Source organism: Cololabis saira, chromosome 2 (assembly GCF_033807715.1).
Source record: "Cololabis saira isolate AMF1-May2022 chromosome 2, fColSai1.1, whole genome shotgun sequence".
Taxonomy (NCBI): Eukaryota; Metazoa; Chordata; class Actinopteri; order Beloniformes; family Belonidae; genus Cololabis; species Cololabis saira.
The window spans coordinates 38,647,836-38,719,924 of NC_084588.1; the positions used below are offsets into that span (position 1 = coordinate 38,647,836).

Sequence of the window (72,089 nt, forward strand, 5' to 3'; positions counted from 1 at the left end):
AAAAAAAAAACAACAAAGGTTATATCAAGACAAACTGAAATCTTAATTTTATTAATATCAATGCTGTAATTTCAAACACTAAGCCAATTTTTAGGAGTTATATATAAACTTTGCACACTGCAGATTAACTTAAATTTTGCTTTGTTTCAGGTGACCTTCAGTTGTTGTTTTGTTTAAAAAAAAGAAGGAGGGAGCATGAGGGGGAGCGATAGAGGAAGGGACAGGAATCCTGTCCTTGCTCCTATCGCCACAGGATCAGTGGCCTGGCCTGACCACTTCCACAGCCAGCACCTCAACCTTATCCATCACTACTAGATAGTAATCACCGGGGTTGGAGGGGCTGTGAGGTGAGTGAAAGAAAGAAAGAAAGAAAGAAAGAAAGAAAGAAAGAAAGAAAGAAAGAAAGAAAGAAAGAAAGAAAGAAAGAAAGAAAGAAAGAAAGAAAGAAAGAAAGAAAGAAAGAAAGAAAGACCCTGCACTTATGAATCAAAAATACAACAAACAAATAAAAAAAGACAAAAAAGCGTATGTTTATGGACATGTAGAGTATCCCCCGAGCACAAGTGACTTTCCTGATACTACTAATGGCCTAAATCATGCTAAAACCAGCTGCAGTGTGTGTATATAAGTGTGTTCAGTGCAGCTAATAAAATGAGATAAATCCATGCCTCATTTCTGCTCACTTATGTTTTACATTACTAGAAACTAATAATATGCAAAGCACTTTGCCATAAAGAGCTACAGAGCGTAAATAACACAAATGGTGAAATGACTCCATCAAATCTTCAACGTACACACACATTCACCCATAACCTGTACAAACTTGTAAACAGCCTCAACATCTAATCACAAAAAATGGCTGGATTTTGTCTGTCACACAAATTTTAGTATAAGCTGTTATACTAAGAATTTGTAAATGCCCAGTTTAGATAAAAAAGAAAGAAAAAGTTTAAAGTGTTTGGGTATTTCAGGACTAAACTTTATTTTTAATAATTTTGAGTGTTAACACAGTAGGGCAGAAAAAATAATGACAAACAAAAAATAACAGCGGTGTCCTTAGGCATAAAGGTAAAGAATACTGAAATGTAATAGAATGGCTGTGACTCTGTGTCAGCTAACCTGCGCTGTAGTGTAACAGAAATAAAGCGAAGCTGCTTCTAATCTATTTGGAGTAGGACAGGCCCAGTCCCTGATCTACCGCATTTGCAACACAGAGACAAAGGATTCAACAAAGTAGCAGGAAGACATTTTTACCACCTAAGTGAGGCCAGGGGTTGGCACTTACAGGAGTGTCCATGAAAAAAGACAAAACAAACAAGGGCCTTATTATGGTCAAATTAAATCATTGTGCAGTAGCCACTGAGAGAGATGTCGGCAGTGTATCTCGCCAGAGATGTCTTTGGTCTATAAGATTTCAATATTGTTGCTTTCATCAAGAATCCTCCTCCATGCAGCTGTAAAAGCTCTATTTAGTAAGACTGTTAAACATTCTGTTTTATCACCTGCTGGTCATTCATCATCACCTGCGTTTTTTTTGCTGGCAATGGGAGGCAGGACGGGTCTAGACTTATGAGTTGCAGCAAATTTGATCCTTTGGGATTTAATAGTCCCTGAGAGACTGGAAGTTGCTGGATCAGAAATGCCCAAGATAGAAGCCCCACTCCGCGAGGGTAGTTTGCTGGGGGCCTGGGACTTGACCTGCCTCAAAAGTAGTTCCATTTCATGAGGGGCCGACCTGAAAGGAGAGTTGAACACCCCTGGGCACTAAAGAAAGAAAATACAGAAAGAGAAAGATATGAGCATTAAAAGTGAGAGAACGATAGAGACGAAAACCGTTATAACCACTGCGTATGATTATATTCTATATATGTTTTAGAGTTAAAGGGGACCTATTATGAAAAACACGTTTTCTCTTGCTTTAACTTACCGTATATAAAGTGGTCTCCCCTCAGCCTGCCAACTCAGAGAAGGAGGAAAGCAACCAAATTCTGCAGTGTCTGTATGAATCTGGATGAGATTCGGATGAATCTTCCAGTGTGATGTGGCTTCTAGGAGCCATTCAGATTCTGCTCCCTTTCGTTACGTAACGAAAATGCGATTTACATAGGTTGGCATCACGCCCACGCCCACAACTAACTCCGCCGGCCGAAGCTTCCGCCATTTTTTCGTAGCGGTGTATCGCGTCATTCAGGCAGCCAATCAGCACAGTGCCTCATTATCATAGCCTCCCCGCCCACTCAGAATCCCGCATAGATAATGAGGTTAGAGAATGGGATGATAAAGACATGGCTTAGGGGCTGGATTTCTAATTTATTTAGCAAAAACAATCAAATGCTTGTTTTTAAGACATTCAAGGCCTGTTTAAAATACAGTAGGTATTAGATGCCATAATAAGTCCCCTTTAAGACTTTATTTACCCTGGAAAATAAAACTATAACACATCTATGGCATGGTGAAACAATGTGCAACACCAAACAAGGAAGGTTCAGATGCACATAACCAAACAAATGTGGCCCACATCTGGTGTAACTAAACAAGCGAAGTCCAAATGCAGGTGCCCAAGCCCAAGGGATACACACACTCAGTTATATGTTCTCAGTCTTTAGAGAAACTCAAAGAAGCTTGAAATCTTTAATGAGTGCAAGGGAAAATATATTTTCCAGGAATACTGTATATGCTATATGGAAAGAGGTTACATGCCAACATGTCTATCAATTGAAAGTGTCCCACAGAACTGTGATAACTGGCATGCTGTCATTCCCTTTACAGTTAAAAACCACGGAAACATAACTATAGATGATGCTCAAAGTCAAAAGTGAGTGAGACTGCAACTGGGTGTTCCTGAAAGCAAAATAAATGAATAAATAAAAGCAGTTACACAATTTGAAAACCAAATCTCCACCGAGCGAACAAATATAAATGAGTATTTGGGTTCAGCCCTCATAATTTATTTCATTGATTAATAATGTATTATTGAATTGAACTGAACTGAATTGAATTGCAGTGAAATGAAGTGAGACTTTAAGGCCGCGTTCAGACTGCAGGCAAATCTGATTCATATCTGATTCCTTCTCATATCCGATTTTGAGGGCTGACTGTCCACACTGTTTTTAGCAAGTGTCCATATCGGACCTTGCTCTGTTCAGACAGCGCCACATCATTGACTGATCTGACGGGTTGCCATAGCAACGACGTCGGAGCGGAGGCGTCACCCAGCGCGTGTATTGTGTGAAGTCATGTATTTTTTTTATATAAAAAAATCCCAAAATATCTGTACCGTTTCTGATTGGGTCGGCACTGCGCATCATTTTTAGACATAACAATGAACGCATACCGCAAAAGTTGTGTCTCGGTGGAGGGACCCGGCGTACCAGCAAAATGAGAAACAGAGAAGAGAAGTGTTCAGAACAAAACCATCAGCAAACTAACAAACCAACCAACAAAGCTCAGAGTTAACAAATCAAACCAGCAATGAATAACTGGCAGCCCCGCTCCATAACCTCTCCTCCTAGGAGGAGAGGGGCTGACGGACTGCAGGTTCAGGCTCACAGCGCGACTGAAGGCTGATTTATGGTTCCGCGTTACACCAACGCAGAGCTACGGCGTAGGGGACGCGGCGACCCGCACCGTACGTGGAAATGTGGTCTTTTTTTCTGCTATTAAAACATGTTGTAATGTGAATTTGCAACACTTAAACTACAAATAATAGTTTTTTGACGTGACATCAGAGATTGTACATGCTCTCTGTGAAAGGATGAGTAGCTCCACAACTGGAAATGGGCGGGTGGTTTGGAGCGTCTGGGACAGTCATATCCGATCTGAGTGTTTGGAGTGTTCAGACTGAGACGCATCTGCCCAAATGAGATATGGATCGGATATGAAACTACCTCCCGGAGGTGGTTTCGATCTGGTTTGCAAAAATCGGATATCATGCGGTTTGGGACTGTTCAGACTTCAAAAGAGTCATCCAGTTTCAATCTGGGTGGGCTAAAAATCGGATATTTGCCTGCAGTCTGAACGCGGCCTAATGGTCGTGACTCTAAACTGCAAGTCCTGGCAGGGGAGAGAACAGCCAGACAGCACAGAAGTATGCAGGATGACGGTCCACAGCAAATCTTGTAGGGGAGACAGTTAAGAAGGTGCTTAGTCTGCCATTTGGAAAGAAAAAGGGAAATAAGTAGACTTGGTGGTGGAAAGAGGACAATCAAGTGAGTATAGGTTGGTAAAAGTTAGCAAACAGCAAAAGAGAAAAGAAAGTAGGCGGGAGTACAGAGGGATGTGACACGAGACAAAGAGGTATGTGGCAAAGAATAAACAGGAGGAGTGTGAGAGCAACACCGAAAGAGTACTTTGGAGAACTGATAATAGAAGAAACCAAGACAGAGACGAAAGGGTAGATGATGCATCTGTGGACCAAGAGGTGAACATGACATTGAAGTGAAGGCAGCTTTGGAGATCTCATAGTTTGGGGTTTACTTAGTTTCGGTTTTATCTTTGAGGTCTGTCCATAGTGTCTTGCACCTGTGTCTGACCAACCCCTGAGTTTGCCTGCATATATTATCTTGTATGTCCCCCTTTGCACTGCTGGTCCATACTGTGTTCTGCCCTAGATTTTCCTGGTCGTTGTCTCGCCCTGGTTTCTGTTCTTTCAGTTAATTTTCTTGTTGCTTTATCTTCAATGATTTGTTTATCTATATTTTTTACTGTATTTCCTCTGCAGAATTTTGGGCTTATCAAACTGTTGATCTGCAGATGCCTGCCTCCAGTCTCCTGCACTTCCTGATTAGATTCTATTAGATTAGATTAGATTAGATTAAGTTTTATTGTCATTACACATGTACAGGTAGAACGAAATGCAGTTTGGCATCTAACAAGAAGTGGAATAGGTAGTAGTGCAAATTTACAGTATATACAAAGTATATATATATGCAATAAGAAGTAGTAGTAAGTGGTATAAATTTACAGTATGTAAAGAGTATTTAAATATGTGAGAAAATACAGATATGTATGATGTAGATTATAATATGATTATGATATACTGAAGGAATTGCTATGAATATATTATAGATATATTTTACAGGTTGTATTGAAGAGATTACGATGCAGTAGACCATTGAAAATAAATAGATATATGGATATAGATTATATAGACAGGATGTACACATATGAAGAGATATTAACATACTTACACGATTGAAATACTAACAACATACAGATACAGTAAGTGAGTAGAGAAATGCGTACCGGTAATCTACTTAGAGGGTGGGGACATGTTTTTAGTGATATATTGGGGCAAGGGGTCAGCTGGGGGCAGAGTTCAGTAGGGAAACAGCTTTGGGGAAAAAGCTGTTCCTCAGTCTGGTGGTCCTTGTCCGGGGGCTCCTGAAGCGCCTGCCGGAGGGCAAAGGGGCAGACAGTTCGTGAGCAGGGTTGGAGTCCTTGAGGAGGCTGCAAGCTCGGCATGAGCAGCGTTTGCTCTGAATTTCCTCAATGGCTGGAAGGGAAGTCCCTGTGATGTGTTGAGCAGTATTCACCACCCACTGCACCCTCTTGTGATCAGCATCAGAGCGGTTTCTATACCACACTGTGACACAGCTGGTCAGGATGCTCTCTATCGCACAGCGGTAAAAGCTCACCAGAATGGCTGAAGACAGATGGTGTTTCATCAGAGTTATCAGAAAAAAAGGGTGTTGATGAGTCTTCTTGACCGGGCTGGAGGTGTTGGTGGAGCAGGAGAGGTCTCCGGAGATGTGGGTCCCTAGGAACTTGCACCTGGAGACATGCTCAAGAGCCATCCGTTTCATGTGGATGGAGTCATGCTTGCTTCTTCTCTCCCTCCTGAAGTCCACAATTTTGGTTTTGCTGGTTTAAGGAGCAGGTTGTTCTCATTGCACCAAATGGTCAGATGCTGTACCTCCTTCCTGTTGGCTGTCTAATCATCGTTGATGATAAGGCCAATAACCATTGTGTCGTCTGCAAAAATGATTATATAATTAGATCAGTCTACAGGCGTGCAGTTGTGGGTGAAGAGGGAGTACAGGAATGGGGCCAGCACACAGCCCTGCAGTACTCCTGTACTGAGTGTTATGGTGGTGGAGCAGGTGTGTCTTGATGGAAGATTGACTGATAGTGCAAAGAGAGATGACATCTCCTCAATTTTAGTTTCACTGCATTGATTGGTAGTTCAGTTTAGATCTATATACAACATTTTCCTTATGACATATAGGGCCCGATTTACTAAAGGTTTGCGTGTGTAAAAATGTGTGCAAACTTGACAGCACCCGCAAACCAAAGTGCCAGCTGATCTACTAACAGCGTGCAAAGAGGACTGCGTCTCTCAAATGCGCAAAATAGCACACGCAATCCATTTAGTACTTTTGCCCTGATGAATAATCAATATGGGGCGTACCCACCAGAAATCGCTAAATACTGGGAGGGAAAGATGCAAATTGGTCCATTTACCACGCGCAATGAGATTTACCAAGCCTGAAAGTTTTTGCGTGGATTGTGATTGCGTCTGTATTTAATACGTTCGAAAGGAAGGTGCTAATCTCCACATGCAAAAGGAGAAATATTTTATTTGAATGTTAAATCGAGTATTATTCAGCAAAAGGTTGCCACAGGAGGCACATTCATTTTTTTATTTGTGATAATAAATAAATCACGTGTTTTCATGGAGAAAAAAGTGTTTCTCATTGTGCGCCTGTTCTGCAGTCATACCCCGGTGTTGTGCCGTATTCAGCACCCCTGCTGTGAAAAGCACCCCCTCGTCTGACAAAAATGATATTCTCATTCCGTGTTCTGTTCATGTTCTGTTGTCCATGTTCTGTTTAGCGTCCAGTTTTGTGTTAATGATTCATGTTTAAATGCGCTCATGGATTCGGGTAAAAAAAAAAAAATCGGGTAAATGGTTATTGATGTCATTAATTAATAGCCTGCTTACTGTGTTGTCTTCCATAATATTTGTAAATATATATAATATAAACTCCTAAGTATGTGTTTGTGTGAGTGTGTATATATAAATATATTGAAGTGTCAGTGTGTTGTTTTTTTTCTTGGTCTACTTATCATTGAATATACGAGGGGGTGCTTTTCACGGCAGGGGTGCTGAATACGGCACAACAATTTGCCTCTTCCACTAATATCTCTATAACTCCAACTCGTCAAATTTCATTTTGCGCTTGCGACTATATCCTGCTTTCCATCCACTCTCCATGGCGCAAAGTTTGCGCCGCAAACCGTAAGACACGCAACACCTCATTTAAATACTGAGGTTTGCACCTGTTATCAATTGCGCACGCAATCTTAGACCCCGTCCACACGTAGCCGGATATCTGCGGATATCTGCTAAACCGGAGATATTTTCCTCCGTTTTGACCTGTCATCCACACGAAAACGCAAATAAACGAAGGTTTAAAAAAACTCCGGGCAAAGTGAAGATTTTTGAAAACTCCGTTTATGTAGATGCGTGTGGACACATATAACCGGAGATTTGCGTTTTCGAACGTCACATTATGCGCCAAAACAACAACAAATCTGCTCTGACGTGCGACTTTTGTTTACTATAGAAATACAGATGATCCAGCATCTGTTCTCCAAGCCATTTATTAAATAAATGGTCTCTGCTCTTGACCGGCCGCTTACTGCGTTACACCGACACAGAGGGCTCCGCGGAGCCGCGGAGGCTGAACCTCCGCGGAGCCCCGCCGAGCCCCGCCGAGCCCCCCGGAGCCCCGGAGCGGCGGAGCGGCGGAGCCCGCGGAGCTTCCCCGGGAGCCGCAGATGATCTACAGGTTAGAATGCTTATGAATGTGTTCGAAAACGCAGATCTTCGGTTACGTGTGGATGCAAATTTTTTTATAAACGGAGGGGGGAAATATTCGTTTTTAAAAATACCCGGCTACGTGTGGACGGGGTCTTAGTTGATCACCCGCAAAACACACAACAACAGCACGCGCAAACTTTTTCAGTGCACACGCAATGTAGTACTCTTTATTTAGGATCTTAGTAAATCGGGCCCATAATGTACTAAATGACCTTGCCCTATCTTATCTTAAAGGGGACCTATTATGGCATCTAATACCTATTTTAAACAGCAGATCTGTTGTGTGGAATCCCCCAAGGTTCTGTTTTGGGTCCTGTATTATTTTTGTTGTATTTGATCCCCTTGGGAAAAATCATCCAGAGATTTCCTGATGTCTCTTACCACATGTTTGCTGATTATATTCAGCTTTACTGCTCTTTTAAGCCTAATGAGCTCCACAGGCTAAATTCCTTAGTTCATTGCTTGGTGGAGAGAAACAATGGCTAAGTGTGAACACCTTGCAGCTAAATGTGGACAAAACAGAAACCCTGGTTATTGCCCCTGATGACTCCATTCCTGGGATTAACCAGTATTTGGGTGACTTGGGCCAGTTTGTTAAACCGAGCCTAAGAAACCTGGGTGTTGTGTTTGACAAAGACATGTCATTAGTCCAACACTGCAAACAGCTGAAATGGAATTGCTTTTTTCATTTGAGGAGACCGATCCTTCCAGGCCGTTGCTCCCAGGCTTTGGAACGATCTTCCGCTCTCTCTGCGTTCGATGGAGTCTGTTGACTCCTTCAAAAGGCAACTTAAGACCTATTTATTTGTGCAGGCTTTTGCCTAATTGTCTTGGGGCTGTTATGATTGTCAATCTGTTGTCTTGGCCTTTTAAACTTAAATTTGTATGTAGCTTTTAACTGTGTTTTGTTTTTGTTGTAACTGAAGCACGCTGTGACCATGGTCTGTGAAGGGCGCTGTACAAATAAAACTTACTTACTTACTTACTTACTTATTTACTTACTTAAACAGGACTTGAATGTCTTAAAAACAAGCTTTTGATTGTTTTTGCTAAATAAATTAGAAATTCAGCCTCTGAGCCACGTCTTTATCATCTCATTCTCTAACCTAATTATTTATGCGGGATTCTGAGTGGGCGGGGAGGCTATGATAATGAGGCTCTGTGCTGATTGGCTGTCTGAATGACGCGATACACCGCTACGAAAAAATGGCGGAAGCTCCGGCCGGCGGATTTAGTTGTGGGCGTGGTTTCACGCATCGGATGCCAACCTATGTAAATCGCATTTTCGTTACGTAACGAAAGGGAGCAGAATCTGAACGGCTCGTAGAAGCCACATCAGACTGGACGGCTCATCCGGGCGTCCAGTCTGCAGAATTTGGTTGCTTTCTTCCTTCTCTGAGTTGGCAGGCTGAGGGGAGACCACTTTATATATGTTAAAGCAAGAAAAAACTTGTTTTTCATAGCAGGTCCTCTTTAAAGACCTAATTGTTCCATATCAACCTACCAGAGCACTTAGGTCTTGGTCTGTTGGTGTACTCTAAGTTCCCATTTTGTCCAAGTCTAGAATGGGAGCCAGAGCTTTTATTTTTAAAGCTCCTTCCCTATGGAACCAGCTACCAGTCTGGATACGAAATGCTAACTCTGTCATGACTTTTAAATCTAATCTCAAGACCTTCCTTCTGAAAGAGTCTCTGGCTGATTTTATATACTCTTTTTTATTTTTACTAATAGTTTTAGTATACAATTATACTTCACTATAATATGTGCACGTATTTTATCATTGTTTTAACTTGCATTTACTTTTATCTGTCATATACATAACATTTAAAGGAGCCGTCTGTAAGAAATGGCCAAAACTGGTACTGCAGTCACTTTCAAAATATTGTTGAGCGGCGTGTACCCTCCCCCTCCTCCCCCGACCAGAGGTTGCCAGGTAGGCTGCAGAATGCAGCAGGAACGTAGGCTGCCATGGCTGCGATAATTAGAGCCGAGCTGGCAACCCGGATGCCGAAACAATACTGACTTGGTGATTGGGAGATAGGTGGAGGGTGGAGCTTCAGAAACAATACTGACTTGGTGATTGGGAGATAGGTGGAGGGTGGAGCTTCAGAAACAATACTGACTTGGTGATTGGGAGATAGGTGGAGGGTGGAGCTTCAGAAACAATACTGACTTGGTGATTGGGAGATAGGTGGAGGGTGGAGCTTCAGAAACAATACTGACTTGGTGATTGGGAGATAGGTGGAGGGTGGAGCTTCAGGCCAAAACAAAAAATGACAACATAAACATCAGTTGAGGGCTGCAACTCCTCTTTTTAAACTGGAATATCCTGGCTTGAGTGCTGTTGTCAGTGACATAAGTATTTGAAATGAACATGATTTTTAAATGTCTGTTGACATATCGGGGTCATTTTATGATTCGTTTTATTATTGCTCTTACATACAGCTCCTTTAATTAAAATGATTTGATGGAGAAGTACAGTGAAGGTCAGAAGGAGTACTGCATTTCTATAGATGTAGAGAATGAGTATGACATGGTGCAAAGGGAAAAAAGTGTGATATTGTATGAAAACGTCAGTGGTGGTAAATAAGTATGTTAGAGTGGTACAGCACATGCATGACAGCAGCACGACAGTGGTGAAGTGTGTAGTAGCCAAAACAAATGGGTTTCAGGTGAAAGTGCGACTGCATCAAGGATTGGCTCTAAGCCCTTTTTGTTGGTCATGATGATGATAGTTTGACGGATGATGTCAGGCAGGAGTCTCCATGGATTGATGTTTGCAGATGATATTGTGATCTGTAACGAGACCGGGGAGCAGGTGGAAGAAAACCTGTGTACTAGAGAGACGAAGAATAAAGGTCAGTCACAGCAAGACAGAAAACATGTGTGTAAAAGAATAGTGAGGTTGCATGGAGTAGAGGTGAAGACATTGCAGAAGGAGTTTAAATACTTAGCTCAGTTGGCTCAGTTGTTAGGAGCAAAGCAGAGTGTGGAACATAGATGAAGAAGAAAGTTCAGGCAGGGTGGAGTGGGTGGATAAAAGTTATCTGTTATAGAAGGAGTACTGTAGCTGCAATTAAAGGAAAAGATTTACAAGAGGGCAGTGACGCCAGCCTTTACAGCCTCTATATGGCCCCATACGGCTTGGAGACAGCAACACTGACCAAGAGGCAGGAAGAAAAGCTGCAGGTAGCACTGAAGATGTTGACACTTTGTATGGAACTGACAAAAATGAATGAGATTAAAAATAACTGCAGCACAAGAACAGCCAGTAAAGTAAAAGAAGCTAGATTGAGATGGTTTGGGCACATAAAGAGAAGGGATAGTGAAAACAGCAGAAGAATGCTTGAAATGCAGGATATGGAGTTGGTTGGTGTGACAGGGTAGATGTAAAAGACATCTTACACTGACATAAGATACATTTTAACGGGTGATCCACTGTGGCAACCCCAAAACACAAAAACACAAAACACAAAAAAAACAAAAAAAGATTACATTTTTCCATGTCCTCTAAACTTTTTCTATCCAATGATAATTTATTGATCTGTATTCTTTTAAGTTTGTTGTTTGAGAACATCCTTCCTTGTTGAATTATTGTACCATTGACGTAATTTTATTTTTGCTTTGGCAGAATATTGCATGACAACTAACAGCTTCATCTGTTTAAAATTTCCATTTAAAACCCAAATTAGATAATTGAATTGAACTTTCCACAGGAGCTAGACAGGCATAAGGATTTGTACATTAGGTTCCTTATGCATTTTTTTGTCTTTCTCTATCACATCTGTTGAAGTAAAGACATCTGAAAACATGTTTGTATGACTATTCTGTAGAAGGGGCAAAAATACATTTGAGAAACAGTTTTTTTCTGAATATTTTCCAATTTCCAATCAGACTTTACCATGCCACTGTAGCCTAGAAATCTAGACATACCACTAGCATATCTAAATCTGCTTTGCAGGTATGTCTAGTCTCGGAGGGCCAATCAAATCAGTCCATTCTTGTAGAAAGAGTCTCTGGGAGGGCTCAACACAATTATGACCAGCATTGACATTATCTGAATGTAAAAAGTGTAGATGGCTGTAGCTGAGGATTAGTTACCATTTGAATCGGTTTTATCATTGACAGTTAAAGATTCTGATTCTATCTCCAAAAATTAAATAGAAGATGGCACTCAAATCATTCAGGTAGATGTGTTTGGCATTTTGCCGACAGGCTACAGCAAAAGTGTAATTTCCTCTTCTGCATAACACTTTCCCGTTGAGTGTCTTCCGTCCTTCTGAATGCATCACTTTGTCACCATGTCTTATGCTGTGTATGAGCGAAGAGTATTTAAGGAAGGTTTCTTGTGGGATCAGCATTGAACTGTCTGATACTCCAATTATGAGAAACACTCCACATAAGGGATGAGTTTATACAACTAAGTTAAATGTTAGCAACACACACAGACACACACGCACACGCACACATACACACACACACACACACACACACACACACACACACACACACACACACACACACACACACACACACACACACACACACACACACACACACACACACACACACACACACACACACACACACACACACACAAGCCCAAAAGTACCATGCCAGCTACGAAAAGAGCAATGATGTTGACCCTCGGAACACAGCTTCTCTGTCTCTGTCAGAGGAACTTGGGGCCTTTTGGTAAGCTGTGAGAATGTGTATGAGTGTGTGTATATGTGTTCGTGTATGCGTGTGTGTGGGCTGGGGTTCGAGAAGTGAGGAAGGATGAACTGCGTGAGAGAGCCATCTATTCACTACTGACAAGGTCAGAGCTACGAAGGGAAAAAGTCCCCTGCCATATGCAGAGAAAGAGAAAGGGAGATATATAGAGAGGAAAAAAGATAGACCTGAGGACAGAAAGAGTAGAAAAACTTTCCTTCTTGCTTTGTTATTCCTCTTGTATATATTTTATGAATTATAACAAATGCACATATGGGTGTACAGTCAACTGAAAGCTTCTTTATTGCATTCCAGGATTCTATACCTCCACAACTACATATTTAAATGAGCATGTGATAATGTGTCTCACTCAATCCCAGGATTGTTGCAGGACATAGGCACGACTTCAGAAGATGACAATGCTGGTTGCTTAGGCATGGGGGGGAGAGAAAAAGCAAGAGTGGTGGCGCTGAATCAACAGTGACCAGTGTGCTTTGTCTTCATTATGATCCCAGTGGGGAGTCATAGAGATGCTTAGATGCCACACACGCGCCTGCACCTGTGCCAGGGGAAGCGCTAAAATACTCCACTCAGCACATCAGAAGAGCCATGAGGACACATACTTACCCAGCACACACGCACACGCACACACACACACACACACACACACACACACACACACACACACACACACACACACGCAGACACACTCCCTGAACAAACCGGTCACTGGAGGAACTCCCTAGATGTGTGTGTCCATATGTGAAAGTGTTTATTCGCCAGAACAGAGATTTACTATTACCGTAATACCATGTCACCTCATAATTTTGCAATCAGTTGTACCACTCTTTTATCTACCATGAGTTCTTCTCAAACTGTAAAAATACCTCCTAAATAGAATTCAAATCAGAGGTTGACCGGTGTTAAATTGTTATGGACCTATAACAATAATAGTTTGGACAAGGACACACCTGGCAACCAAATAATTGGCCAATAACCCTTATCTTCCTGCAGAGCTTCCATCTTTGACTTTATTTCAAAGTGCTTGGCAGAGTATCAGGTATCTTTAGTCAAATTGATTAAAATGCAATGTTATAACCAAAGGTTTATGATTATCATAAAATGAATGAAGCAATCTTTTTTATCTTTTTTAAATATAAAATATTTCAAATACCTCAATAATATAAACATGGTTTGAAAATTTTGTAAGTGGGAAAAACATCTAAAGAGAAAAGTTGACATTGTTTTGCTTTATATTGAATTGGTGGATGAGAGCCCTACAGCCAAAGAGAAGTGAAAGTTAACAGTAACATGGCAGTCGTGCATATAAGTAAACACAAAGATGTAGGAGAATTAGATTACATTCATGGCTAGAAAAGGGCAAAGATAGATTACAGTAATCACTATAGTTCACTGAAGGTGTGTTTTCCAGTTTTTTCCATTTGTTTAAGCACCTGTTTAGAGAATACTTTATAATGAATTAAATAGCTAATAGATAAACATATATGAATATATTGGAATCACAGTTGAATATTGACTTTTGGTCAAATGTATAAAAAGACTCCTGTCTTCATATTTGTGCCCCTGCAGACCAACCTGTATTGTACTCAGAAGATAGTGTGACCGTTGCGCCTGGTAGACTTTTGCTCTCTGTTGTTTTGCCATCTCTAGAGATTCTATCTCTCTTTTCTGGAATTCCTCAAACTCATCAAGGTCCTTCCTACAGAAAACACAAAGCATAAACAAATGTTTTTGCAAACAATTGTTGTACTTGATATTGAGTGTTACAGTGGGTATGAATTACAGTCATATATGTGCAGATAATGGAAAAATTTAGTAGTAAAAAACTACTTGATTCATGATTTTACCCACACTGGTCTCCTTTTTATCTCCTTTTAAAGAGCACTGTTTACAGTAAAAAGATTTTGTGATTTTGAGTTCATGGCTCACGTTTCATGCTATGTGAGAAACATAACCTGCTCCAGAGCAGATAAGTTGTTTTTTTTGTTTGTTTTTTTATCATACCATGTTCATAACCCCTGGTAAAAAAGCGACCCAGGTTTGTATTACTTTAAACCCAGAGTTAAACCTAAAGTTAACTTTGCAAAGCCACTGATTTTACTTTGTATGATAGACACAGAGGTATCTTGAGTTAGTTTTCAAAGTTAGTTTTGTATACCATCTTGTACTTGTGTCAATCATCTTAGGCCTGGTAACAATATAATATATACTCTGTGTGTGTGTATATATATATATATATATATATATATATATATATATATATATATATATATATATATATATATATATATACACAACCCAATTCCAAAAAAGTTGGGACACTACAAATTGTGAATAAAAATAGAATGCAATTATGTGGAAGTTTCAAATTTCAATATTGTATTCAGAATACAACATAGATAACATATCAAATGTTCAAACTATAATTTTAAGGTTAAAATATGTTGTTTTTCAATTTCATGGCATCAACACATCTCAAAAAAGTTGGGACAGGTAGCAATAAGAGGCCGGGAAAGTTAAATGTACTTATAGGGAACAGCTGGAGGACCAATTTGCAACTCATTAGGTCAATTGGCAACATGATTGGGTATAAAAAAAAGCCTCTCAGAGTGGCAGTGTCTCTCCAAAGTCAAGATGGGCAGAGGATCACTAATTCCCCAAATGCTACGGCAAAAAATAGTGGAGCAATATCAGAAAGGAGTTTCGAAAGAGAAATTTCAAAGAGTTTGAAGTTACATTCATCTACAGTGCATAATATCATCCAAAGAATCAGAGAATCTGGAACAATCTCTGTGCGTAAGGGTCAATGCCGCAAAACAATATTGGATGCCTGTGATCTTCGGGCCCTTAGACGGCACTGCATCACATGCAGGTATGCTACTGTAGTGGAAATCACAGAAATCATAGAAAACATTTGGCGCATCATAAAGAGAAAGATGCAACAAAGGCGACCTAAGACAGTTGAGCAACTAGAAGCCTGTATTAGAAAAGAATGGGACAACATTCCTGTTTCTAAACTTGAGCAACTTGTCTCATCAGTCCCCAGGCGTTTGCAGACTGTTATAAAAAGAAGAGGGGATACCACACAGTGGTAAACATGGGCTTGTCCCAACCTTTTTGAGATGTGTTGATGCCATGCAATTGAAAAACAACATATTTTTCCCTTAAAATTATACATTTCCTCAGTTTGAACATTTGATATGTCATCTATGTTGTATTCTGAATAAAATATTGAAATTTGAAACTTCCACATACTTGCATTCTATTTTTATTCACAATTGGTACAGTGTCCCAACTTTTTTGGAATTGGGTTTGTATGTATGTGTGTGTATGTATATATATATATATATATGTATATATATACTGTATGTATATATATAAAGCATTCTTTTTTGCGACACATTGGTTCGGTTTTGGAGCCTCTTTTTCCCATGGAACTGTAAAATACTGAGCCGACTGTCAATCAAAATTACGATTTCAGGTTATGATTTGACATATTATAATATAACAATCATTTGTGTAAAGCAAGGAAATTGTCTGCTCCTGTATTGTTGCAATTTTTAAAAGGTATCTTTTTAAGATAAACAGAACACAAGAAAGAATTATGCCATCTATTGTGGTTAATTGCGAGTTTATTATGAAAAGCTTTGAATAATCTCAATAAAAAGTGTACATATATATACTGTATATATAAAACTTGTTATGTTATACATTATTTGGAGATTCAGCTGATTTGTGCACACTGCAAACCCTATGGATGTAAATCTGGGCATGTGTTTGCATCTATCAACAGAGTATGATCATTCCATAAGTGTCCTTTATTGAACAACAAAACTGCCTAATCACACCGGGGCAGGCATGGAAAAACAAAGGAGCTGTTTCAGAAAAACAAGGAAATGAGACTGCATGGAAGAGGGGGGAAGCAAAGTGAAAGACTGAGAGGCTATAAGCGGGAGGTTGATGGATATATTTCATCACCGCAGCCAGGACAGGTCTGCCTGTGACATCTGTTTAGCAAAGCTGGTTAAATGGGATGCATTAAAACCCTATACAAAGCTATTTCTTTCCATAGTGACACAGTCTTTTCCCTAGAAAGAGGCAATAACTTCAAAGGAGAATTGGAAACAATTACTAAAACACACATGCCATGATAATTTGAAAAGACACTCATAAAGCAAAGAGTAAAATCAATCTATTTCCGAAAGCGCAATACTAATGAGACTTTAGCTATAGCTCATCAACAATCTTATCCTTTTTCTTTACCTATTCCCTATGTGTTTTCTCTAATTCTTTCCTACTCTTTCGTTCCCTATTCAACTTCTGTTTTCAATTACACGTCTCCACACAGGAATCAGGATATTCAAAGTGTGTCTGTAATGTGAGGTTAACACATTCTGCAGGAACTGACATTTAAAAAGGAATCACAAAACATTCCCATTGCCTTTGCGTTCTCATTCCTTCCCGAGTACCAGATTAAATTACAAAATAAATGAAAAATGCAGACCTGTGTGTGTGTGTGTGTGTTTAGTGAGAAAAGGATTACATATAAATGTGCATGTTTATGTAATATTAAACATAGCTATTTAATACACTGAAGAGGTGTGTGTGTGAGAGTGTAAATATTGAGGTTGCTTGGCCTCTATTTGTCTACCTACCTAACAGGAATATTACTTATTAATGTAAAATACAAAGCTGTGGTTTATTGTGTTGCACGACTCATAAACTGGTGCATATGTGTATATCTAAGGATCTCTGTTCACATCCGTAACTTGCAATGTTTTCAGAGACATAACCTCTTTTCATATGTCTGTATGTGTTTGAGCTGAGAGTTTAATTCAGACTAGTGTATCTGTGTGTGTGTGTGTGTGTGTGTGTGTGTGTGTGTGTGTGTGTGTGTGTGTGTGTGTGTGTGTGTGTGTGTGTGTGTTGTGTAAGTCGAAGTGAATGGGTGACCTTTGCTTCCCTGCCCCCAGTCCCAGTGTTATTAATTGCTGTGTAGTGGACAAAAGCCAAACAGATTTGTAACGGCTGAAGGCACCTCGATCTGTGTCGACCCAACCAGTCGCCACAACATACAACCCTCATTAGCCCTGTTCGGCAAGAAGCTCATGCCCTCTGTGCATGTGTGTGTGTTTGAATGTGCGTGTGTTTTTGAAAGAGTGAAACAAGAAAGAGAGGGAAAAAAACACACACACTGGATTTAATCCTGTCTTGCAACATCTCACTTTCGTTATGCATAAGAATTTAGAAGAAAGCATCTTAATTGACATACCATGACAAATAAAACAAACATATACAAATTTCACATACATATAATATATTAAAAATTTTTAGAGTACATCAAACAATATTTACAAAGCCTGATACTTTCTATGAACAATTTTGATGACAATTATAAATCCAAAGGCAAGGTAAATATGAGTCACACACTTCCTACAGTGCCACAACTCCTACAGACTTCTTCACTGAGTTTAATTACAAAAAGGAATATTTTCAATTACCAGAATTTTACCGTCTAGCAACATACTTTTTTCTGTAATGCCATTTTATTATTGTGTTTTTATGTTTGTATTCATTTTTTTTATTCATGTGTATTTATTTGCTATATGTATTATTATGTTTTTGTTTAATAAAAACATGTATATTTGTTAAATTTTTCAGAATCATAAAATGTTTAAATGATATCAGTTGCAGTAGTGTCATCAGCATCCTTGAGTCTTTTATAGTTGTGTTAGTGGGGTCCAGATAACTTGACCTTGACAATCTAAAACTAAACTGTTTATCATCGTTATACATGTCTAGATTACCCTGATCATTCTCTCCATCAAAGAAAACTTTTCTGTCAAAAGCAATGACTGGGCAATTTTATGGGAGACAACTATACTGCTCACATACATTTGTCTAACAATTTAGTCAACTAGTCTGCAAAGGCAGAGATTTCTTTATGGCCTGCAAGATCTGCAATCTAAAACACATCCCATCCAAACAGCACATGTTAAAACATTCATAGAGGCTGTATCTATACACAAACACATTTAATCATCTTTTATCTTTTTAATGAACCCATCTACTGCAATGGGTGCATCATAAAATACAATTTCAAGAAACTCAAACATGTAGCATGTTTAGGAACATATCCCTTTCCTTTCCTCTGTTTTCTTTGCATACAGTCCCCATTGTGGTTTATTGTATTGGATAGGATGTTTTGATCGCCCCAAGAAAGTAATACGATTGTACAGTTGCCCAATGACATTGAAAGGAGGGGAAAAAAAGATTGTCTCAAAACAGAAGGAGCAACTTCAAAATAACTATAGATAACTAAAACTATATACCTCAACAAGTGCATTTTTTTTGTATGTAGACAAAAATATTTTGTTTGTGTGATGTATAAATGTATTTATAAAACAATAATTTTAATACTGAACATGTTTGTAGGCTACTGTTAAGCATACTAAAGCTAATTCCATAATGAATAACCTAATTTCAAAACTACCACCTATCACTACACAATATCCATTATGCAGAGAAATATTTTATTCAATTTACAAATCCAATAAATATAACACACACAAAAAGAAGTTTAGACGACATTTCCAATTCAACAATTTTTAATGAAATGGTGTTCAGAGGTCAAAACCTAAAAAAATAATAAGCTGTTGATAGTCAGTGTGTCGCTAACTTATTTCTCGCCTAAGTCGCCTAACTTTCCCAAAATGTAATAATTTAATGAGTAATAATGTACTAACTTGTCTTGTGCATGTGTTACTTTTATTTAGATGTGTTGATAATATTTTGTATATTTTTTGTGTTTTTTTAAGATTGTTGTGGCACTATAGTGGCCTTTATTGGGAAAGTAGGCAGACAGGAAATAGGTAGAGAGAAGGGGGAAGACAAGCAGCAAAGAGAGACAGGCTGGGACTGGAACCTGTGCTCGCCTGCACGAGGGCAGTAGCCTCTGTGAATGGTGCCTCAATCCACCCAGCCATCCAGAGCCCCTAAATTCTAAGTATTGGTGGGCTCCGTGAGCAGAAATCGCTATAAAAGTGCTAGTGTCTTTTTACAGTGATTGAAAATGTTGCAACTCTCTTTCAAGGGCGCTGGGTCGGGTTTTCTGTTTTCTGCATATTGTGTAATTACTTTATTACAACATAGACCTTATAATGACAGGACTAACAATGGTGTTACCGTGCCATATAATATGGTACAAACACTATGACTACAAATTACCTCTGAAGGCTGTTGAACCACTGAAAAAGTGAATCAAGCACACCTGAACTGCTTTCAAACGACTGAAACTCTTGCTGACATTTTGGCCCTGGACTTTTTATTTATTCAAATGGCTAATATAATACAGCTACATTTCCCACTTCTTTCTCAATAATTTAGTCCATGGTTCACAAAAAAGTGTCAAGGACTGATGGGATATCAGAGCGTGAGATATTGTGGAACAGCAGGCTACACCTTTGGCCAGCATCAGAGCAGCTAATTGGCCAGGTTCTAAATGTTTAATGGATGCTTGACCTGATTGGCTGATTTAATTACTACAATTGAATGATTCAATAGTTGGCAAAGAGGGGTTGTTCAGCAAGTCCACGTGGACAGTAACACTCAATGTATTGAGCTTTCAATACACTAAAAACACAGCCTTTCCATTTAAGTGACTGACTCCCTGATTTTCTCATTAATTAAATGTTGGTTTAATTAGTTAAACAGAGACCACAGCAAGGTATTAAGGCAACCAATGATGGCATTACAATTTTCCCAATTGATATTGATATTTCTGAAATTTAAAAGAGGCATTTACAAATGATTAAATCTTACCTACTATTGACTAATGTTTTACTCTCACCAGACACACTCACACAGGCAAACCCTCACACACGCACGCAGTAATACACATACTCTAGACATACAAATCTAATCAGAATGAAGGAGTGAACTTGTCTGCACCTAAACAGGATCAGAAGGAAAGAGCAGCAAAAGAAATACTGATGTATAGAAGCGGTGAGTGATCGTAGGGCAGGCCTCCACTCTCTCCACCATAACAACCCTCTTTTCATGAATGTCCTTGGGAGGGACACAGGAGAGAGAGGAATGAAGAAGCCTGGACTAAAGACAGACAGCAAAAAAGTTGTTCAAGAAAGAGAGAAAACTTAGAACTAGAAAAGAAAAAAAATACATTATTCCTGCCCAACCTATTATACAGACATTTTTTTTCTCTAACTGTTAAAAGACTCCACCATGCTGTGTCAACATCACAGAGAGCATTATTTATCTGATTATGGTAGTAATAATTACCCAGCTGCTTGTTGCAGATAGAGGAATAATTCATGCAGTCAACAGGCCGTGTTAGTGGCAGCAGCAATGACACCAACACATTTTAGAAAATATGCTAAGCGTGCTTGCGCCGCTTTCCTAATTGCCCCATCATCCCACTGCATGGCCTTATTAAAGACCAGGAACTTTAAGTGTCTCCCTGACAATGTGATAAATTGTTGGGGTATCGAGGAAAATAGTGGCAGAGTGGGGACTGTGCTGGGGTCCTGACTTCATTAGGCTATACAGAAGAAGAGAAACAATGAATAAGGATGGACACTGAAGCAGACTGAACCTGTAGCAAAGAGAAGGAGGGAAAGATTATAGGGCTAAATACATTGAGGAAGGGAGAGGCAAGAGTTAGAAATTACGGAAAGGAGGTGGAGACGGAGCCGTGGGTACAAGAGGGTGGTGTATGTGGCAGGGATTAGTTGGATGCTGTACCTAATGAAATGGCACAGATGGTTTTGTGCTGGGGAGATCTGTCATTAAAAAGAGAGACGGAAAAAGAAGCAAGAAGTGCGAAAGGACAGAGAGAGGCTCGTCAGTGCATGTATGACTCCCCTGTCATTAACATGCACAACTGATCAGTATTCAGTGAATGGGTACCATTAGTCCGACATTCAATAATATATTACATAGTTTAGACAGACAGACTCACAGAGGAGGAGAGCGTGCTGTCGGATTAAAGAGCAGATCATTGCAGGGTGAGTGATCAGTTCAGCGTACGATCCGAGGGGTTAGGAGATAACACAGAAAGGATATTTTAAATAAATGACGGCACAGCATTAATTGATCATGACCCTGACAGCATCAAATAAACATGTGATTAAGTCTAGCTAATGTGACCTAAACACCCTAAAGCAACATGGAGGATGGGTTCTGAGTTGAGAGTTTGTGTGTGTGAAATTTTCTTACATATATATTTTTCTTCAGTTTCAGTTTCTGTTTCTTCGGTTCTTCCCTTTTTATTGTACACTCTGAAAAAGTGGCTGAATTTAATCTATCTCTCTCTGAAACAGTTTGATTACCGATTTACCATTTTTACTTTGTATTACAAGTTAGCATTTGTGAACTTCAGTCTAATCATACATCAGCGTTACTTAAAGATGAACTTGATTAATGATGCCAATCACTGGCCAGAAGTGTGAGATAACCTGACAGAGTTGTTAGTATCTCTCTTTATTTGCTATAATCTATAGTGGCAACACTTCCTTAATCGACTTTAACAGCCTCGTCCCTCCTACCTCTAAAAGGGTCGAAGAGCGTGGGGGAAAGCAGGAATGCTTTTAGGGAAGTGAGCGGGAAGTCAGTGATCCAAGGAGCACTTTTAACAAATTTACATTTAATTTTAGCAGGAGCCTAAAGATATTTTCTGGTAAAATATATTAGCAACATTAAAAATCTGACTATTAGCTAAACGGGACCTTTTTTTTTTTTTTTTGTCAAATATAAAAGATGGCATATGTCTAGCACTAAGCCCTGAAGCACAGGATGTTTTATTAATGCAAAAGCTGCGGTTCAAATCAGAGGCTAATTTTTAATTTCTTCACATCGTTCACTTCAATGTCTCTTAGCCTCGAGCACTTTAAAGGACTTTTCTCTCTCTCTCTCTCTCTCTCTCTACCTCTTCTTCTCCTCTGTCTATACATGTCTCAGTCTTTCTTACCACCTCACTTTTCCTTTATTCCTACTCATATCTCCAACTTATAGGTTCAGCTTTCTACTACTTTTAAACTAACCATCATCTTTTTCATCGAAAAAGCTTTTTCAAAGATTTTTTTATGGTTTGAGGTGGGTTTTCTTTAGCAGGAGTTCAGGTTAAAACCTAGGAGGCTGGAAGCTTGAACTATAGCAGCGTCACCCACTTCTTCGGTCCTTTGAGCCATTGTGGCACCTTTACCAGTTTTGCTGCCAACTGCCAATACATACAAAACGACAACAGCAAGCAAAGACGAAGGAAAACAAATAATCAAATTGTCTGATTCCACGATAAAATTAGCATCAGCAGCCAGTGGAAGTGTTGTTTGTTGGTTGTAGTTTTGTGAACAGCTCTCTTCACAAGATCCCACATTTTTGCTAAATCTCTCCATTCCGTGCCTTTCTTTCAGTAGTGGTGCCTTCATTGGCCTTTTGCTCATTGAAAAGTTTTAATATGCAGCTGACACCACCCAATAAGTTTGTTTTATGATCATTGATATCAAACATGACCAATCATTTCAAGTGCTTGTACCCAGGGTACGTTTTGTCTTTGTATTTTAGATTTTTCTATCTCAAAGTCTTGCATTCCATGCTTATTTTCAGAAAAGGCTTATGATTTATTTTTTAATGTTCAGTGCTGAATATTCAGCTGTATTGCCGAGTGGACTAGTGGAATTCATAAGATATCATGTTTAATGTGCATTCAAAGAGGACCTTTCTTTTAATTCAGTCTAAAAAAAACAACCTTTTCTCACCTTGTAAGTCCATTTGTCAGAAGTCCCTCAAAATAGCTTTTGCGTGCATAGAAGTTATGGATATATTTCCTCACAAAGAAACCTCTCCACCGCTTCTGAATCTGTAAAGAATTAAAGAAGTTTTTCTTCAGAATTTTTGCATTTAAAAAAATGGGAAAAGCAGGGACAAACCAACTTTGGCAGCTGAACTTTATTGTTTACGATAAAAAAACATGTTTTGTACTCCATAGTAGAGTGACAGAGGGACATTTCAAGGTGGGACTGACAACTGTCACAGCATCATTTATTTAACCATATCAGGCCACACTGATTTAGGGCTAGTCTAAATACACCCACACACACCAGTGGACCATTTTAAAGCAAGGGGGCGGATGTCCTTCAGGCTAATTAGGAGATTAAAACAATGGAAGGTAAAAGAATAATCATGCTAGAATAGGAGAGAGAAGGAGGAGTGGAGGATGGGGGAAAAACAACAAAGAACAAAATAAGAATTAGCATTGATCTGTCAGTCAATAGATAATTTTAAATAAAGTAATTGGTGCCACCCAAGTTCTTGCTGACCTTTGTTGACTAGTAAAATCAATGCTGTTGAATCTAATACAAATCCAAGGTGCGGCATGTAAACACTGGTTTCTATTATGGCCTTAATATATTATCCTCTGTTATCTACCACACCATTATAAAGACAAGAGGGGAAGAGAGTGAAAAGAATAACAGGTATAACTGATCCAAAGGAAATGTGACCAAGGAATGCTAAGATTATTTCTTCTCTGTTTATATATCTGTTTATTTACTCACTCGCTCATTCATACACATACTCTTTATTTAGACAATGTATGCTTCTGTGGTACACTTAAAACAGGCACAGGTGCTTTATTTTGTCCAGATGGTACATGCATCAGTGGACAAGAAACATAGGGCAGTCCAAACATGTGAAACAGAAAGCACATCCTCTCAGTTATAATGTTTTTTTCTGCATCAGGTTTAAAATTATTAATTAATAAAAAAAAAAACCAACAACATTAGTTCCTTGCCAGATTTTAAAAGCAAGTAAAAACAACCTCAGATGAACAACAGCGCATTACATATTGCACTCTGTCATTATTTATATAACAAAAATGTTGCCAAAATAGGGAAACTGTGTGAAAATCTAAGTATACCCAAGATTCATTGGTGCATAGGTGCATTTCCACGAGCAGAAGTTCCAGGTAGATCTTTCGGGCCGGGCTGTATGTGTGCGTCTCCATTACCAGGAGCGGCCTTGTAAAAGTGGCCTTCAGGAACCTGAGCAAATGTTGGGGGGGTCTCTGTTGATCGGGATTTCCAAATTACATTCAGCACTCCCACGTGAACATAGATCATGTGACCAGAGATCATTTAGGCCTTTGGACCTAGAGTACAGTACATCAAAAAAAGAAGGATGGGATGGGTAGACGAGTCGGTTCAGGTCTTAATATGTTGCCATATTACACCTATAGAGAGGTCCGGTGGGGGGTTTCTTTTAATCTCTATCGCTACAACCGCGATTGTTTACCTGTTTCTTCTTCTCCGTGTCGTTTTATGCTGCTGGCTGTTTGCGAAGAGCAAAAAATGTGAATTACCGCCACCTTGTGGTTGGCTGTGCTATTATTTTCAGACAAAGGTTCTGGTGTGGCGCTAGTGTAATGGAAACACGCCGGCTGAAGGGCCCGAGGAGACAGTCAGCCCTGCTCGATGTTCCTGTCTGGCAGATTTACCCTGAACTCCTGCTAATGGAAACATGCCTTATGTTGTATAACCACCCTTAACAGCAATAATTTGAAGTAATACATTTTCTTTATGATGTTTCCCGTTTTTATTCATAGTAGTGGAGGAATGTAGGTCCACTCTTTGCATTATCTTTCCTGTACCAGTCTCTTGAAGGGAGTTTTTTTCCCCCCCAAACATCATTATTTCTTAGTGGTACAAACCAACATTTAGATTTTTACACTGCCTCACCTTTGCATCAGTTACATGTACCACAATTCATCTTGCAAGTTAGTGTCACCAAATGTACCGAGCCATGCAGGCTTTCTCCTGGCAATTCTTCTACTCAAGCCACACTTATAAACCAGTCCCAGATTGAGGGGCGGCAACAATTGTTTCTCTAATGGCGCTTTTACCTTCTTTTCTTATAATTTTATTTCATTTTATTTGCTATTTACTGTCTAATTATGTCTTGCCGCTTTTAATGTCGATGTAAAGCACTTTGAATCACCTTGTGTTGAATGCTATATAAATAAACTTGCCTTGCCTTTTACACTAGTACTCAACTCAGCTCGGCTCGACTCAACTCGGCCAAGTTTCTTTTCCATAACAATTCAGTATCTGGAGAAGTAGGCGGAGGGTTGTAGGGGGTTGGAGCGAAGCTGCTGTGACGTATTTGATTGTGTAATCTAAACGAAGAAGACAACAACACTAAAGATGTAGAACCTGGAGGAGATGATGTATGTGATGCTGGGTCTGTGGCTTGTGTTCGATATCAAGTTAAAAAATGAGAGTGAGTTGTTTGTCTCGGCGCTGCTGAAAAGTCATCTGGGAGCCGTGAGCAGCTATGAAGTGACAGAGCTCCTGGTAGATCTGGTCCTTCCTTATCGCCCGTTTAGATCCTTTTTTAATTCTCTCCTCAGCCACCAGGTTTATAAACATCAGCACCTCAGAGTTGGATCACCAAACGGACTTTTGCACTGCTGGTCGAATAAAATGAACAAGAAGCCGCGAGTCGCTCTTTCGCTGATTTCCTCCTGACTAGACGTTGACGGCCCCCGCCTCCTGACCAATCGGTGGCCTGTAGTGTGATGATGATTAAGAATGTACACCAACAAATGTAAAAAGTCTGTAATCAATCATAATGTTGCCTCTAAATTTCCCCCATTATATGTCTCTAGGAGCTGTGCAAAGTTCACAGTTCAGCACCCAGATACACTGTCTAGTGCTGAGGCCAAAGTCTCGGTCAAGGGCAGTAGGAAGAAATTGGAGCACCTGAAAATAATCCAGTCACACGGAGAGTACAGTCAGCCTGGCTTCATTGGGCCCATGTGGAGATAAACCTAATACTTTATGAACTTTTAATCACTGAGCCCCCACACCTTTTCAAATAATTAAGGAAATAATAGTAATTTTATGGGAATATGGAGGTTATTTTAAATGGTTAATAAATACATTTCCCCTCTTACTTCAGAAGTATCTGCTTTGTTCTACAAAGGGGCCCTGTGACTTAAGCAGCAGGGTCAAAGGCTACTTCTGAACCTAAAGTCTCTTCTGTAACAGGACATTTATTGAAACAACAGGGTGGTCAGTTTAATCTGTTTTGGTTTCTGTTCAGTGTAAATCATAAATCCTGTGATTTCTAGGTTTTCCCAGCAACAAGAAAATATTATGGCCATCTTTGTCCATCTGGGCAGCAACACACCCTCAATAAACACTGGTGGATTTTTTTTGTTGGTCTATAAAACCTTTTAATGGTTTTAGTCAGCATGAGAATGCTCGCCAAAAGTAAAGGCTACATGGAACTGTAAAAATATAAGGTTTCTGTGAAACATCCTTGTGTAAAACTGCCAAAACATCAATCACAGCCACAGTGTTATGATTAATGAGTTCAAGAGTACGGATAAAGAGACCATTTGATAAAATGTAATATGCTATAGAAAATGGTCAATAGTATTCATTCTTAATCTAATTTTAATAATCGGAGTCCAAACATTTATTCCCTGATTTTGTTCAATCACGTCATGGTATTGTGTGTAAGTGTATAGTATGTGAATATGAATCATCATGGCCAATTTGGCCAACAAACAGTGTTTCTATGGAGAGGAGAAGCAGTTGTTGTGGGTGAGGTAACGAGAGAAGCTGATTCAGTTTGCTACCATGTTACACTGCAGAAAAACCACACATAGTTTGAAAAATACACTTGGGCTTAATATATTCGTGGAAAACACTGTGACAACATTTGATGGTACAGGAATGTAAATATTTTTTCCATGTGTTTAAAATGAAGCAAAAAAACAACTTTTGGATAGATGTTTGCTAAGAGTTTAGACACTGTTATTCACAGGCCCTCCCATTCATAGCACATACAGCGCAACAGAGTGTCCCCCCACCTCGACGCTGTATTTGCTAATACAAGACACTGTAGTGATATTTACCCTGACTGCCATCTCGTTGTAGAAATTCATCTTCATGATAAAATATGCTGCCTGTGAACACAAAGGAAAAGACCGTGTTACATCTTGTCTGTCGGTCCTCTGATCTGTCCACAGCAGGCGTCAAAGATAAAGAGCTCTTTATACATAATACATTGCACAAAGACAGCACAGATAGGGTCCACAGTTGAGGGGGGGGGGGGGGGGGGGGGTGTAGGGCAGAAACAGAGGGAAAGCCAGAGAGAGGACAGGAATGAGAAAAAGTCAGGGGGATGGAGGGAAGAGTGGGAGAGAGAAAGTGGTTAGTGGGACTTTGTATCAAGGGGAGGACGGTACTCCCTTAATACACCAACGCAGACAAGGGCCAAGAAAATCTATGGTAGTCAAGCAGCGCGCTAATGGAGATGTATGACGGCCAAACGCTCTCCTCTGGATTTCATAATCAATGACAGCACTGCCACAGAAGAGACTAACAAAAGGCCACAGAATATTCACCACAACACTCAACAAGCCATCACAGACTAAACGTGCCAGTCGACCACTGGGGGCACATTTCAGGAGCAAACTGAAGTGTCGACCATGAAAGGGATTCATATTTCAACACGTCGTTCTCAATAACGACTGGAAAGACAAGGAAGACGGGAAGGGGAAGGAAGACAAAGACTTGAAAGGAGGTTGTAAATTCAGCTTGATGTTTTGAGAAGCGACTTTGTGCAAGTCACATTACAAATGATAAGGTCTGCAAGTGAGGAGAAGAAAGAGAGAGAGAGAGGAGGTGAAGCATGGAATATCTTTGGCCTAATTCAAAATAGTGCTCCATGGCAATTTTGAGTGATTCGAATTAACGCTCGTCTGTTTCCAAATGAGACCAAACAGCCTTGTTTTAGCCCATATGTGTCTTGTGACACATCCTTCATTGTTTATTTAACACCCCCTACCCCCAAACCCCCTTTCCCTTTTCTTGAATGCCTCCCAAATGTCGGCTGGCAGTTATGCTTTAGCAAACAGTCAATTTACAGGCATGATAAATAGCTTGTTGTGATACGTTTACAAAACTCAATCCAGGGGAAAATTATACGTGAGAGCACTGGGTATTGGATCCGGTATCAACAATCTGTTCAATTAAGAAGCAGTTGGAGGCAATATGCTGAAAATGGGCCTTGTCTTACTAAAGCACACACATACACATTCATCATGCACATAACGCATTCCCTATTTCTGTTTCTCACCACACTCTCTCACATGCTTTCGTGGAATAGATGGAATTCCTTATCATAGAGCATCATATTTGCTAAGTGTTAATTTTCAAATGTGTAATGAGTGAATTATATTTCTTAAGGTCAGAGGCAGGGACTTGGGAATAAGGCAATTGAATTCTAATGCATGCTATCATAACATAATCAATATATCTATAGCTGTTCCAGGCTCTGGCTTACCTTCACCATTTGTCTGACACGTGCCCTTGCTGTGAAGCCCCGCCATATCTTCTGTATAATGATTGTCTTTTTGTGCAGATGGCTGTAATGAAATCATATTGGGGAGAGGATAGGATGGATATTTTTCAGTAGCTTGACATGAATGAAACACTGAAAAAAGTTATTCAGGTACATATGGGAAGAAATAAATGATGAATTTATCAGTTTGATCGTTAACTAGAATGTTTGTGTTGAGAAATTATCCATCTCAATGTGAAAAACTTGGATGTGCCACGAAAAAAATAAATGTTCATCTTAATGCGCATGAAAAATAAATAAAGTTAAGTCACACAATTCCTTCAGATGATGCTGTCTGAAGAAACTGAAAGAAATAAAATAAGAAAAGAGGGATTTTCTTCAAACAATTATAACGCTGTAAAATAACTTAAATTAAAAGGTCAGGAACACATTAAAAGAAGGCTTTCACAAAGTCACAAATAAGGAACCCCCTGCTCTTCCAGGCTTTTCGATCATGTCCGATGAGCTTTTCAACCCCTTTAGTCAGCGGTGCACATTTGTATTCATCTTCAAACATACTCTAAATGCAAGTCCACTGCGATGCGTGGCCTCCAATGAGGCCATCAATTTCCAAAAGGCCATTTATATGCCCAGAAAATCAATGCTTATAGTGGGGATCGCACAACCCCAGAGTTGCACTTAGGCAGCTAAAATTGTTGCTAATTATCCACTTAACGCATTGATCAATTAACTAAAGTAATCTGAATTAACCTACTGTCTGGAAGTTTGTCTGCTGACCCTGCAGAATGGTGCTGGGGTCACAGTATCAGAAGAAGCACAGAGACATATATTTCTCTGTGTGTGAAAAGAGCTAAGAGTGAAAGCCACAATTATTGCTTGGGGCCATTTACAAAGCTCTGGAAGTGGGATAATTATGTGAGCTAATATCAGGCTTTCCAGTGGAAGTAACTGCCTGAATATTTTACACCCCCAAAGGAAAATCCATGTTAATCTGTGTTTAAAAATGTTCCGTATTTGTATGCTTTTTAACCTATTCTTAAAAAGGAAGTATCAAAAGTCTCTTCATGTGTGGGTTTATAATAGTACAGCCCTAGGCCAGATTATCCATATACTGAACCGGGCGAGCGCCCCAGCCAATGAGGGGGCACCAAATCAAATTACTAACTGGACCATATGTGTCATATTTTGTTATTTTCTCTATATATTTGCTGGAAGAGGAGCAAACAGGTACAGCAGTAACCGATGCTATAATAAAAATACATGAAAAGAATAACAATAATAATAATAAAATAAAAAGAATTGTGTTTGAGTGAGTGTGCTGTTCCCTTCAGTAGGCCTGTTTGACTGTTTAGTCATATGCTGTAATAGTTTTGCATGTAGTCCTCAGACAGGCCATATATGATGGAAATGATGATAGTTAACATGTGGTCTTACATTGGCATGTGAGTTGCATTCTGATTGGAGCATCAGTGTAGTATGGCGTTTGTAGACTCTTGTCTATCTGTGGTGTTACTCTTAGTTGATTGCTTGTCTTACATTTATTTGTAGTATGAGTGTTGAGCATGTACTTCAGCAATACGTACATGTAAATCTATGGTCTTTATAACCGTAGTAAATTTCCCTTTTTTTACCGTAAAATGTGTGAGGAGGGGGGCACTTCAAGAGTGGCCATCCTGGGGAACCACACTGAGTTAATCCGGGTCTGGTACAGCCTAGTCCAGGGGTCAGCAACCCGCGGCTCTAGAGCCGCATGCGGCTCTTTAGCGCCGCCCTAGTGGCTCCCTGGAGCTTTTTCAAAAATGTTTGACCTTTTTCTTCCTTTTTTACTTCTTCTTTTTTCTTTTTTTTTTCCTTTTTTCTCTTTTTTTCTTTTTTCCTTTTTTTCTTCCTTTTGCCTTTCCTTTTTAATCTCGACATTTGACTTTTTTCTCGAAATTTTTACTTTTTTCTCGACATTTCGACTTTTTTCTCGAAATTTTTACTTTTTTCTCAAAATTTGGACTTTTTTCTCGAGATTGTACTTCAACATTAACCTCGATATTTCGACTTTTTTCCTCGTCATTTAGACTTTTTTCTCGACATTTCAACTTTTTTCTCGAAGTGCATAATCAAAAAAAAATCTTCCCCCAGTTATACTAACTAATATAGATACATGCAGCATGTGTTGCCTTCATTCTAAGGCTTATAGGCCTACAAGACTTTTCATTTTTTACGGCTCCAGACATATTTGTTTTTTGTGTATGGCTCTTTCAACATTTTGGGTTGCCGACCCCTGGACTAGTCACTATAGGCCTACCTGAGGTAGTTAATCCGGCTCTGGTGCAGCCAGGTCACTATACCTGAGGTAGTCACTATTATATACCTTATTATTATTATTAGGCTATATACCTGAGGTAGGCTCGCACCCTGCTGCCTCGGAACCAGCTCTGTATTCGGATGGCGGCCTCGGTCTCTCGCTGTCTGTTCTCCTCTGCCTGGCTAAGAAACAAAGACGCATCCAGATTACTGATATTGAAAGACACGGGACAACATTACGTTTCCTTTCATTTTGTTTTGTCACTGTTGCACACACACTCCTCGACTAGAACAATAATAGCTTATCATAATGGAAGGGATAGAAAAGCATGCACTCTTGTTGTCGTTTTGCATCACGTGAAAACACTCTAAATAAATTATTTGGAAAAAAGCAACCTATGTTTGCTGGTAAGGTAATTAATATCGCAGTTATATTAATGGAAAGGTTTATTTATTCCAGCACCACCAGAAAATCCGATAAAATAACTTTTACGCGTTAAGGCTGATTTATGGTTCCGCGTTACACATAATATACGTTGTAGTCTACGGCGTAGGCTCTGCGTCGATTTAACGCAGAACCATAATTCAGGCTTTAAACGCGACACCGCTCGCCTGCTGAGCGATCTTTTGAAAGTTAACAATGATACATTTACAACCCATAACCCACACATAAATATAAAATACACACCTGTGTCTGTAGAAGTACTCTTTTTTAAACTCCTCAACTTTACTTTTCAGCAGCTCCTCCATGTCCTCACGGCCAACAGTTTATTGTTGTCTTGACAACACAGCGCGTACAAGCAGGGAGATGCGTTCACTGTAATAGGAAAAGGGTATTTTATTTAAACAACTGTATATCGTGTGGGAAAAACCGATTAAACTATTTTACTTATGTTTATTCCCTTTAAAATATTCTAAACTGTAAGGTTTATGTTATACACACCTCATATCAAACACGAGGTGGAACAAACTTCCTGTAGACCTCAGGTCTGCTCAAACTGTCAGCTCCTTAAATCAGGCCTAAAAACATTACTGTTTAATTAAATACGTACCTGCTGTACTCTACTGTCCTTGCTTTTTAACAACTTGTGCTTTTCCTCTTTTCTTATCATTTTATTTCATGTTATTTGTTATTTACTGTTTAATTGTGTCTTGCTGCTTTTAATGTTGATGTAAAGCACTTTGAATTACCTGGTGTTGAATTGTGCTATATAAATAAACTTGCCTTGCCTTGCCTTGTCTAAAAGGGCAAAGTCAATAGCAAATAGTAAAAACATAGAAACTTAACATCTTGCTGATTAGTAATCCCAACATTTTTTAACATCTTCTTACTAGATGATTGTAAACGAAAAAAGGATTAGGCTACCTGTAGGAGTTTGGGAACAAAAAAGCAGAGAAACGCTTTTTGTGGAGGAAGAAAAAACTTGTGTTGTTTAATCCAGTCTCTCGTTTTTAACTGACCTTTACCAACGGTAACAGAACACTAACAGAAAACACATCGTCATCATTATTAACAGCTAGATTCTTGTGAATTCTAACCTAAACAGTTAAACAGTGTCCTGCTCATGAGTGGCCACTACATACCCATACATTTTCCTACATATAGGTATGAATATGGTTAAACACAAAGTCAGAGGTCATAATAGCTTCTTTGACAAACTATTTCTTATTGCAGAAAAGGCCTTATTTTTAATTACCAATATCAATTATACTTATACAGGCCTGACCAAAAATACCACTGATGTGTGACTGAACCAAAGTTTCACCCAAAAAACTGTTTATTAATTCATTACAGCCACCAAAGGGAAAAAACGAAGTAAAATTAATGGAAAAGGAAGTGAAAATCTGGAAAATACATTTTTGAAATACCTGCTATCTGGATGCAGATTGTGGATGTGGGTATTGATCTACCAGCTGCCTCAACTCTGCCATCCATCCCTTCATCTATTTCCCTCTTTTCCTGACGTTATCACCCTTCATCATACAGTTATCAGTTTATGTCTCCCTACTCTTCCTTCCTTATTTTCCTCATCTTCACTCCACTCCTCTTCAGTCATATTCTCCTGTCAAAATTATCACCTCAGCAGGGTGAACGTGTGTGTGTGTTTGTGCGTGCAATTTTGTATCTGTGCAAGGAAAGATATCTGACTGGCCGTTGGTCAGGCTGTGTCTGCTTTATAGATTACTCCTTGGAGACAGGGAAACGACAAACAGTGAAAGTGAATGAGTATGTGTCTGCCTCCATGCTCTGTCATGTCTTTGTACCGGCACGCATGCTTCGTTGTGAGCCTGGGAGTGAGCTTGTTTGAAGATCTTTTTCCGTCTCTCTGTCTTTCTCTGAGGCCAATTTGCTGTCTGAGGGCCACCGCTGTGGTGAAGAGCAGTAGGCAGCCGTCCTAAGTAGAGTTATGGCTGCAGGGTCGAACCCATGGTTGCTAGACCCATCCATCGAAAGCGGCCACCCTAGTAATTACTGGAGACTTGTTGTGACAATAATGAACAACATACGGGGGGGTTGGGGAAGGATTTCTAGGAAAGTGTTCTTTTTGACAGGACTGGCAACGGACAGCTGGAAGCTATTTGTCCAGCCACAGCACTGATTAGGTGTCACCAGGAATGTATATGTGAGAGTGACACAAAAAGGAGAGAGATAACATTTCATAAATAAAGACACAATGTTTACACTCTGTCTAACAATCCACTTCTTCAACCTGAAGAAGCGGGCGGCCCTGCTATTGTCACGTTTGATGCTTTTGAATTGAATCGAGCTGAACTGAAGTTACCTGAATTAAATAATACTTTGGTAGTTCTAAATGGAAATTTTGTTTTCGCAGTGTACTAAGGACTATACAGAAGAACGTACATGAGTTGGAATAAAATAAACGTGAGGAGAGAAATTGTTAGATAGGAGGCGTGATTGAAATCACAAGATCATCATGGTGTCAGGGTTTGACACTTCCCCCCCAGTGTTTGTAACTTTCAGTTCTGTCTTGCCCCGCCTGTGTCCCATCTGCCCTGATTGTGTCCACACCTGTGTCTCGTCTTGTCTCGTTATCCCCTCAGTATATCTTGTCTTGTCATTCCTTGGTTCCCTGTCGGTCCGTACTGGTTCTTCCCTCCATGTCTCCTCGTCGGTTTTTCCCTGTTCCTGGTTTTTGTTTATCCTGCTCTGCAGCGCCTTATGTTTTGCCTTTTTGTGGATTAAACCCTTTTTGTTGAGAACTCCTGCCTCCGGCCTCCCTCTCTCCCCTGCACTTGGGTCCTTAAAATACCAAACCGTAACAGAACGGACCGACCAACATGGACCCAGCGGGAGAGTATATTACTCTTTTTGAGTTCTCCCGCCGAGAGGCAGAGAAAAATGGGGACCCCTTTCTGGGAACCTGCCAGGCTCGAGGCGGGCCCGGGGGTTCTCAGCCCCAGGGGAAGCGACGGCGCCAGCGCCAGCCCCAGCCTGTTCCTGCTCCAGCGGTGGTCCTGGACGAATCGCCCCCTGTTCCTGCTCCAGCGGTGGTCCTGGACGCATCGCCCCCTGTTCCTGCTCCAGCGGTGGTCCTGGACGCATCGCCCCCTGTTCCTGCTCCAGCGGTGGTCCTGGACGCATCGCCCCCTGTTCCTGCTCCAGCGGTGGTCCTGGATGCATCGCCCCCGGTTCCTGCTCCAGCGGTGGTCCTGGATGCATCGCCCCCTGTTCCTGCTCCAGCGGTGGTCCTGGACGCATCGCTCCCTGTTCCTGCTCTAGCGGTGGTCCTGGACGCATCGCTCCCTGTTCCTGCTCTAGCGGTGGTCCTGGACGCATCGCTCCCTGTTCCTGCTCTAGCGGTGGTCCTGGACGCATCGACCCCTGTTCCTGCTCCAGCTCCGAGGACCCGTGCCCCCCCTCAGCCAGCTCCGAGGACCCGTGCCCCCCCTCAGCCAGCTCCGAGGACCCGTGCCCCCCCTCAGCCAGCTCCTAGGACCCGTGCCCCCCCTCAGCCAGCTCCGAGGACCCGTGTTCCCCCCCAGCCCGCCCTGGATGTGGACTGTGGGGACATCTGGGATCTGTCCCTTGAGGGGGGGCCAGCGCCCCGGACCCGGGTACCCCCGCAGCCGGCACCTCGGACCCGGGTACCCCCGCAGCCGGCACTTCGGACCCGGGTACCCCCGCAGCCGGCACCTCGGACCCGGGTACCCCCGCAGCCAGCGCCACGGACCCGGGTCCCCACTCGGGCAGCTCCGGGGATCCTCTGCCCCCCGACGCCCCGCATCCTGTCTGCTCCTGTTCCGGTTCCCCGCATCCTGTCTGCTCCTGTTCCGGTTCCCCGCATCCTGTCTGCTCCTGTTCCGGTTCCCCGCATCCTGTCTGCTCCTGTTCCGGTTCCCCGCATCCTGTCTGCTCCTGTTCCGGTTCCCCGCATCCTGTCTGCTCCTGTTCCGGTTCCCCGCATCCTGTCTGCTCCTGTTCCGGTTCCCCGCATCCTGTCTGCTCCTGTTCCGGTTCCCCGCATCCTGTCTGCTCCTGTTCCGGTTCCCCGCATCCTGTCTGCTCCTGTTCCGGTTCCCCGCATCCTGTCTGCTCCTGTTCCGGTTCCCTGCATCCTGTCTGCTCCTGTTCCGGTTCCCCGCATCCTGTCTGCTCCTGTTCCGGTTCCCCGCCTCCTGTCAGCCCCTGTTCCGGTTCCCCGCCTCCTGTCAGCCCCTGTTCCGGTTCCCCGCCTCCTGTCAGCCCCTGTTCCGGTTCCCCGCCTCCTGTCAGCCCCGACTCCGGATCCTGAGGCGGTCCCGCAGCCCTCGGTTCCTGAGGCGGTCCCGCAGCCCTCGGTTCCTGAGGCGGTCCCAGAGCCCCGTCAGGTTCCCGAGCCCCGTCAGGTTCCCGAGCCCCGTCAGGTTCCCGAGCCCTGTCAAGTCCCCGAGCCCCGTCAGGTTCCCGAGCCCTGTCAAGTCCCCAAGCCACGCCAAGAATCCCCGTCACGCCCCCCGCCAAGACCAAGGCCTAGGCCTCGGGGACGCCCCCCCGAGCGGTCTCGCTGGTCTGCCCGGTCCCGAGGTCGGCCCCCGGAACTTTGGCCGTGTGTGGCCTGGGCCCTCCTCCAGGCCCCCTCCGCCCACCCTGGGTTAGGACTCTGGGGACATCTGGGATCTGTCCCTTGAGGGGGGGGTACTGTCAGGGTTTGACACTTCCCCCCCAGTGTTTGTAACTTTCAGTTCTGTCTTGCCCCGCCTGTGTCCCATCTGCCCTGATTGTGTCCACACCTGTGTCTCGTCTTGTCTCGTTATCCCCTCAGTATATCTTGTCTTGTCATTCCTTGGTTCCCTGTCGGTCCGTACTGGTTCTTCCCTCCATGTCTCCTCGTCGGTTTTTCCCTGTTCCTGGTTTTTGTTTATCCTGCTCTGCAGCGCCTTATGTTTTGCCTTTTTGTGGATTAAACCCTTTTTGTTGAGAACTCCTGCCTCCGGCCTCCCTCTCTCCCCTGCACTTGGGTCCTTAAAATACCAAACCGTAACACATGGGTGCATTGGCAAATAGGCGAACCCTCTCAGTGGACAGCATTGATGGAAATTTGCATCTAACAATGCAACATCTGGGTTGCAGAGGTGCTCCTTCATACTCACATGTCCAGGAATGCGAAATCTTTTAACAACCACTACTAGTACCTATGCTTGTCGCCTCATCGTTAGAACAATCATAGAAAAGAATCAAGAAAAAGAAAGTACGGAAGAAACAAAGCCGTACAAGATGGCACTTGAGCGGCACCATTCTAAAATCTTATTCATATCAAACATATCACACATCATTTTCACATCCTTTTTGGGTTCTTGGCCATAGCATTTCGTTTGCCCAGTGAGGCAATAAGTCCTTATCCTCAATTATTCGCAAATACCCACTCTTTCCTTGTCTTACTCCATCTCTCCATACGGGGCATGTCATTTAACATGGCTCCAGTCACCTCTCACAGCGAGTAGCTCATCCAGCCAGTCATTTTCCATGTCCATTGTTCCTAAATAAGTGCCATATGCGCTGCGGCCAGCACTGGTCATGAAGACACACACATTCACCAGTGGCGCTACTAGTTTCTGTGGGTGAGTGGGAATGTGTGTAATTCTGTCACACACTGCTCTGCACAGCGTGTGTGTTTGAATCATTATTGGATGTAACACTGTATGACTGATTACACAAAAGTGCCTGCTTATGTGAAGCTGGCCTGTGTGCTTTTTCAGCGTGTCTGTCCATGCATGTGTGTACCCACGGCCACAGTTGGGTGCAGCGGATGAAATGTGTGTTTCTCAGCAGGGACAGTTCGGCCATTATTATTAAACATCTGTCCGCACAACATTAATTCCCCTGCTCTGACGCATCCCTCTCTGCCCAGGGATCACTTAATTGAAATCCATAATGACTCTTTCCTCTTTTCTCTGTCACAGAGAACAAAGTGAAAGAGGGGAATTTACTTTAGAAGAAAAGGGTGTTTATTCATGCTGTTAACTAATCATTGTGTTTCTTTCTTCTATGTATACTTTTTAACAGTTTGACACAGATTTAAGGAAAAACTACGACTTATGATCTACAAAATGTTGCTGCTTTTTTCATATACATAAATGTATACATTGTTGTTGACTTAGAAAATAACAAACAAACCACTGTTTCACTAAAACTTATGTCATAATTTAATGTCATATATTTGTAGTTGTTTTTTGTGCATGCGATTAAAATCACATGTTTGGTTGTCTGAAGTCATTACCAGCTCAAAAACGTTGAGATTTCATGAAGTGAACAGTTCAGATTTGAAGAGTTTTGTGATGTCACATACTCAGATCAGAGTAAATTTACTTTTTCCATCATTATCGCTACAAAGTTTAGCATTTACTGATCCTGCTGTATCCATTAAGTGGAAAAGCACAAAGTAATAGAGGGAAACAGTGTAGAAGAGAGGGCTGGAATGGATTTAAGATGCTGACTTGACCCCCTAAAACAAGCTGCTCTGAACTGTGAATAAAAGATGTGATTAAAAAGGGCCTCTCATGTGTCTTAACCAAAGCATGCCACAGACATTTCATTAAGAACTGAGGAATGTGTTTCAGTTGTTACAGTACTTTCAGACACGGTACTGTACAGTTTTAAACAATTTCACAACATACATTCTAGTATTTATAAATGTACTGTTACTTTTTACAGTGGTGATGCTTTGAAACCAATTTAGAGCCATCTGTAGTTCCTTCTCAATCCCACCCCCTACCTTCCACCTTCCCCATTCCTAATGTCATACTAATGGATAAAAACTAAGATTCTGCTGGTAAAGGAGAAATATCATTCCTTTATTATCTCACATATATCCAGAAAGAGAGAGGGCGGGGGAGTAATGAATTGAGCATTGTGTAAAATAGTTTAATGCAGGGGTGGTTCATCATTATTTGTGGTGGATTGCATGCAGACAGGGGTGATCCATTAGTGTGGTCGTTCCCATCTGTGTACGCGTGTCTCAGTGTGTGTGTCTGTATGTGTGTGCTGTGTGTGTGCGTACATGTGTGCATGTGTATGTGTGTGTGTGTGTGTGTGTGTGTGTGTGTGTGTGTGTGTGTGTGTGTGTGTGTGTGTGTGTGTGTGTGTGTGTGTGTGTGTGTGTGTGTGTGTGTTTGTGTGTTCCACCGAGAAGGACATTCGCTGCTGCCGGCCCCACTGTCAAAATGAGAGATTCATCACCACACACACATCCATGCACACATACACGCACACACACACATACACACACACGCACACACACACACACACGCACACACACACGCGCACACACACACACACACACACACACACACACACACACACACACATGCACAGGCTATGGAACACATGTGGCATTATTGTTCCATCATTACTCCTCTCATTTTGCTTTTCCACAATTTGTCATTTCGCTGTCTGTGTTAACACACACACACACACACACTCACAGATTCATCTCGCAGCAAGTTTTCTGGCTACACGGTCAAGGCATTCAACTTGATTTGAAAAAAAAAATTGAGCAAAATAGAAATAATTATTAAACAGAATATAACTGCTCCTACTTCTACATTTGCTTGCAGGTAGGAGTCAGAATTGGATCTGGAGCATAAAAATTGTCAACTGGAGAAACTGCAGCACAAGATTATACGCCAAGATCTCCGTTTGGGCTGTCTACAAAAGTACCTCTGATAAAGCTGGACAATGTTTGTTGTTTTCTCACAACAAAATACACATTTCTTCCTAGACATTATCAAAATAAAAAGCAGTATATGTGCAGATATTGAAGATGATCATTCTTTCCCTGGGAAGTTTTACTTTAAAATTGACATGGGATGGATATACAGTAGCCTATATCAAAACAGTACCAGTATATTGGTGTTATATTGTTTTTTCTTCTTGGCTTGGCTGGTGACATTATGAGGCTTCGCCAGAAGTTGTCCTCGTGAAAGCAAACTGGACCTTCAGTCTCTGGGAAAGTCCAACCAAGGAAGACCTCCCCCACCTTGTGATGTAGTTACTGTCATACTGTTCATTTTTGGTGAGATTATTACTGTTTTATGATAATGTTATATAACTCGGTAATTTGAGAAACAAATCCGCTGATTTGGCACCACCTGCAGCTCGCACTGCAGTCTACAAGTTTCCGCTGGGCCGGTTGCAGGGTCAAATGTCAATCACAGAGATCTGCACACTGTCCAGACAACCCCTCACCCCTTCCAGCACCGTGCTTCATGTAAACATTTGCACGCTACCGCTTGAGGAAAACTAGATGTAAAGCCGTTGTAAAAAGTTTATTGAAAGGCAGACAAACAAACACCGCAGGCGAAGTTAGCGATTCCTTCCTTGGAAGTTATTGCTGACACATTTAAGCAAAGCAAACAGAAGAAAACCGTTGCAGATAAGCAAGGCAAAAAGAAAGAAACTGACCATATCTGAAGTAAAACTGTATACTGGTGTGGCGTTTAAGCGGCAGAGAGATGGATGCAGAATTAGCTGTTTTTCTTCTTGACAGGTAATCATCTAATTTTTGGTTGTCTCTGGTTTATATCTGGCATTTTGGAGCAGACCAAGACCAGACCACTTACCATAAAGTGTGAAGTAATGCTAGCGCATTGTAAAAAACCAAGACCGTGGACTAAGCTAAAGGTAAGGTTATTTTTAGTGTACTGAGAAACTCAGTTCGCTTGCATTAATTTCTTCAACATTGATTGGAATTATTTGTATATTTTGGTAAGGTTTTCTCCAGCAAAGTAATTTGATTGCAATATCAAAATAAACAAACACGGTGTCTTTTTACAAGTATCAGGCAAGCTCGCTGGCCCTGGCAGCCATGTCATGTAAGTGACTAAGTCTTAAGTAACAAAAGTAACAATATGTCACAATACATCCAGATACAGTTTAGTCAGATAAAACGTATTAACGTCCATTTGTTTGATTACTGATTTATCCTCAGGTATCTGTTCTCTGGTTTATGTAGTAACTTCACAGCACACTCGTGGACAGGAAGGCGAAGGCAAGGGACACAGTTCTGGAGAAAGTTTGGGAGGGGCATTAACATTGTATGCATTTACATTTCCATTTACAAGTTCCCAGCTGCAGCTTTAAAATGACTTTCAGGACATCAAGCAACTAAATATTAAAAGTATTTCAGAATAAAGTTTGCAAGACTTTGTTAATTGTTAATTTAGCTTAGAAATCCAACAACACCTTGTACATCTCTTTCTCTGACTCTCTCTTTTTTAAGATTGACATGTTTGGCAAGAATTCATAAGCGCAACACTTTAGATAACACTATGAGATGCAAAAGAGAACAATGTTAATTGCAATAATAATGATAAATACATATAAAAAGAATAAAGAGAACAATTTGAGGAAACAAATCCAGTATATCATGGAAGGTCAATCAGCAGTCTAGGCCCATAGCAGCATGACTAAAGCAATGGTTCAGGGTTCCTGAGCAAGCCCAAACTATAAGCTTGACACAAAAGCAAAGTCTAAAACCCAATCCTAAAGATAAAGAGTCCAAAACCCATAACTGACAGCTGTTCCCACAAGAAAGGATTCTGCCTTCCATTTTACTTTTGGAAACTCTAGGAAGCACAAGTAAGCCTGCAGTCTGAGAGCAAAGTGTTTTGTTGTAATAATGTGAGTTCTTCAAGGTAAGAGAGAGCTATGACCTTAAGTTCTTTATTTGTAATGTATGTATGCTACAGTGATATTATATGATGTGATTTATTTGATACCGAGCTGAAATGCAAGTGCACATGTGCATCAGTTTCATTACGAAATAGCACCACAGGACAAACAGACTGGTATGGATGTAGCTTTGCCAGGACCATGATTAAATTCTAAACATGCAGAAGCTCTTTAACTTTAAAGTGAAATATATAAAAAAATCTTTTGTATGCTTATACACACACGTTTCTCCTGTCACCACAGGAGCAAGTGTATTTGTCTTTGCACACAGCTAATTGGCTGGACCATGAAAGAGACAGGCTGGAGAGGTGGCCAGTCCTGACAGTGAGTGTGTGAGTGACTGTGTCAGATGTCCTCTGGCATGCCTCAGAGAGCTAATCATAACCACACTGCAGAGATTAATGAAGTCAAGAGCAATCAGCCATGACACACACAAACAGGGACGCACACACAGTCACTTATATGGCCACGCATGAGAACACATAGTGGTTCTGGCTCAGATACATTGGACCTTGTTTAGCTGAGGCAGTGACATGTGACTTAATGATTAATTGAATCTTTTCTTGTGTGAACATCTGTACCTACATATGTTGTTGTTATCGAAACTCCCTCTTTCCATGTTTGCTTACCTCTGGAGAAGTTTGTTTTCTGCTTTTGTGATAAAATGCCCCATTATATTGAAACATATGATATACTGCAACAAGAAGTAAATCATGAAAGTGCTGATTTATGTTATTTTTCTTTTTTCATAATAAAAATATACCATCGATTCTAGGGTTAGTAAAGGTAGCCGTTTTTTTCTTTACTTTCATGTATTCAAGGTATGAGAAAATTAATGCACGTTTGGCTTCAAGTGTTGACACGCCTGAAAAAATTAAGTGGTGGATTTATCCGTAATTTTGTGGTGCCATTAGGTGCGTTTCCACTAGTAGGAGTTCAGGGTAAATCTAGCGGACAGAGGCCTTTACAGCGCCACCCGTCTCCTCCATAGATATACGTAGACACCCCATCGAGCGCTGAGCCGTACGTCAACGTCGCTGCCATATTGGATGTGGCAAGACTGCGCTGTAAACTAATACAAGTAAATGGACTTATTTTCATAAAGCGCCTTTCTACAAAGAAATTTACATTTTACGTCTCATTTATTCATTCACACACGCACTAATATACTTGGGAAACAGTTAGGCACCAAATATAATATATTTAATTTTCTCAGATGGCAAAAATAAGAACTTTATTGATCCCACATAGGAGTAATTCATGTTATATCAGCTATAGAGAACAAGGTAGTGCTGAAAAACAATATATATCCCCCCATCACAAAAATAACAAAAATAGAGAAACATATTTTCTCATCAACAAAGCACATTTTACATAAACATATTTTAAATTTTTCAAGTAACAAAATAACATATTTGAACCATTTTTCAGATCTTTTTAGTTATTTTATTGTCTGAAAAATGGTTCAAATGTGTTAATTTGTTATTTGAAAAATTTTAAATTTGTTTTGTTGATGAGAAAATATGTTTCTCTATTTTTCTTATTTTTGTGAGGGGGGATATTGTTTTTCGGCACTACCTTGTTCTCTATAGCTGATATAACATGAATTACTCCTACAGTATGTGGGATCCATAAAGTTCTTATTTTTGCCATCTGAGAAAAATGTAATATATTATATTTGGTGCCTAACTGTTTCCCAAGTATATTAGTGCGTGTGTGAATGAATAAATGAGACGTAAAACGTAAATTTCTTTGTAGAAAGGCGCTTTATGAAAATAGGTCATTTACTTGTTACTTTACAGCGCAGTCTTGCCACATCCAATATGGCGGCGACGTTGACGTATCGCAGCAGCGGGCAAAAACACTCGGTGGGGCGTCTACGTATGTCTATGGTCTCCTCGGTCCCTTCAGCCGGCGTGTTTCCACTACACTGTAACGTCAGACAGGAACCTTTGTCTGAAAAATAGCGCCACCGGCCACCAGGTGACGGTAATGCGCATTTTTTGCAGTTTGCAAACGGCCAGCAGAAAAAAGAAGAGAAGAAAAAACATGTAAAAAATGGGTGCACTTGCTTTTATTTTTAAAAATACACTGCGGTCGTAGCGATTGGAATTAAAAGAAACCCCCAACTTGTATTTCGATCATTCGTTTTTTTATGTACTGTCTAACTTAAAGCGACACTACGTAACTTTTCCACCTTAATATCATATTTCCAGAGTCATTGTGATGGTACATCAACTTCCAACAGGTTTAATGACACCTCTGTCATGGTCTGAGGGGGTCAGTATCGCCTTCACTGGCACTATGTTACTTTGAGGAGCATGGTAGGAACCCTGCCACACTAAAAAACTACAAATCGTTACGACTTTGACTGCTTTACGGCATACGTCACTTCCCCCTCCTTCCCGATTCGCAGTCGAGATGAAAATGGGCGGGGCGTGGATCTCAGCTCCGCAGAAGCTGGTAACCCGTTGCTGCTGCAGCAGCTCCACACAACAGACGTGGGGAAAAGATCCTAATGGTTTAACTTTTCAACGGTTTCCTGCTCGGAGGCAGAACCACGCAGGCCAAGTATCTGATATAACAAAGTAAAAGAGTGAAAGCGTCGTCGGCTCGCTTTGGATTGCGGCTGTAACGACCAAACACCGGCTTCCACACAGTAAAGCCTGAATTATGGTTCTGCGTTAAATCGACGCAGACCTACGGCGTAGAGCTTACGGCGTAGGGTACGTGGCGACGCGCAACGTATGGTGCGTGTCGCCGCGTACCCTACGCCGTAAGCTCTGCGTCGATTTAACGCAGAACCATAAACAGCCTTAAACCTCAAACACTCACGCAGACGGGTCGGATCAAAACACGGGTTTTATTCCCCACTTCGCCAGCTAAACGCAGTTGCTGGCCAGCTCTCTGCGGTGCAATTAACCCCAATATTCAGATAAAACTAGTTTGTTGAGGAAAAATTTAATTTAATTTAATTTAATTTATATTAACTCTTATTTGTAGCTGCAGAGGAAAAAAATAATCTCACGAGGAAAACAAAAATAATCACGCCTCGGAGCCTCTTCAACATAATATAGCAGTCAAAAAAAAAGAAAAGAGAAGTAAGAGGGATACAAAACATGTACTGTATGTTGTACTATTATACAAATTTATTGAAACACATGGGTCTTCAGTAGGGATTAATTATTATTATAATTAATAATAATTAATAATCATTATTTTTTCCATATACCGCTCCCTGGCTTCCTTGTTTAAGGTATCCCGATAAATTCCAGTTCCTTTCCAGCAGTTTAACATCTTTTTTTTTGCGTTCTGTCTGTTCACTTGGTGAAACAGAAAAGTGTCCCGTCTCCTCTCATCAAAACAAATGCAGCGACGGGACAGGAGTTTTCCGGCAGTACGCGCTGGTGCTTATGGGAAACGTAGTGTTCTTTCAGGTAAAACACTACCGCTTTTGTCCAAAAGATGCCGCCAAACTCAGAAAAGCTGAAAGTTACGTTGTGCTGCTTTAATCAAATGAATTTGTAGCAAAATGCCTCTGGTCAAAATGCTTTAATGATTTGTGGTCACATGATTTAAGTTCACTTGAGAGGGCTGGACGTAATTTCCTGCCTTTAGAATACACAATCAGCAGAGACCACCCACCAGGTAGCCCCTCTCGGACGAAAAACGTCCCTTTCCTACTACAGGGCCGTTTTCTGGCCCCGTAAAGGTTCCTGAAGGCCACATTACAGGGCCGTTCCTAGTAATGGAAACACGCGCAAACAGCCCCAAAAATCTACCCGGAACCACCGCTAGTGGAAACGTGCCTATTAATGACTCAGATATCAACAATGACATTAACAGGATAAGTGTAAAGAGGTAAAGGAGAGATACAAGTACATTTCTGCCATGAGTATTGATTACAACTAACTACAAGTGCAAATTCCCAACTTCCACAAGATAGATATGCTTTCTAAAAACAAAACCTTTTGCGTTTGGTGTTTTTTGGCTGTTTGGTGAGCCCATAAGAAAAAACATGAATGAGAAAAGCATTGGGGAAAAAACAACGTTAGCTTTCCCCTCCCATTTTGTTTTTTAATCTTTTGAAGTATTTGGTTTGGGCCTTGACCTTTACCCATTAAAGCAGCACAATGTAACTTTCACCTTTTGTTGAGTTTGGCGGCTCCTTTGGACAAAAGCGGCAGTGCCAGTAGTGTGGCAGGGTTCCTACCATCCACCTCCAAGTTACATAGTGCCAGTGAAGGCGATACAGACCCCTCAGACCATGACAGAGGTGTCATTAAAAATGTTGGAAGTTGATGTACCATCACAATGACTCTGGAAATATTATATTAAGGTGGAAAAGATACATTGTGCTGCTTTAAGGGCCTCTGTGCAAGACACATATGCTACAGGGGCCTGAGGACCCCATTTATCTGTTTATGTTAGTTTTTATTGTAGGATGTCCACATGAGGGAGAGTTCCTAAGTGTTTACTATTATTCCTTGTCTACGATTACTCAGCTGCAGCCGTTTTCATTTTTACATTTCATTGGCAAAGAGACTGAAAATTAAAAACACGTGGGATCCTTCATGATGTCACGCACTGGTTTCTGAACTGTTTTACTGTTTTACTACCCTGTCTTGCTCTTCCATAGGCAGAGACAAACCGATTTTGGGTAAGACTGGTAGTTTTATAACAGAGAAGACAAAATTACTGCATTCTTCTTTTGAAACATTACAATATTTAACAATGAAACTATTTAGAGAAGAAGATACAGACATAGGTTGTGAATCGAGGTAATGAAACAATAATGACTTGTATGAAACAAGTACTGACTTTAGTCTTTACAAGGGAACAATATGATCTCTGAATGGGATTTCATTGAGGATATTTTGGAATCAGTATCTTGTGTCGGTGGGCAGTAGAAACCTGTAAAGCACTTCGATACTGTCTTATATTTCACAGTGGGTGACGTATCATCCTCTATAGCAGGGGTGGGAAACTCCAGTCCTCAAGGGCAGCTGTCCTGCATGTTTTGGATATTTTTTCTGTTTCAGCACACCTTGATACAAATGACTGCATCATAAACGGAGTTGTCCAGACCTTGATGACAAGCCAATGAGAACCATTAATTTGAATCCGGTGTGGTAAAACAGGGAAACATCTAAAACATGCAGGGCAGTGGCCATTGAAGATTGTAGTTGCCCATCCCAGCTCTATAGTCTATGCTAATGCATTGCTTGACCTACAAAATAATTCCCATTAGCCTATACATGCACGCACACTCACATGCAGAGAGGTATAATATGAGGAACATATCACAAAAAATATTAGAGTATTATTTTCTGAGACACTGCATGGTGATCCTCAGTGGTCATGTTATGCTTGCTTTAAACAGACTTTCCTTTTTTTCACCAACCACACCAGAAATCTGGGTGCAAATCTGGGTGAGAACGGGGGTCTGCTGGAGCCTATGCCAGCTCATTACAATCGAGAGGCAGGGGTCCACCCCGGAAAAGTCACCAATCCATCGCAGGGCCACATATATAGGCAAAACAACCGTGCACGCTCGCACTCACACTTACATAGGATGTTTTTGGAGAATGTTCATTCCAGTTCTGAGGTCTTTACACTGGCTGCCTGTGCGTCAGAGGATAGACTTTAAAGTTCTGATGCTGGTTTATAAAGCGTTGATGGTCTAGGACCAAAATACATCAGTGACCTCCTGACCCAGTATGAACCTTCCAGACCCCTCAGGTCATCGGGATCCGGTTTTCTTCAATTCCAATTCAGAGTCAGAACCAGACATGGACAGGCTCCCTTCAGCTTCTATGCACCACATGTGTGGAAGAAACTCGTAGAAAGCCTCAGATCAGCTGAAACACTGTATTTAAGTCCAGGTTCAAGACATACCTGTTCTCAGTTGCATTTGAATGAAGCTCCAAATCTGCACTTCTACTTTTAAGCTTGAATTTCTACACTTGATCATATTTTAACTACTCTTTTTATCTATTGCACTTTTTTCTTTCTTTCTTTTTGTTTAAATTTCAGATCTTGCTTTTTTCCCCTAATATGTAATGATGTTCCAATGTTTCTGTAAAGCACTTTGAATCACCTTGTTATTGAATTGTTCTATACAAATATACTTGCCTCGCCTTTTTCAGTGTGAAGCTGATGGTTGCCAGTGACCACGCAATAACATGCATGAACAAACTTGCATTTGGAGATCAGCGAGTGTGTCCGGACAACTTTGACTGAGCTTGGCCCCTTGATCATTTAACCTAATGATGGTATTGTTTTCTTACTTCTATTCATGGTTAGATGATTGCTGTGGCTCGACTTGTACTTTAAAACATTAGCCTGTATCAAAATCTTTGTCTTATATGGCAACAAACAAATAATCAATGCACTGAAGTTTTTGATACCGTGTGTTTCCACTTGACTCCATAAACAATGACTTATTCAAGAAATAAGAAAGAAAAATATCCTCATTCAAAAGAAAACAAAAAAGAAAAAAAACATCTCGCCAAATCACGCATATTGTATAGGCTTCATCTAGAAGTGATTACAAACGTTCTTGCAGTAACTAGACGAAAGCAGAAAGATGTGCAAACTATATACATAGTAACTATGACAGCGTTTTCTGTATTTAATTCATTACACCTTTACCCTATCCACTCACATGCACACATAGCCTCATTCATCACAGAACCAATCTTACAAATAAACAGTAATCAGGACTGACCACAGGTGAATGGCCAACCCAAATAGCCTTTCATTGTGTGTGTGCGTGAGAGAGCTTTGTTGTTGAAAAAGGATTTAGAAAGAGGGCAGAGGTTCCCACCATTGAAACTACATACTTTGCAAAGTGGCCTTTGTTTCTCATTTCTCTTTACGTTATTATATTATCAGTTAAAATGAGCTATTTTTGTTGTTTTTCACTGTGTGTACCCTAAAATGTGCAATTTATATCCAGGAAAAAATTACATAAATTTTTTATTTTTTTTTATTCACGATTGTATTCTCTATAACAAGGACTTCCTGAACCACAGGAAAGATAATACAGTAAATACTTTAAATATTGAGGAAAAAGCAAATTGTACAATTTTGACATGCAGTTTGTACAACGGAAAGCATGCTGCCTGGTAGGCGTTCACATTGAAGGGTGAAACAGTTACAAATCGGCCTTTGGTGATAGACTGACACAAAAAATAGGATGGTATGGCTTCATAATCAACGACAGACACAGAACCAGTGAAATCCAAAATACCTCAAGAGAGCAAGACCTAAGACTGTTAACCCATGAGTTAGGCAGACCAGAAACCAAGCAGTCAGTACAAAGGCAAACAGTGCATCATTTACTGACTGATAGTGGAGGGAATGCATAAACCTGATGATGATGGGCTTGTCTCTTAACATGTCACAGGCAGCTGCAAAGGTCACTGAGCACTGAGGGAGCATTTAGAAAGGAGGAAAACACTAAATACTCCTAATCCCCAGTTTATTTGCCGCATGGGTGGTTAAAAGCTACTCTCAGCCTCATAAAATTAAAACCATATGTGCACCACACTGTGGAGAAGAGACATGGGTATAGAAAGGTAGTACGAAAGAAAGGAAAGAAAGAGAGACCTCGATGTTGAGGCAAGAAAGATAGTAAAATGGAGAGAGTGAGAAACAGGGAGGTGGCAGAGGGAATTGAGAATCGGTGATGTGCGAGCTCCAAAGCATTCTTTAGTAGAATGAGCTGTCACCTGTACCTCTTTTGCCTGGCGATCTATGGTTCACACCGTCTGCCTTTGATTAATACATCCCACCTAAATCATTGAAAGTTCCCTTTTCTTTCTTACCCATAAAATGCAATACACAACACAAATCATCCCTTTAAACAGTCAAGCCAGATAACAATCGAAAAATAATGCATCTTAGCCGGGCCATCCCGATAAATTGTTCCTTATAAAGCCCTCCCTTAAACCAAAATCAATTCATCCGCCTCCAATTTTTATTAAAATCTCCAGTAATAAATCTTTCCACAATGTTTGTTCATCTGTTTTTTGATACATTTATATCACTTTCAGTTCTGCTCCAGTGTTTCCCCTGCTCCCACAGCGTAAAATGGGAAAATCTATTTGGGGCCAATAGAATAGTTAAGGGGTGTTATGGGTGCCTGTTCTTCAGGTGAAAATGGCTGTCGGTTTGTGTGTGCGAGTCTGCCTGTGTATATGTGTAAATAGAATCGATAAATGTGGCAATGTGGTGAGTAGATAGCACCCTTCCCCTTGCGTTTCTGATTAACCCAAGTCACTGAAAACCTGACAGCAATATAACAGTATTAGAGGTGTGTGTTCATGTATGTGAAAGTGTCTGTGTGAGTGTGCGTATGTGTGTGTGTGTGTGTGTGTGTGTGTGTGTGTGTGTGTGTGTGTGTGTGCATGTGTGCCTTATCAATTTGGTGCTGCCTTTGTCTTTTCATAAAGCTGTAAGGATATACAATATACGAAGACAGTTGCATTTATGAGTGGGGGTTCTATTTTTGAGTGGGTGCAGCTTTGAGTTTTTTGCACTGAACTTCTCAATGTAAGTTTATTTATAGGTACATTTAAATAGTCATTAATTTATTTCATTCATTCATCAATTTTATATACCCACAGTTTTGTTTTTAAAGAATTCAGACAGTTCTTACAGCTAAGCTTAATATTTCTGGATCATTCTTATTCAGAAACCTTTCAACATCAAGACAAAAAAAAAACCTCTTCAAATTGACCGTATAATTATAGACACTATTGCTGAGGAGGCAATTTAACTTGGTTTGTATTTGCTTAATATGTGTCAAATTAAAACATTTTTAATGCAGCCCAGTGTATTTCTAGATAATGACTATATCACATGTGTGCATAATTTAAGTAGATAAAACCATAATGAAGCTTGTACTTCTACACTAGTACAAGCACTAATGTGAAAACTATTGCTAAAGTTAATGATCATGTTCAACCTAATGTGTCGTTGCTTATAAGCAGTTTCACCTGGCTGGTTTATATAAGGTACCTCACTCAGGCCCTTGGGAGTAACACTTTAAGGCCCTTTAAGACTTGTGCCAGTTTTAATGGACTTTGAGTATTGTCTAAAAAATGTGTGCATCATGAATATTTGCACGTCCTTGCATTCTTTTTAAGCTTACCTCAATACAGTAAAATTAAAAATGATAAGAATACGAAAAGGATTCCCTAGTTGTTCACTGTCTGACTTTTTATAAAGTTTGTACTTAATTTATGAGGTTTTAAGTACAGTCTTTTTGTTCGCATAATGGTAATGAAGGAGGATGTAAGAATACAGAGAGCGAGATACAACAGGAATGCAATACAACAAGCCTCATCACCCAGCACTGTCTCATTTCGTAGGAGATCAATGAATTCTTTGCATAGTGCTGATCAGTCAAAGCTGGGAAATGCAGAGATGTGGTTTGATTTATACTTGGTGTTAAAAAATAATTTAACACCAATAATAATTTGTTTGGATTGATTAACGTTAATTAATTATGCTAATTGAGCAGGATGAAACAGATGTCCTAACTGCTCCCCAGCCCACCCCATGATAAACCGGCCCTAGAGCTACTATTGGTTTATCTAAAAAAGAATACTCAAAGAAAACACACAGCCCTGCATTCAGAGGCAAATAGTAAATTAACATTTACTGTTCACACTACCCAAGATGTGGACCTAATCTGACTTTTTATTGCCTCAAATTCATAAAAATATAAATAAATAAATTCAATACAATCTTGAATCAAATTTGAAAAGCATATTGCTTTAAAAGCTCTCAAAGGAATTGTATATGATCATTTCAGATGTTTTGATTAATAATCTTGGAAAGCAACTTGGAACAAATGGGGGGCTCTGCGATTGTTGGGCGTGTCGCATTAATTGCAGTGCTGCAGCTTTTTTGTCTTTTCTTTGTTTTGTAAAGTGTTATTGAATTAACATCTTTGCCATAAAAAGAGGTTCAAGAAATTAGTAAAATATTTGTTGGTGGTATTCTTCCGCACAAAATATTTGGTTTTCACGGTTTTAAGGAATGCCTCCTTCTGGAACTTTTTTCTAGCATTGGCTCTCTATGACATCATTGGGGTGGAATTTCCTTATGTAGTCATATTTTACATCCAGTTCTCATCAACAGGACTGTTAACTTCAGCAACATTCTAGTACAATTTCCTTTCTTAGTAAATCTACAATAGCTTTCAATTAAGCAGATGGAGACTGTTTTTTTTTTGTCTACGAGTGGTGGACACCCCGGGTGAGAGGGACCATCTAATTCGAAGAGTCCTACCAAGCTTGTTTAGCTTGTGGGACTTCAGAGTCTACCAACAGGTACGGGTGGCCAAGCTAAGGCCTATGTGGCATGTGAAGACAAAACCCATGTATAGGAGGAGTTTTGTGAGCTCATGGAAAGTGACTATGGGTGGCCCCAGAGAAAAGTCTAACAAATTATTTTACGGCTCATGGAGGGAAAACACACCAATACTATCTGTTGTAAGGGTGGGATGTTGTCAACCTTGACTGTGGATATCTTCAGATAGTGGAAGGAATAGTTTGAAGAGCTTCTCAATCCCACCATCACGTCTTCCACAGAAGAAGATGAATCTGTGGACTCTGTAGTGAACTTGCCCATTTCAGGGGATGAGGTTGCTGAGGTAGTTAAACCGCTGAAAGCTTTGGGAGTGAATGAAGTCCTCCCTTAGTGCCTTTAGGCTCTGGATGTTGTGACAAGACATCTTGGTTGATTTGCCTCTCCAATATTGTGTGAACATTGCAAGCTGTCTTTGGGTTAATATACTGGGGGGATCACTCCTCTTTCTCAGAGGGCTGTGGTCAAACTACATAGGTATCACACTCCTCAGACTTTCTGGTAAGGTCTATGCAGGGGTGCTGGAGGAGAGAGACTAGTCAATTGCCCAGCCTCAGATTCAGGAATGACAATGCTAGTTCCATTCGGCCTTGGGAACACTGGACCAGATACAACCTTTCTGGGGAAAGGGGTTCTAGTTTAGTGGCCTCAGAAGGACATGTCTATTTTTACAAATTATGTGGTCCTGTTGGTTTGATCAAGTCATGATTTTCAACTTGCACTTGAGCAGTTTGCAGACACGTGTGAAGCAAGGGGGATGAGAATCAGCAGCTTCAAATTGAGAACATGGTTCCCAGATGGAAAAGGGGTGGAGTTCCCTGAGGTGCTGCCTCAACAGGAGGAGTTGAAGAATCTTAAGAACTTTTTCACACGAGGGAAGAATGGGTGAGATTGACATGTGGACCAATGCGCCATCCGTAGTAATGTGGACTCTGTGGTAACAAACAAAAGAATTGTATTGCAGATACCATTAGCGATGGCTGGACTCTCCCTCAGAGATAAACAAGGTTAGAAATTCCACCATTTGCGCAGGACTTGAAGTAGAGTTCCTGCTAGAGTTCCTGCTCCTCCACATCAAGGGAAAGCACTTGAGGCAAAGGTGTTTTGGGCATGTCCGACCAGGAAGAGGCCACAGACCAGATCCAGGACATGCCAGAGTGATTACATCTCTCAGTTGGTTCGGGAATGCCCTGATATTCCCCTGCTATAAGAGGAGACCAGAGGAGGTGTCCATATTTTCTGATTCTTGTATTAGAGTTGAATTTTCCAATTCTACAAGAGGGCTTGGCCTCTTTATTTCCACTGCAGATCCTGCACTCTAAAAAGCAGAAGTTAATGGATGGATCCATGGAACTATTGAAATTTGAAGCATTTTTGAAAACAGAAAGTAAACTATTTTTTGTGTTTAAAGTTAGTTACATTCAGTTAAATAATGACCATTGGGTTAAGTTTCCAGTAAAATGAATGTAATGTTCTAGAAACAAGAAATCCTATGTGTGGGTATGAGTCTGTGTGTTGGTGTGTTTGTGCTGAGATCAAGCACCCTTAAGTTGCTTTCTTTCCCAAACGATGATGCTGTGTGCTTGTGTGTGTGCACACGCACGTGTACATGTATGTATATGTGGAAGTATCTGTGTTTGAATGGTGAAGGAGGCTGCACTGTGCTGCATGGATTTGCTGCTAAAGTTTGAACAGTTTTAAATTAAAATGTATTGCCCATTCTCAATGTATTGATCTCAGACCCAGCTGTGTCAATATGCCGCCCTGGCTATTTTTCCAATAACTTATAAAGATCTGCCAGCCAGGCATAAATTCATTACATAGCTCTGAGTTTATATTCTCTCTTTCTCTCTCTTCTCTTTTCCCTCTCATGTGTTTTATTGTCTGAATGTTCAGTCTTCCTCCTTTAGCCTCCTTTTTCATGTTCTTCTTACCCTAACAGCCTTTACTGCTCTTCTTAAAGGGTTTAAAGGTAAATCAAGTGCACCATTTAGGCAGTTGTTTAAGATGTGTTAACTGTTTCCACCAGTCCCAGCCAAGAGTATTGTATTTTGTTGAAAAAAAATGTTCTGTTGTTCTTTATTGAGAGAGAAGCATCTTTATTTGTCACTTTCAAGTTTTGATATTGAGTCATTTGTTTAGATATGTCATTAGTATTTTATTCATTTTTTTTATATACCATTTGCCATGCTGAAATGTTTCAGGATAACAATATATGAATATGTCAAAACCATCATTTAGTTATGATGAAGGCGTATCAACATGAGATTCATCCATCTATCCATCCATTCATCTATTGTCTACACCTGCTTATTCGTATTCAGGGTCACAGGGGTCTGCTGGATCCCGGCCCAGCTATCTTCATATAAAAGTCAGGGGTAAACAATCTATGGCTGACCAGTCCATCACAGGGAAAAATTAAATTAAATTTAAAAAGAAATTATTTAAAACATTTAGACTGTTAATCCTTTCTTACCTATAAAAAGATAATTTGAACCAGACTCGATTGTTGTTTTTTCTCTCTTGCTACTTAGATCACTTCTCGTTTCATTCCTGTAAACTCTTCTCATGGACTTTCTTCTTGCATTTCTCTTCCTTTCTTGTCACTCTTCTTCTCCCCTCCTTTCATCTCTTTCCTCCATCTCTTTCCTGCTCCTATGTCCCCCTTCTTCTGCTCTTCCCATTTCTCCCGCTAATCTCCCTCCACCTCCTTTCATTGTCAATACCTATCTAATTCCACTTTAGCACCAGTAATTGGCTGATGGATAGAAGCTATGGATTGGCCTCTTCCTGATGACTGCATGACATTTTCCCCCTCCCCTAGAGCTGGTAATACTAATAGAATTCCAAATCCGTAGCAGTGGGATTCTGTCATGAGTAGGTCAACCGCTGTGTCAAGGTCCTATTGGAAAGCCGGCGTCCAACATCTTAATTTAGACTTAGCTTTTTTTTTCTCTCCCTCTCTCTGTTGCTGGATGATCAGTGGGCATTGCTGTGTCTTTGTTTCTGTTGATTGCTAAAGAGGTGTTGCCATTTCGTTATTTTATGCACGTTTTTCATCTGTACATCTCTTTAACTGATCATTTGAATAGTTTTGCATCATTCTCAAAACATTTTGATGTTTATTTAATTTATCTTATCACCACCAAACTTTAAAAACTTTTCCTTAGAGTTGTGTACTCTAACACTCGAAGAAGATGTTATCCATACTATTCGAGGGGATGGTCGCTCAGTTGGTAGAGCGCTCGCCCATGAACCAGAAGGTCACTGGTTCGAGCCCTACTTCCTCCTGTGTCCACCAAAGTGTCATTGGGAGTGCCATTCATGGCCCACATTCCAAATCCATAGCAAAATCCAAATCTGCCAACAACCGGTGTGTGAATGAGTGACTGTCTACAGTGTGAAATGCTTTGGGGCTGTAGGAGTACAAGTGTAAGCCATTTACCATTAGTGCTCTAAATTGAGGTGGTTTTAATTCAGTTACAAAATTCACAAAATCAAGTTTTTTTCAGAGGAATTACGACTACAATTAACAGAAATAGTTTGACCAAACTTTTCATTGATCAATCTTATACAGTACGCCTTGAGTTGTGTACTCAGTATAAAACTTGAACAGTGTTTGTTCTGAGTAAAATGTCTGAATTCAGCAGTAAAAAAAATCTAAAATTTCTCACATAAAATGCCCATAAATATGATGTTTGTTTTGCACTTAGTCAACAGTTACTTGAGTTTTAAATTTAAACTGAAATGAGGGATTTCTGATAAAGTTGATCCAGAAAGAACAATCTGTGGTACATTCACAGTTAACTAGTAAGATTTTGTTTGAATTCTGGATAACTTGAATATCAGAGTCAAATATCTTTATGATACTACTTTTGCGCAATGTTGTTAGCCTTGTGTGTATGTGCGCACATGTTATACTGGTAAATTGGAGGAAAGAAGTCGGCTAAATTGGGTCATCATGCTAATCCAGTCAGCTGACTGCATAAGGCAAAGCAGCAGAGGTGAACTAAACTTGACCCTGTTAAAACTGACCTTGATCTCACACTCCTTCCACTCCTTCCCCTCACTCACTAATTTGAGGGCAGGGTTCACCAAATCAAGCCAATAAATCTTTGAAATCTTTTGAGCTCCCAGACAAACGTAGCAAGATAACAGTTTCTCTTTGTCGCTTTGCCTCATTTTTTGGAACTTGCCTGACATTCATTATGATGTAACTGTGACTGACACAACTGTGCATTAAACTAATGACACCAAAATTAACCGATCTTCTGATGCCATAATATATAATGTCTTGGTTAACATGTTACTGCTCAAAACACTGTATAGCTGAATAAATAAAATCCATAAAAAAAAAAAAAAATGAATTTAAGATTTAAATCAAAGGGATTGAAAATATTTTCAAAACTGGTCCATTTTACTTATTCGACTCAGAAAACCTTCTATACACTGTGTGAAATATTTCAAAATAGCTATTTAATGCCTAATACCATTGTTCCTATTGAACGGTTAAACTATAATGTGAAAATTTTTGAGAATATTTTGAGATTCATATATTATAGGTTTTTGGTGTATCATTGAACATCCATCTATCCATCCATTTGTTTTCTGTATTCACTTCATGCAGGTTCATGGCTGGGATGGAGCTTGTGTCGCCAGTGCATCACAGGGACATAAAGGAAGACACGCTCGCACTCACTTATACAGTTTGAAATGACCAATCAGCATCAACAAAAAGTATGTTTTTGGACGTAGTCAATGCTATGGGAGGTGGCTGGAGTACCAAAGAAAACCCATTCTGGCACATAGAGGACATGCAAACTCCACATAGAAATGATGCAGCTGAGGTTTGAACCAAGAGGCCACAGTGGTCCCCACCTGCTTTAACATTTCCCATCTACATTTCATGTGTTTATCTTGTCGATCGTTTTTGACGTCAGCGTGTTGTTCTATAAGTATTTAGCTTCTCCTTTGACTGTCATGTTAAATGTAGCACATAAGTTTTATCATCAGAACTCTTGATACACGTTGAGGCATTCTGAAACATACATTTTCATTTTCATGCTAGTCTCCCCTCTTTAATTCAAGGATCGTACATGACAGGACAAACATATCTAAAATCCATTGAATAATTGGGTGCAATTTTTTTTTTTCTGAATTTTTGTGTCAGTTATTGGGCCTGAGCACTGACAGTGCGAAGGCCCTATTGTATCTGTAGGAATTTTTTTTTCTCGTTTTTCTTTTCATTTTTTCGACAAAATGAGGGCCTTTTTGCTCCCCTAAAGGTGCCCCAAAAGTCACCAAATTTTGCACGCAAGCCAGGCCTGGCGAAACATTTGATATTGAATGGTTTGCATTAATGGGCGTGGCCTAATGGCTCAACAGCGCCCCCTAGAAAACCTCGTGCCTCAAGCCCCACAATACGGTTTGACGTACATGCACAAAAATCGGTACACACCTGTATCATGTCGCAACCTAATCTATTGCCATCAGGTCTTATCCAAGGTGTCACTTTTCCACCTGCTTGACACCTAAATGTAAATAAATTCTGGTTGATTTTAATGAGAGAAGTTGTTTGTGTTGTTTTGCACATATTTTGTCATAATGGCTGGTTTGACAGAGCTAGTGTCAGGGTTTGACATTTCCCCCAGTTTGTGTTTTCAGTTCTGCTCCTGTGTTCCATCTGCCTTGATTGTCCGCACCTGTGTCTCGTTAGCCCCTGGGTATCTTGTCTTTCCCTGCTCCATGTTGGTCCGTACTGTTTCCTTCCTCCATGTGTTCTGTCAGGTTTTTGCTTTTTGTGCTCGTGTTTTGGTTAATCCTGCTCTGCAGCGTTTTTGGTTCTTGTTTTTGGTTAATAAATCCAGTTTTTTGTAACTCCTGGCTCCTGCTCTCCTGCGTTTGGGTCCTCAACAAACCACACCCGTGACAGCTAGTGCCGAACTATCAACCCCTTTAACTGTTATTCTGTAGAAATATAGTAAATGTACTATTCTGTAGAATAACCCATACTTTGAGACTGATTCTGCTGTTAAAGTTATCATTTTCCTGGAAATTCAGGTGGTGCCCTGTTGGATTAAGTAATTTTGAATAATTCAATTCGATAAGTAATCTATTTTATTAATTATTAATAATTGTTGAAGGACAATAATTAATAACTCTTGATAACTGAAACAGCCCCCCCTATGTGTTGCACAACAAGGTACTGTGAAAGAAAAGTTTTGACTTTCTTTGGGTGATACATTTTCATATAATTAGCCTTTGTAAACTCTTTTTCACATCAGATCTTCTTGTCATCAAAATCCTTACAAATAGGTGAACATCTCTCTCTCATATGACCTTCAGGTCAGGAACAAGATAAGGATTGTTTGTTGTTATTGATTCAAAGAAAATAATAAATGTATGATGTATGGAAAAAGCAAATTAAGTAATGAATAAGTTAAAAAGCAATAAAACCTGAGAAACATGTATGCAACAAATGGTTAGAATCAGCCATTCACCTGAAGTCAAGAGTAACATTTGTTTATTTTAGCTCAGTGTTAGGAGGTGGGGTTACAAGCCTGTGTGGAATGTCCCTTTAAATTATTCAAAGCCCAATCAGGTGTCTTTTTCTCCTCTGATCTAAAGATGGGTATCAGAGGTCATTCATTCTTCTTTCCAGGGTCACCTTTCCCTTTTCTCCTTTTAGCACCGACACCCTCACAAACTTTCAATGCCTATCTATTTCGCTAATGCTATATGGGTCGTTGCCGTGGTCACATGCTGCTACATAAAGTCATGCATGCGGATGCAAAAAACAAAGCAGCTGTGCGCACATCTGCACTCACATAAACAGTCTCACACCTTGATGCACACATACCATGTACATATCTAGTGCGCGCACATACCCACAAACCTGGCCATCCCTCCTTCCCTGCAGCAAGCTCTCTTGTGTATGTCAGGACATTGTTCACTCTCCCTATGTGTTTCCATGTATCTGTATACCTTATGACCTTCTCATGGACTGCAAGGATGTGATGCATTATTGCTTCTCATGCAACTTGCTTTGATGTGGGAACAACAAAAGGTGACAAAGGGAGTTTGCTGACCATTGGGAGGCAAAAGAGAAACAAGGTTTGAATGTAAGAATACCGTCAAGGTTCAGATTGGCCTTTTTATTTTGCATCTCTCTCCTCTCCTTACATAAACATCAGGGATATTCACCATAACTTCATGTCGAGTGTTAGCAGTCAGACTAAATAAAATGAATGCATTACGTAAGTAAACTTGTAAAAATAATGCTATAAAAATGCTTTTTTGTCCTGAAAGTGTGGCATAAAGATAAACTCCTGTATTTCATATGTGGATGCTCATTTACATGCAGAAGTGTGTACCGTTTCCTGTGCATACTCTTTCATAACAACAGTAACTTCTGCTTGTGTTAGAGTGTCCACGTACAGTGTGTGTATTTGCACGCTCACCGCTGGGGGCTTGTTGTCAGAGCTTCTCTCGACTGGCCAATTAATTATGATGGCCTACTTATGATGTGTAATGGGATGATTTATTAGTAAACACACAAACAGAGCAGGGACACACAGACAGTCAGGTAGCCGTGCTGCATTCTCTGGTTTGGTGGAGATTATATATCAGGGCAAGATCACCAGCCACCTCTGGCTGTGTCCAAATGTATCAGAGTGGAAAAGACTAGTTTGCAACTTATGTATAGTATTTTCTTAGCATTTTAGCCTTGTTTGATGGCATCATCATAACCCCTTTTTCAGAACTGCTTTCACATACATACAGCAAACTAGGATTAAGGAACCAGGTTGAACTCTATTGTATGGACAACAGAACAAGTCATGCCTTTCTGATTAGGTTTTGACTGTAAACATGACTGGTCTTGTGGGTGAGAAAGAACATTCAGTGTCTGGATGATTGGCAGGCTAACTAGCAACATCCACACCGATTCACTTCCGCTACTCTTATATTCAGTGCACAAATCTTTCTTTCCATGTTTTTCGTGACTGTTTTTACTCATTATTACCTTTCCCTTCCTAACCTTTTTTTCTATGACCCTCCTATTCATCTGATTTAAGATAACAGAAGAGTAACAACACAACAGTAACAATAACACAACCAAGATGTTTAAGCTTTAATTTGCACCTACTCTCTCTGCTGTTACTGTTAAAAATGTGAAATTCACACCCTTCGGTTTGGTTTTTGGAGTTAGCACCTAAGCTGCAGTCAGTGCATGCACATTAGGCCTGTGTGTGCGTGTGCATGCATGTTTGTGGGCTGCGTGAGGTGCGGCATGGATATTGGAAACAGGTCTGTCCTGGTGGTGAGGACAGCTATTTGTTTCCTTGGCTAACTGTCCGACTAGCAGTGTGGGTGTCCTATTTTTGGATGGCACACACACAGATACACACCAAACTCGGTGCACCTCCGCCATACGTTGTAGGACATAATTTATGATGGCTCTGTAACATATGGACTTTTCATCACTCAGTGGCAACAAACTCTACCAACTCAGTTACAGCATGTTGGATCTCTTTCCCTCCTTCCTCAAGTTTTTCTGTCCTCTGTTGATCTTTTCTGTCATTCTTTCACCGAAAAAAAAATGTAGTTTGAAATTTGACATAAATGTGTTTTATAGCCTTTCACTGAGATTTGTGTTAAATTTCTACTTGCCTCAAACATAAGATTTGTTTGCCACTAAAAGCCGTTTCGTTTATGTAACTTACGTAACCATGATTTTTAAACATTTGTTTTTGCTGTTTTATTTTGACGTCTGAGGAATAAATGTATGATTTGAGCGTGCTGAGATCTTGTATTTGGGTTTATTTGTATTACTAACTGCAAATAGTTTGATCTGTTTGTTAGTGTCTATGTGTGGTGACTTTTAACACTCAATTGTCATGCAGTGATCATGTCACCATGGCTATTATAAAACACTTGCTAAGTGTATAAAAGCTTCGATCGTTACGTTTTACTATCACACACACACACACACACACACACACACACACACACACACACACACACACACACACACACACACACACACACACACACACACACACACACACACACACACACACACACACACACATCACATAATAAGATGTGCGTTGCACATTTCAAGTGAACCTATCAGATGCACACACATGCATTGCAAATGTTCCCATTTTAGATTTACCATGCAGTTCTTTAGAAATTCTATAAAGAGCAAAGGTGGTGATCACATTGTTGACCAGTGTTGATTTTTGCAGAACAAGTCTATTCATCACTCAGGCGCTGTGGTTTGGGAGTCTTACTGTGTGCTCGTCCATGTGTGTTGGCGTGACATCTTTCAGGTAACTAGGGCCCGAGCACTTACAGTGCGAAGGCCCTATTGTATCTGTAGAAGTTCTTTCTTCTTTATTTTTCTGACGAAAGGAGGGCCTTTTTGCCCCCCTAAACATGCCCCAAAAGTCACCAAATTTTGCCCGCAAGCCAGGCCTGGCGATAAATTTAATATTTAATGGTTTGCATTAATGGGCGTGGCCTAATGGTTCAACAGCGCCCCCTAGAAAACCTTGTGCCTCAAGCCCCACGATACGGTTTGACGTACATGCACGTAAATCATCCACACCTGTATCATGTTGCAACTTAAAGAAGTCTCTTGGCGCCATGGCCGAAACCTAACAGGAAGTCGGCCATTTTGAATTCATCGTGTAATTTTGCCGCAATTTATGCCATTTCTTCGGCCGCTTCTTGGCCCGAACCGTAACGTGCACCCAGGTGTGTTATACATCAAAATGTACATCTCCATCCTGCGACGACGCGCATTACTTTTCTCAGTCAAAAGCGTTACCGTGGCAACGCTAGACGCCAAAAAGCACGCCCCCCCTTCATCTGATTGGTCCATACAGAAAAAACTTTGTGCCTCAAGACCCACAATACGGTTTGACGTACATGCACGAAAATCGGTACACACCTGTATCATGTCGCAACATAAAGAAAAGTCTCTTGGTGCCATGGCCAAAACCTAACAGGAAGTCGGCCATTTTGAATTCAAAGTGTAATTTTGCCGCAATTTATGCAATTTCTTCGGCCGCTTCTTAGCCCTGAACCGTAACGTGCACCCAGGTGTGTTATACATCAAAATGTGCGTCTCCATCCTGCGACGATGGGCATTACTTTTCTCAGTCAACATTACAGTGGCAACGATAGACGCCAAAAAGCGCGCCCCCCCCTTCATCTGATTGGTCCATATTTGATATTTCCTACTTTCTGCCATCACTTTTCAATGGTTTGATATAAAGAGTCGTGGGGGGTGTCATCGGACTCAGTTTTGAGTCCTTGAACATAATTGGTGCAAATTAGCCCCGCCCCTTCTTCTGATTGGTCAATATTTGATAGTCCTTATTCTCTGCCATAACTTTTGAACGGGTTGTGATAAAGACATGTGGGTGTTGTCATCTGACTCGGTTTTGACTCCTTCACCTTAATTGGTGCAAATTAGCCCCACCCCTTTATCTGATTGGTCGATATCTGATAGTTCCTACTTTCTGCCATAACTTTTGAATGGTTTGATATAGAGAGTCGTGGCTGGTGTCATCCGCTAAATGTCCAGGCCTGAAGAATCTACATGCAAGTCATACAAGCGCTTCCACTGCAGCACGCCTGAACGTGCACAAGGCTGCGAGGGCCCGTTCATCGCTGCTTGCAGCTTTAATTAGGGCCCGAGCACCTTCAGTGCGAAGGCCCTATTGTATCTGTAGGAATTTTTCTTTCTTTCTTTCTTCTGACGAAAGGAGGGCCTTTTTGCCCCCCTAAACGTGCCCAAAAAGTCACCAAATTTTGCATGCAAGTCAGGCCTGGCGAAAGATTTGATATTTAATGGTTTACATTAATGGGCGTGGCAAAATGGCTCAATAGCGCCCCCCGGAAAACTTTGTGCCTCAAGCCCCACAATACGGTTTGACGTACATGCACGAAAATCAGTACACACCTGTATCAGTACACAACCTAAAGAAAAGTCTCTTGGCGACATGGCCGAAACCGAACAGGATGTCGGCCATTTTGAATTAATCGTGTCACTTTGGCGCAATTTATGCCATTCCTTCGGCAGTTAATACGGCCCGAACCGTAACGTGCACCCAGGTGTGTTATACATCAAAATGTGCGTCTCCATCCTGCGACTACGCGCATTACTTTTCTCTTTCAAAAGCGCTACCGTGGCGACGCTAGACGCCAAAAAGCGCGCCCATCCTTCATCTGGTTGGTTCAGACAGAAAAAACTTTGCGCCTCAAGCCCCATAATACGGTTTGACGTACATGAACGAAAATCGGTACACACGTGTATCATGTCGCAACTAAAAGAAAAGTCTCTTGGCGCCATGGCCGAAACCGAACAGGAAGTCGGCCATTTTGAACATTCTTAATTAATCGCGTAATTTTGGAGCAATATGAGCCATTCCTTCGAGAATTAATACGGCCCGAACCGTAACGTGCACCCAGGTGTGTTATACATCAAAATGTGCGTCTCTATCCTGCGACTACACGCATTACTTTTCTCTTTCAAAAGTGTTACCGTGGCGGCGCTAGACGCCAACAAGCGCACCCCCCCCTTCATCTGATTGGTCCATATTTGATAGTTCCCCAAAAGGCACCAAATTTTGCATGCAAGCCAGGCCTGGCGATAAATTTGATATTTCATGGTTTGCATTAATGGGCTTGGCAAAATGGCTCAACAGCGCCCCCCGGAAAACTTTGTGCCTCAAGCCCCACAATACGGTTTGACGTACATGCACGAAAATCGCTACACACCTGTATCATGGCACAAATTAAAGAAAAGTCTCTTGGAGCCATGGCCGAAGCCGAACAGGAAGTCGGCCATTTTGAATTAATTGTGTTTTTTATTTATGCCATTCCTTCGGCAATTAATACGGCCTGAACCGTAATGTGCACCCAGGTGTGTTATACGTCAAAATGTGCGTCTTCATCTTGCGACTACGCGCATTACTTTTCTCTTTCAAAAGTGTTACCGTGGCGGCGCTAGACGCCAAAAGGCGCGCCCCCCCTTCATCTGATTGGTCCATATTTGATAGTCACCAAATTTTGCATGCAAGCCAGGCCTGGCGATACATTTGATATTTCATGGTTTGCATTAATGGGCGTGGCCTAACGGCTCAACAGCGCCCCCTAGAATACTATTCTCTGCCATAACTTTTGAATGGTTTGACATAAAGAGTCGTGGGTGGTGTCATGGGACTCGGTATTGACTCCTTTACCATAATTGGTGAAAATTAGCCCCGCCCCTTCTTCTGATTGGTTGTCCCTATTTCCCGCTATAACTTTTGAATGTTTTGACATAGAGAGTAGTGGGTGGTGTCATCTGACTCTGTATTGAGTCCTTGAGCTTCATTGGCCTGAATTAGCCCCGCCCCTTCTTCTGATAGGTTGTCCGATTTTCTGCTATAACTTTTGAATGGTTTGACATAGAGAGTCGTGGGTGGTGTCATTTCTGATATGCTTATGGGGGGCGGTGGACGTGAGTGCGAGGGCCCGTTCATCGCTGCTTGCAGCTTTAATTTTAATTGATACTGAAAAAATCTGATATCATAATAAATAAATAAATACATTGAAATTTTCACATTGTTGCCTTGTGCCCCCAAATCCCTTATAAATACTGTGGTACCGTATATACTTTTGGCCCCCTACATTTTTTTCTTAAAGCTGTTTCCACCTTGAATCACTTGAATTTAAATATTAATAGTCTATTATAAACCGAAGGTTTCCCAGGGTGGCAAGTTAAATAAAAAAAACAAAACAGTTAAAATCCGTTTTTCACACTCAAATAAAAATGGCCCATTTTCTGAAAAAGTCATAACACCTTTTTAAACTTAAAGTGCATTTTCCACGAAACCATTTATACCTTACATTTATTGCAAAAATGTGGTAACTCACCCATAACATTTAATTCAGAACGTGGTATTTGTATCAGTACAATTGCAAGTGCCACCAAAAGTTATTTTGTGTGAGCTTTTTTTTTTAATTACAACTAATCTAAAACTAAGGGCCCTTCAAATTGACCTATACTCCACAACACAAAGATGTGCGTTTTGTGATAGTTGATTTTCAATTTTTTTTATTCTGATTTCAGATGTAGGCAAAAGTTTACTGGGAAAAGTGTTGTACGATAATTTTGTACATAAACAATGGATGGCATGTATGGAGTATGTACTCCATATAGTGATGTTGCAGCTTAAAATCCATATTATGACACATAAGCAGCATGTTTTTTGGATAAGCTTCCAAAAACATATTGCTTGAGCAACGTTATTGCTCAACTATCAAAAAAGCATGAGGAATTCATGGAGAAAAATGCAATTTCATGAACAAATGTGCAGATTGCTTGAAAGAATTATGAATTTGAATACTATGTTAAAAGACAAAAAATAGATCAAGAGTGCTGCATCCTCGATTAAGGCCCAATATCAGTCATTTTATTCACATTATATATTATATGTATATATACAGTATGTATATATATATATATATATATATATATATATATATATATATATATATATATATACATATTCCTCTAACATTTTTATATAACAATATCCACGAGCTGCAGTTCCATCCAAATCTATTCTGTTTTGTACTTAACCAGTGTTCTGGCACTCTCTGTGTAACTATTGATGCTACTTTGTTCTCGTGATGAAGCAAGTGGGCCGTTGTCGGGTCGATGTGTGTCATTGTTATATTGATGTGAGGACAGACCCCTGAGGTCTGCAGCCTTCCACTACCCTGAAAGCAATAAATCTATGGCCTACTGTTCCCTGTACAGTGTACCTAGCAGAGCCTCGCTCTCTCTCCGATGCTCAAGCACACACGCGAACACACACGGACCAACAGACACGTTAACTGTACTGTACAACAGAAAACCTTTGCGCAACAATAACTGTATAGCTTTATGTTCTGCACTCCATCTGGCATAATCTCTTGAGCAAAGGCGGTATTTGCGTTTTAAACTATATTCCTACATGTTTATGCTTTTTTTATGCGAATGTGCAGTGGTTGAACTCTCTGTGTTCAGTTTCTATGAATCATTTTAATTCCCTTCAGTCAGCCAGTAGAGGCCACTCACAGCATTCAGTACAGACAGAACATATGCACACACTCACGCACAAACTCACACACTGACGACAGCTGTCCGTTACGAGGGAAAGGAAAGGGCGGGTGAGGGTGAGGGAGGCTGTGGTAGGTAGGGACAAATGCAAAAATGGGAGGGAAAAGGACGGACAACAGAAATCTGAAAGATGACAGACATGAAAGAAAAGAGGAGAAGAGAGCCCAGATGTTGCATTTTGTTTTTCCCGTCCAGTTTCACGCTGCTCACTGTTTTTTACTGAGGTGGGCAGAGAAATTGGTGAGAAACTGGAGTTGACAGTCATCTAGTTTTCCTTGTAGTTTCCCGTCGTAACTGTAATGACACACAACTGTTGTTGTGCATTCACACTTCTGCGGTCTATTTTTCTCCTTTTCTTTATTCAGATGGAAACAACTTAAAAAAGTACAGTAAAGCAGAAAGAGAAGAAAAGGGAGAAATTAAATTAGAGATGATTCATCCTTTTGAAAAGATGAGGTATAGCGAACTGTACGCTAAGAAATGCTAAGCATCCCTCATCTTCTTGGTATCAAAGTTTTCACGACTTTCATCTTTATATTCCAGCCTCTTTAAGAGACAAACAGAAAACCCCAGGATTCTGGGTGTCTTAACCTTAAACAGAACTGAATCCTTAATGCTGCGCTGGACTGGCAACCTGTTCAGGGCGTACCCTCAAAAATAACGCTGCCAACATCTGCATGGGAGCGCATCCTTAAAGAGTAAAATACGTGCTTGGTTCTTGTTTTGCTGTTAAAGTAATTTTGTTCTGCATATTTTGTCATTTTATTTCGTATACAAGTCATAGAAGTAGACATACGGTATATTGGTTTTCTGTGGCTGGTACCGATTACTGTAAAGTGGCCGATAATCAGTGTGTGCAATTAATCAGCCAACAGATTCATCAGTTTACCGTTGATATCATCACTGTATTTCTGTTTCTGACTGATTAAAGACATTTAAAATATAGATTATCATTTAAACTTTGATAAAATAACAAGACGAGTGTTGCCTGAGACTTTAAGAAATTAACTATAAATTAAATGACTGTTACTAAATGATCTCTGTCATTATTTCTTCTTAATCATTTGAAAGCAGGTTTGCCCTCAGTGTTGAAATCAACACACACAGCTGATGAGAAACTGAGCCGTGTGTGTGTGTGTGTGTGTGTGTGTGTGTGTGTGTGTGTGTGTGTGTGTGTGTGTGTGTGTGTGTGTGTGTGTGTGTGTGTGTGTGTGTGTGTGTGTGTGTGTGTGTGTGAATGAGAGTGTAATCTGGGGATTTAATGGGGAAGAGGTCACAGAGGATAGTTAATGAAATCATCTTAATCCTACTCGCTGCTCGCTTTTTCCCAACAGACTTTCTTTCCTTTTTCTTCTATCTTTCTTTCTCTTTCTTTCTTTCGCTGATTTCTTGCTATCTCCTCCTCTCTTCCACATTCGCTAATTATTTCATCTTCTGGATGGAAATGAGACATCTAATCAATACTTCTCCTCCGAGGAAGTTGAAAGAAGGAAAGGAGGAGGAGGAAGAAGAAGAAGGATCAGGTTTCCAATATATATATATATATATATGTATATATATGTATATATACATATATATATATTTTTATTATTATTATTAATTAATTAATCTTTTTAAATTGTATTTTTATTTTTAACTTATTCATTGGTTTGGTTGTTTTTTAAATGTATTTTGTTATTACTAAAACAGAAGTCATCTGGTATTTAATCAACTTTACTAGAAAAAGATAACCGTAATGTAGTTTTTTTTTTCCAGCTTCATGCCACACAAAACAAAATGAAAACAAATGAGTGAATTTTCATGTTGAAAATGTTTTAATCAAAATCAAACTTTCTTTTCTGTCTATGCCATTTTTGGAAACAGGTGTCGACTGCTCGACGGCTCACATCAGGCCATTATTACTCATTATTTCTAATGAAACACTTCTCCACAACAGGAATCAGAAGTTTCTCCGAGAGGTTTATTATACGTTCAGGCTTGTTTCCACTTATTCTGACTGGGATTTGGTGTGATACAGCTAGAATCAACATTTTAGTCCTAGAATGTATTTGTGAGGAAAGCTGCCTGACAGCGAAGACTCGTAAGAACGGAGATTTGATGAAGTGAAGAGCGCAAAGCAATTCTTTCGACTGTAAGCTGACCTTGAGGAGGCAGAAAGGACGGAGAAGTTTGGTGGATTCCAGCTTCAATATTCTTGTGGTTATTTTTGTGTAGACGTGGGGGAGTGAGTGGAAATGCCTCGCTGTGACTAATGTGATGTTTGTCGGATCCAAACTTTCTGCTGCTGCCCCCCCACCTGCTTACAGCTTTAACATAGACAGACCTACCTTCTTTGCAGTACTTGTTTTTTTTTTTTCATAAGCTCTCTTTTTCTATTGTTTTGTTTAGTTTGGCTGTTTTCTGCTGACCGGCCCACCTGCAGACAAACAGGCAATTGTATTCTTGAGATCGGTCTGGGTTTGTAACTGCGTGTGTGTGTTTCCAAGGCTCCAGTTCATCACCACTCCCGGTCCAAATGTTGTTTGTGATATTATATCTGTGTGTTTTTTGTTTGTTTGTTTGTTTGTGTGTGTATATGCCTGTGGAGGTGCTATCTGTGCTCAGATAAGACTGTAAACCAGATTAATCTGGCGTGGAAGAGCTTGTCAGCAGGACCACTGTGCATGCATGTTTGTGTGTGTGTGTGTGTGTGTGTGTGTGTGTGTGTGTGTGTGTGTGTGTGTGTGTGTGTGTGTGTGTGTGTGTGTGTGTGTGTGTGTGTGTGTGTGTGAAGGCTCTCTTCTCAAGCAGCCCATCAGGTAAGCCAACAGTTCTTATGTTGTCTGTGTTTGTGAGTATGCGTGCATGTGTGTGTACGTGCAGGAAATCTACAGAGAATGCTATATAAGTGAATGAGTGTGTAGGGTCCAGCGCAAGATAATGTGATCACGACTCCATGTAACACAGCATGACAACAGATTGTGTATTTGAGTGTGTCTCTGTGTTTGTGTGTGTGTGAAACACGGCACGACAGCACTGTCTCTCCATACCACTGTGGAGAGAATGGATTACTCTGCTCTCTGACTCAAAACATGCGCACACAATTCTCCTCTTCAGACTGACTCCTCATATACACCTTACATATACTCCACATGTGCGCTAAACTTGGGACATTCATGCAGACAGAAAAATAACTCTTTCCCTCTTCCTTTTTAAAAAAATAAATTATCTCTACAGTGGACTCCCACTGTTTTATGTGGATTATATTATTAAAGAGTAAAAAGTTCAAATCTAAGACCTATCCAGTTTACCGCCAACGTCAGATTGGGTGATACAATGTCTAATTCTTAAACTGTGTTAATCCCTGAAGGTTTCCTCCCTCATTTTGATATATAATTAAATATATGGAAATAATAATGTTTTACAAAAGAAAAAACACTACTATCAGGGAAAATGTTTTATGATCTGTGAGGTGAAAATAAAAGTTTGGGAGTTGCTTTACTCCAGTGTGGATCCTTTGCATTAGTTTTGTTCTCTCCACCCAAATATAAAAGGCGTAGCTGGACGCGCTGCACTCAGGTAAATTCAAAACATTAGAAAGACACATTTAAACAGATAGATTAAAAGTAATATGTCAATTTTTTCAAATCAGACGCCTCATTATTGAATTCAGTGTCAACATGTTACAGTATCATCCCTGATATTACGTAACTTTATCTACTTACAAAGACTGCTTACCAAAGAATCAGCAGGAATCAGTCATTACACGCTTTGAATCACCTTGTTGTTGAATTGTGTACAATATAAATAAACTTGCCTCGGGCTAAACTATATACATATATATTCCACCGTTGTTGACCCTCCAAATGGCATGTGAATTGCAAGACCTTTCAAATTTAATATTGAAAGAAGTGCTTGGTTTTTATTTAAAGTAAGAATCAGTGTATGTATATATGTATTTCAACTAAATAAGTCAGTGTGAAGTGTTGAAGAAAAAAGTTATATAATGATACAAAACCGTTTGTCTTAAAAGCAATCAATTTCTTTCTTTCTTTCTTTTTTCTTTCTTTGGAGGGATAGCTGCTCTTTAGCTTTTGATTGCCTAACTAAAAAGTGCAAAATAATGTCATGTGCATCTTAAAAAGTTGCAATGACTCTGTTTGGTCTGACTGGTGCAGCGAGTTACGTACCTGTTTACTGAGGTGGCTGTCACAAGCCTTTCTGTGTTCCCCCTGCTAATGCATACACCTCTCTATACATTTTTACCTCATCAGAGAAGCTGGAGACCGCTTGCAGTGCAGCCTGAGACTCTTACTCAAGGACATTGCTGATGAAAAGTTTAAAAGTAACACCTGAATCCTCCAGCTGCCAGCTCACAGCCAGAAAACACCTCCGTCTGTGGTGGGGATCAACCCGACAACCTTTAGGTTATCAGTCAGCCTCTCTATCGAGGCCAAACCAGGGAGAGATGGTGGGTGGGTGTGTGTGGGATGGAAGCCAAATGTATGTGTGTGTTCTTTTAGTGGGTGGGGGTGTTGCTTCCCCAGTGTAAGGAGCACACTGTATCTTCCCCGACTACTCTCTGACAGGCCTACATATATCACCACCCCAACACCTCTGTTTCTCTCTCCTCTCCCTCTTCATCATCCTTATTCCCTCTCTCCCTCCCTCCATCCATCCACCTCCTCTCCCACCCTCCCTCCCACCTGCTCCCATCTCTCAAGAGTACTGGTGTCTCGGATCGTTCTCCCTTTTTTCTCACTTTCACCTGCTTGTAGGCCTCCCCCATCCACCACACACACACTCTCACACACACACACACCTCGCCAGGTCTCCCCGAGTATCATTTACATCAATGATGCCTCATCATTACCTCTGCTCTACTTTATCTATCATGCCGTGGCTCTGGAGGCTGTTCCTTCAGCGGAGGCCTGGTTCCCACGTCCGCTGCAGTAGTTCTCAACTGCTAAAACAAGGCCCAAAAAACATTACCGTTGTTTTTGTTCAGTTCAAGAACAAGTATTTTTTTCCAAAATAATTACAATCTCATTTTAAAAATTTCAAGTGTTATCTAGGCTGATTAAAGTTACTTATTTTATTGTAATCTTATATGTAATAAGTTATATGTAAAGTTTTTTTCTTGTGCACGAAGCTCTGATTTAAATTATTGTAATTGTATTGGACATGAGCGTAGACATTTTCACAAACTGAGTAGAAATGCAAAACGCAACCGGCCCAACATAAGTCCCACAACAGCAGCTTACTTTATAGACCCCATGAACTAACCACTTATCTTGACAATTCAAAGTCATTCACTGTCATGGGTTATTTCCACTCACCTTTTAAATAGTTCGCTGTGCAGCTTTTCTGACAGCACTGGCTGCTGATTTTATTACAGTTGTCTTCCCTTGAAGGTGCAGGTCACTCAAAGACGGAGACAATGCTCTGGTAATTCTGCTGCAACAACCACGTCATTCTCAAAGATCTCCCTCCAACTGCAGGTCTGTCTGTGTTTAATAAGAAAAAGAAAAAGAACAAAATGAAAATAAATCTGAGTCTATCTGCGTCTGGAGTCATGATGTAAATAAATGAGAGAATGCTGTACACTTTGATGTAAAATCAAGTAAATCTGCATGTAATCTGACATTTCAGGTGAAAGATGCGAATTGATGCCCCAGCGCTTTCAAATAACGTGCAGATATATATCTATACAATGGTTACTGCAAACAGTGGTTCTAAAAAAACTCTGGTTTCTTCTCAAATCATTTGTCTTCCATGACTGACAACATTTTATGTGATTGTGTGCAGAAATGCAAAGAACAAAGTGTTTTCAAAAATACCTGTTTTTGGAAACAAGCCCAAAGTGCCGTTTTTTCCCTGATTCCACGTCGAGTCATCTTCATGTGTTCATCTGATCTGTGCTTGTTCCCTCATTCCTCACCCAAATGTATTCTCTCTTTTGTTACCTGAGTCACTTCCACTGTGTTCATCGAGCCTAATTGTTTAAATTTTCTTCCCTCAGTTTTTCAATTTGTTTGGATTTTGAACTTTTATTCGGCAGGTTCTATTAAAGCGCCCTTTTGATGCCATAATATTGCTTGCCTTAACAGAATTTAGATCCTTTCTTTACATCCTTGTGACAGCAGCGACAT

At 40.5% G+C, this 72,089-nt stretch overlaps 1 protein-coding gene across 1 annotated transcript; it reads right to left on the reverse strand.

Annotated features, from left to right (window-relative positions):
• Positions 1-1,509: 1,509 nt before the first annotated feature.
• spata17 (spermatogenesis associated 17) lies at positions 1,510-31,990 on the reverse strand. The gene is made up of 7 exons (XM_061735064.1): positions 31,925-31,990; positions 31,334-31,419; positions 28,928-29,009; positions 27,495-27,545; positions 23,332-23,432; positions 14,135-14,258; positions 1,510-1,764 (listed from the first exon to the last, which is right to left on the reverse strand). Exons 1-7 carry the CDS (start codon positions 31,988-31,990, stop codon positions 1,510-1,512), a joined length of 765 nt encoding a protein of 254 aa, XP_061591048.1.
• Positions 31,991-72,089: the final 40,099 nt, after the last annotated feature.

Bases quoted from the DNA above. Each gene is read 5' to 3' on its own strand.
- spata17 (XM_061735064.1), bottom strand. From the start codon at position 31,990: ATGGAGGAGCTGCTGAAAAGTAAAGTTGAGGAGTTTAAAAAAGAGTAC. The intron at 31,420-31,924 runs GTATTTTATATT...TTTCTTAGCCAG, and splicing joins ACTTCTACAGACACAGGTGT to GCAGAGGAGAACAGACAGCG. The intron at 23,433-27,494 runs GTAAATATCACT...AATTCTTTACAG, and splicing joins ACAACGAGATGGCAGTCAGG to ATTCAGAAGCGGTGGAGAGG.